This window comes from Silurus meridionalis, chromosome 11 (genome assembly GCF_014805685.1).
Source record: "Silurus meridionalis isolate SWU-2019-XX chromosome 11, ASM1480568v1, whole genome shotgun sequence".
In the NCBI taxonomy this organism is placed as follows: Eukaryota; Metazoa; Chordata; class Actinopteri; order Siluriformes; family Siluridae; genus Silurus; species Silurus meridionalis.
Genome location: NC_060894.1, coordinates 10,438,292 through 10,510,380, shown reverse-complemented (window position 1 = coordinate 10,510,380; position 72,089 = coordinate 10,438,292). Strand labels below are relative to the sequence as shown.

The 72,089-nt window shown below is 37.9% G+C and overlaps 2 protein-coding genes and 1 non-coding gene across 6 annotated transcripts; all 3 read left to right on the top strand.

Moving 5' to 3' along the window:
- The first annotated feature begins 16,043 nt into the window (after positions 1-16,043).
- Positions 16,044-40,216, top strand: LOC124393643 (kinesin-like protein KIF2A). Of its 3 annotated transcripts, none has more exons than XM_046861596.1 (21): positions 16,044-16,292; positions 22,619-22,713; positions 22,804-22,932; positions 23,554-23,608; positions 26,252-26,350; positions 26,818-26,918; positions 27,284-27,379; positions 27,487-27,541; positions 27,663-27,825; positions 27,921-28,011; positions 28,118-28,181; positions 28,255-28,346; positions 28,435-28,577; positions 33,422-33,626; positions 33,717-33,827; positions 34,300-34,367; positions 34,790-34,873; positions 35,238-35,382; positions 36,251-36,352; positions 36,520-36,655; positions 37,304-40,216. In XM_046861596.1, the coding sequence occupies exons 1-21, from the start codon at positions 16,232-16,234 to the stop codon at positions 37,399-37,401; spliced, it is 2,193 nt and encodes a 730-aa protein (XP_046717552.1). In that variant the 5' UTR covers positions 16,044-16,231; the 3' UTR covers positions 37,402-40,216. The 3 variants fall into 3 exon arrangements, with proteins under 3 accessions (XP_046717552.1, XP_046717553.1, XP_046717551.1); XM_046861595.1 differs by having other exon boundaries at positions 16,048-16,292; positions 34,790-34,903; XM_046861597.1 differs by lacking the exon at positions 34,790-34,873 and having other exon boundaries at positions 16,047-16,292.
- A 4,422-nt stretch (positions 40,217-44,638) lies between these two features.
- Positions 44,639-58,023, top strand: LOC124393644 (kinesin-like protein KIF2A). Of its 2 annotated transcripts, XM_046861598.1 has the most exons (18): positions 44,639-44,779; positions 45,240-45,272; positions 47,715-47,813; positions 48,817-48,917; positions 49,281-49,376; positions 49,466-49,520; positions 49,644-49,806; positions 49,901-49,991; positions 50,106-50,169; positions 50,272-50,363; positions 50,452-50,594; positions 51,353-51,557; positions 51,651-51,761; positions 52,126-52,193; positions 53,969-54,113; positions 56,551-56,652; positions 56,739-56,874; positions 57,487-58,023. In XM_046861598.1, the coding sequence occupies exons 1-18, from the start codon at positions 44,689-44,691 to the stop codon at positions 57,594-57,596; spliced, it is 1,905 nt and encodes a 634-aa protein (XP_046717554.1). In that variant the 5' UTR covers positions 44,639-44,688; the 3' UTR covers positions 57,597-58,023. The 2 variants fall into 2 exon arrangements, with proteins under 2 accessions (XP_046717554.1, XP_046717555.1); XM_046861599.1 differs by lacking the exon at positions 45,240-45,272.
- Positions 58,024-61,202: 3,179 nt separating this feature from the next.
- Positions 61,203-61,275, top strand: trnag-ccc. Its single transcript has one exon. It is a non-coding gene; the product is annotated as a tRNA-Gly (tRNA).
- The last annotated feature ends 10,814 nt before the right edge of the window (positions 61,276-72,089 follow it).

Here is a 72,089-nt window from a genome sequence, read left to right as displayed (position 1 = left end):
AGTTAGCGTCCTGTGTCCTATATATATATATACTGTATATATATTATATATATAAGTCTACAGGATAAAAAAGCAATTAGAAACACAAAGATACCTATTTGAAATATTAAAGGGGTGGCAATAATTTTGTGATTTGTTTTACTTTGCAAATCTAACATCATTCAAGCAATACATAAATACTTCAAAAAAATATTTACTTTTATAAGTACTTCAGGAGACATTAATTATGCAGCACAGAACAAAATGAATAGCTCTTTCCTTTAGTGCACAGCTGTTACCACCCATCTAAGCAGACTGAAAAGGTGTAGATAAAGAAAGGCAAGCAGCAAAGGATGCATCCAAGTGGCCTTTAGCATCTGTCCTCTGAGACACAGCATTGACAAACTTACAAGCAGTAATTGGTCCATTATAAATCCCTTAGATCTCGATTGATTTTCTGTTTTTAGGGCCCGGTCGAATAATCATCGTCTAGACATGCCGATTTATATCACAGCCAGTTGCGTTGCGGAAAGCTGCTCTGATTCCACTGGCTTATTTTTGGAGATTTTAAAAGAGCAAAGTAAGTGCATTTGTAACCGGTTCATATTTACTGAGAGAAAGAGAGAGAACTGTGATGAATGCCAAGAACAGGCCTATCAAGCACATAAGCCATTAAGGATCAGAACATCAGCCGGAACACCTGCTGCATCATTAGATATATAACATAGACCCTAAAAAAGAAATTTAATTTCTTACAAGCAAAATGGATAATGTACACCTTCATCATTTACATCAAATAGCTTTCATTAACACTGCATTAACAATTTCTTCAAAAAGCATCTACAGATACAGAATTTTACAGAAGAAACAGGCAGATCCATGCAGATCAGTAAAAAACAAATTGATTCTGCAGTTAAAAGTCTAAATAATTCAAATGCAACTATTTATAAAGAGTATAGATGCAGACAGTCCTGCCAGTGGTCCTAAACTCGTGCCAGCTATTTTCTATGCAACAAATACTGTAGACTTGGTTTGCATTCAATTTAACAAGCAATAAAAAATAAGTAAATAAATAAAACAATTAATAAATATGAGTAAGACACAATCAGTCTTTATAGCAGCTTTTATTACCCTATAGACTCACAGCCTATTCAGAAGGCCTTCCCAGCTCACATTTATTTCATGTTCAATAATAATATGCTTTATTTCATTATTTTACCGGTAACCATTCTAATTTTATTTATTTAAAATGATTATATTTACATGATAAATTTCATGAGTTATTAATAACACTGTCATCTTCTCTCTCTCTCTCTCTCTCTCTCTCTTTCTCTCTCTCACACACACACACACACACACACACACATTTCAAAGGATCTTAGCCTGCTGATATTCGTTTGGAGCTAAAAGTCTTTCTCGAGCAAACACCCCACTCACCTCTTCAATTACAAACGATTTATTTTATCTTTATCAATGAGTAGTTTTTATGGAGGAAAACAATCACTTTGATCACCCATATTACCATATCAGTCATGTCTCAATTTCTGAGGTAAATTTAATTCACGCCATCTGATAAACCAGAGGTGTTTTGTCATTTATGTTCTGCAGGCTAAATTTCATGCTATTTTTATTAGTATTAAAACATGACAATTTTGATTACTGGCATATCAAAAAACATGTAAGTGATTTTTCAGTGCTAATTTGACAGAATTTTTTTTTAGCTAGCTTTTTAAGACAAACAAGCCAGCACACTTGGGCAAACAAACTAAGTTTGTGAAACTGGGTCCTTAATTACCTAAAAGTTTTGAAAGTTAAAAACAAGAGTTGAATACAGAGTATAGTGTTAACCCTTTAAACAGTAATCTGGATGTACATCAGATGTGTTTGAAACACTCCTAATCCTTGATTTTCAGAGCGACACTAACCTTAGCTTTCAAACTAAAATGACAGAATCTTGAGCTTCGGTGAACGTAATGTAATTAATTAACGTAAATTCAGCTAGTCACTTAACTCTATTAATGATGCCACCAAAACATGGGCAAAAATAATAAAAAATTTCTCTTTTTTTGCAAAAACAGAAGGAGAAGGGTTAAGGGTTGTACCAACTTGTTAAAGTTGATTCAAGTGCCACTGCCAGCCAGCAGTTCCAGACTGCATGCTAATATTATTAATCTCTCCAATACGCTCCTTAAACTGAAATAGTGGACATGTTTTGTTTTTTTCCCCTGTGTTTGATCAGGTTGTTGGCTCAGGCTGATTAAATCACATTCTTTCAACCTGGTAAAAAGCTATACAAAAAAATGTTTACATACATTTTCAAATGTATTCACAACTGTGCTCGTTTTCATACGTCATTGTTTCTATAGTAACAACTAATTCACAAGAAACTGGATGGTGGGTGCTCCACATAATCCAAGGCTGATAACAGATTTTTAAAAATGGTTTGCCGTTGCTAGGAAGTTCCATAAGTGATCATAGGATTTGGATTTGCTTTGATCAGTCATTGATTACTGTCCTAAAACAGCATGCCTCAAAGTTTTTATATAAAACATGCCAGGTCTTTTAATTTTTACATGAATTTTATTAATTCAGATATTTTACAGCAGTTCAAAGAAATCTCATGCACCATTTATCAAAGTAGTCAATAAAGGGTGTGTGACCAGGGCGCTGACTTCCTGCTGGGTGAAATATTTCGTTGCTGGCTGGCTGTGGGAAACACATGCCCTAATGCCTACAAATGCACTGCCAAAGACTTTTTCACCCCGCCAGTCATCACATGAAAGGCTGGAAAAAGAGGCCCAAAGGGCTGTGTTCTGCTGAGAGCTGCCTTCTGGCCAACTGTTCTGCACACTAAAAATACACTGTTTTAGGATATTGTATTTAACACTCAAACACACTGCAAATGGTGTGCAAATCACTCAGTGGAGGGTTCTGCTGCAACTTATTCATCTTTTATAGCTGCTACCCTTTTAGAGATGGAGGCCAACATGGTCTACTGAACGTAAAGAAATGTTGCAGGATAAAATGGACATTTATTGCAAATGGAACCGAACAGTAAGATGCGTTCAAGGTCTGAATTTTGTGTCTTTAGTTTTGCACTATGTGCCTTTTTCAGGCTTCTATTACTTTTTAAGGATTTTTTTTTTATGAATTATTTTCTCTACAAGAATAACACTAAAAGGAATTCAAAGAAAACTGTAAATTTAGAGGAAAAACCAAGCCCCTTTTTCTTATATCAACCTGAGATTTTGGGCAACTCCAGTCTTGCACTCTGTGTCATGCAGTTCGATATGTTCCAGCATGTTTCCAAGATAAACTAACTGCATATCTGCATGATCTATTTCCATTAACAGTGCCAGGGAAGGGGAGATACAGGACAATCTGAACCAGAAAAAAAGGAAAAAAGTTCAAGGCAAAAGTGCAATAGGAAATTTCATCTAATATTCTGAGATCCAGTGATTTCTATTTCCCCACTCTGACAGGAGGAAGGACCAAATGACACAAGATAGATGCGTCTCATTTGAGACGAGCCGTGCGTATTGAGGACTATAATAAACTCAGATGGATGGGGTGTGCGTCACTCATGAAAGGTAGGAAAAGGGGCTGAGGAAAGCCACTAAAAACAGAGAAAGAGATAGAAATGCAAACAGGGAGTGACACAAAAGGGTAAAAATATAAATTTTATAAACTCATATCCCAAAGGGCTTGCCGTGCCCTACCTGACAGTAACTATAATTATGGAGATGAAATGATGATGCATTCTGAAGCAAAGCATCACAGTCTTCATTTAACCACGCCATTGGGCACACTTTTTCAAAGAAGTGATCATTTTTCAACAGTGATTGCTGCAAATCATGCATCTAAACATCAAAATGAATAAAGCTATCCCAGGAAACAAACCACATCGTTTTAGGTCTAATACTAATGGCAGGTAAATAAAGATGTAAATATCTAGAAAATGTAAGCTGAAAATCTGATCTCTCATCTCAGGATCATCTTCTGTCTATCAAACACGAAAGCGTCTTTTGTCGATGTATAGCAAAAAAATTGATAAAAAATGGGGTTTACGCTTCAATATTTTTCAGAGGGGACTGTATTTTTTGCACATTTAAGTGACCATGTCAGTCTTAACTATTATATTATAAAAAAAATAGGAAATTAGAAGTAAGGAAATGATTTTCACTCAGACAATGAAAACAATGCAACTTCATGTTAAATGCATTCCAAATATTTCCCCCGGCGTGAATGTTGCTGACATATTGCTACACAAACTCATTAACGAGCATTCAAACTAATGTTTAGGGAAATTTTTTTTAAAGATAATTTGACTGATACACATTTGTAAGACAGTTAATCAGTTAATATCACTGAGCATGAAGTTCAAAAGAATGAGAAAACACATTTTTCTGCTTTCCATGATCTTCAGGAAATGTAGATAATGTGACCTCCTTTATATTCCAATTCTTTCTTAACACATGCAGGGAACAGAGCTGAATGTTGTGGGACACTTAAACATTGTTGTACTTCGTTTTATACACTGTAACGGGTAGCTGACATGGAAAAGGCATTACAATTGCAAGTATTTACAATTATATAACAAAGACAAGTGCAGTTAGGCTAAGCTGGTGACATGATGAATGTGCTATAACACTACACCTGTGTATAGAATTAATTTTATTTCAGGTTTGCATACAAATTAATGGAACCAAAATAATAAAATCACCTACTAATCAAGTTTTGGCTCATTTCGATTTTGGTTTGACTTCAGTTTCACTGGGGTGAAACTGAAAAAAAAAAAGCATAGATTTGCTTAATGCTTTGAGTGCATCTCTTAAAACAACCATTTGTTCTGAAAAGTGCACTTTTTTCAGTTAAACTGCATGACTTTTTAACTCTTGAACATGGCACTGGAGTAACATGGCACTGGAGTGGGTTGAACTATATGAATATGAATGTCGTTAGAGAGTGCAGAAAAACTAGTTCATACTTTTGTTACTTCTAGATTAAACTACTGTAACGCTTTACTGTCTGGGTGTGCGAGTAAGTGCATAAATAAGCTTCAGTTAGTCCAGAATGCAGCAGCAAGGGTCCTCACTAGATCTAGGAAATACGACCACATCACCCCTGTTTTAATCAGTCTACACTGCTCCCAGTCAAATCTCGCATTGATTATAAAATATTACTACTGACGTATAAAGCACTTAACGGTCTCGCACCACAGTATCTGAGTGAACTTCTGTACCAGTATGATCCTCCACGCCTACTTAGATCAAAAGGTGCTGGCTATCTGTTGGTTCCTCAAATAATGAAGACTACAGCAGGGGGCAGATCTTTCTCTTATAAAGCCCCACAGTTATGGAACAGCCTTCCAACCAGTGTTCGGGACTCGGACACAGTCTCAGTGTTCAAGTCGAGGTTGAAAACTTATTTATTTAGTCAAGCCTTTTATCAGTAGATTTTTCTTAGGTAAAGGCTCAGATCTGGAGGGAACATGGATATAGAGTGTTTGGTGAACTGGTATATTTGTATGCTGTCGTCCCCTCACATTCACACGTTCACTCGGGTTTGTTGACGGTGGTGTGGTGGGTCGTCTCTTATCCCAGAGATCCCTCATGTCTGTGTTACCTTCTGGTTCTCCCTTTTAGTTATGCTGCCATAGCGAGTCTTGCTGGAGTCCAAACTGCACAGTGACATTAACTTTCATACACCAATAGGGACACTTAATAATCCATATCCTTCTCTCTCTCTCTCTCTCTCTCTCTCTCTCTCTCTCTCTCTCTCGGTCGAGTTAAACATGCTCCTGAGGTTCCAGTGACCACTGTTCCTGCCCCTCTCCCTCCGTGGATCTTCACACTTCTGTGCAGCTTGGGACGGTCTCTCATCAACACCTTGGGTGGTTCCATGTAATTCCGGAGTAGAACAGGTGCTTTTGAGGACGGATTGGACTGTAGTTGGTGTCAGCGGTCTGCTGACTCTGACTCGGGAGTGCAGTTTGCTTCTGATCGTCATCACTGTACCCCGCAACTTTGTATATCTGCTTCAAATGGACATTTGGTGCAACCCAGATGAGGATGGGTTCCCTCTTGAGTCTGGTTCCTCTCAAGGTTTCTTCCTTATGCCATCTCGGGGAGTTTTTCCTTGCCACAGTTGCTCATCAGGGACAAACTTACTTACAAAGAACATATTTACGTTTAATCATCACATTATCTGTGTAAAGCTGCTTTGAGACAATGTTCATTGTAAAAAGCGCTATACAAATAAAAATGAATTGAATTGAATTGAACTCCACCATGTCAATAAAGCACGTGTTTACAGTGTTATATTTTATTTATTTACTTATTTGCTTTCACATTCGTTTACCTTTGGCAATCTGTTCCGTGGCACACATTGAAAATAGTCGCTCCAAGTGCTGTAAAACAAATAAACAAAAAACAACAACTTGCTTCTCTACCTTTTTTTTTTTCGTTCTAATTTGTCTTTCGAGACCGCGTGTTGATGCGCATCCTGCCGGTGTGTGGAGAAGTGAGACACCCTGTGGCCAAGTACTGCAACTGCAGGTTAACACAAACAGGCCGGAAAACTATGCTGTTTAAAACTAATGCATTACTGGCAAACATTGTTTTAGAAATGTAGTTCGGTGTACACGGTCCTTGGTAAGAGAAAGTGTCACTCGTATATAAAGTGGCAGTAAAATAATAATAATTATATATATATATATATATATATATATATATATATATATATATATATATATATATATATCAGTAAAGCATCAGTAAGCCATAAGGGACATATCAGGGTTGAATAGAGTTCAGACAGATGGTATTTTAGGTGAAAAGATCTGGGCCTGAACCTGATTACTCTGATGCCAGCATCTGTCTATCTTTATTTACTTAATGATTGATTGATAGGTTTCTGTGTGTGTTTTTTTATAGTTTTGGTTATTGCACTTAATTTAAGCTCACATTTGATCAAAGTTTACTAAGATCAAAGTAAATTTGATCAAAGTGAAGTTTTATTAAGATCAAAGCAAACTTCAGGTTTGTTGCTCCATTACTTTAAACTGTGGTGAAAACCATTTCTTTAATAGAAGCATTAGGGGAGAAAAGGATTTAGAAAACAAAAAAGTATGCAAATAATCAGGTGATGGGGTTACTGATATTTAAATGTTAAGTTTCTAAAAAATTTTTAAGGCTTTTCTTACTGCAAAGAGTTAAGAATCCATGATTTAGGCTTGTGTTCAGTCATGACCCCAATCAAATTCCTGCAACATGCCCTAAATTGAAAGTCCTGTGGAACTAGCACTGGTTAGTCTTATATTTTACTTTTTTGTTCCTATTACACGCACTGCACATGTTGGCACCTATAACATCTGTCCTCTAAGTCTCAATTCTGACACCTTCTGCATGTCACTGATGGGGAATCAAATACATTCTGAGCACAATTTGATCATCTGCCACTGGTAAAATCTACACATTGGGGGGTGACTTGACAGAATATTAATAGTAGCACAGAAGATAGTCATGAGGGAAAATTAATTGTGGCACATGCTGTGCTGAAGTATGACAGGCTTTGAGTGGCAGACATAATGGCTTTTTCATCATAGCATGAAGGAACACAGTGAGCTAAATGATAACCAGCAGGTTGGAAGAGGGACAAGTGGAAAAAAAAACAATAAATCAGGCCATGTACTAAATGCAACAAGTTGGTCAACTGTCCACTGTCCAGATGTCCACATGTGCAGGATATCCTCTGAGTGGAAGCTATCTCCTCCTAGCACTTCATGCTACTTCCTGTTTCAAGTTTTTTGATGTTTTGTAAGTGCTGTTATGGTCAGAGTAGAACATGGAAAACAATACTGATATAAAAAACTATGAGCATTGTGAAAAACATATATATTCGTGTCTTCTTTCTGGGAATATCATGTGAGAATTTGCAGTATTCCTGCATGGTAAACCACTTGAGCAATAGCAGAGAAAAAATATACTAAAAGATGTGACTTAAAGAGTAAAAATCAGTCCAGTGTCCAGGAATTCTTAAATATAGTGGTAAACCTGCTAATAAAAGAATTAGTCGGAATCAGTCCTTAGTACTACCTGAAATAATTTAGCCAAGAGGGTTTCTTCCCAGCAACATCTGGCAACCAATGGTGACACTTTTATATCCTATACAATTCCCCACATTCCTGTGGTGGAGGTGTGGGGCGTAGGTGGGGTGTCAGTGAATCTATTTCCTGGAAGAATTGACTAAATAAATGATTATATATTAATTTTATTAATGCAGGGTGTTTTTACTTGGATAATTAAAACTGGTATAGCCTGTACTAGCAGGACCTTTACAGTTTACAGTTTACAGTTTAATCTTAATAGCCATTGTTGAGAGTATGCATCCTAGTTTGTGAAGCATGTTGGTGTACAAATATAATATTGATGAACTTTTATCTTCTACTTAATGTACACCCAGTAGCTAGAAGTAACATTTTCTGCGTTTCTTCCTCTTTTGCTTATTTTAGCTGTGTGTATATATGATTCATCTCAAGCAATATATATATATATATATATATATATATATATATATATATATATATATATATAAATTAACGCATTAATATCGTGAATAAATAAATTTTAATGCCACTAATTTTATCACCGCGTGAATAATGCAGCATGCATTTCTGTTTGACCCTTTTTATTAAAATTCTTCATAAATAAATATAAAAGAGGCAAATTAAAACTTTCAATGCAACACACATTTATTCACAACTTGCACTAGTAAAACCCATGTTCATGTATAGTTAGCCCATTTTTCATTACTACACATTTGTTTTATTGATGCACTAAGTCTCAAATCAAGCACCAAAATCTGCCATGATGCACACATCTGGCAATTAAACATATCATAAAGTTCAATTTGTTGTTTTGTTGATTGACTATTTTAAAACACTATAATTAATTTAAAACCTTTACAAGAATATTTTGTCTTTCTGCTCTATATTGAGTCTGGTTTCACTAATAATAAACATACATTTGCATAAAGCATCCATATTTGTCCCTGCTCATGTTGATTGGAGTATTAAAGACTTGAAAATTATTCATTTAGGTACATTTATAACAGATAGAAATGTGGAATAAATAACGAGTTAACACATGACAATGCGATTAATCGAGATAAAATATGTGATTAATCACGATTAAATGTTTTTATCATTGAGAGTCCTAGAGTTATAAACATATAAACACCGACCAAGGATAACATTATGACCATCAACCAGGCATAACTTTATGACCACCTGCCTAATATTGTGTTGGTCCCCCTTTTGCTGCCAAAACAGTTCTGACCCATCGAGCATTAGCACCATTAACTTATTCAGCAGTTTGAGCTACAGGAGCTCGTCTGTTTGATCAGAACAAAGTATCTCCTACTCAGAAAAAATGCTAAAAATCCATCCTGGATGGAACAATTTTGTATTTTACAAACGCTACAAACAGTTTTGCACTCAAGTCTCTCAACAATCAATTCTCTAATTAATAAATATCCAGTGTTACTGGATTTAAATTTTTTATATTTATGGTCTCTTATCAGACTATAAACAAAATATGTATCACAAATGCCTTAAAACAATGACAGGGCCAACAAAGACACAAAGAACTAACTTTTTTATTTAATCACTGGGGCACGTAGAAGCTCCACTGCACAGAATTAAGGGCCTCAGAGCTGCCAAGCACGATTATTCCACCAATATTTCCCTCTGTGCCCCCTTTCTGCTGTCCACACTTCATGCTGCATGCTTGTTTTCCAGATCCAAATCATTCATGTGACAATGTTAATTAAGCCTGGGATGCATGCCATGGCTCAAAGCTCGCCGGAATCTGTGTTGGCCATTTTTTCTGGAGCCAGCCATTCTATTGACCACAAAGCTATGCGCCACATGGACAGCGTTTCATTTTTGAAAGCAAGCTATTCAAGACAATAGATTATCTGCCAGTATTCCTGGCTTTGGTATCATTTAAGTAGACACAGAACAAAAGAGTTTCATTTTATTTTTTGCATTATGTATAGTGGTTTTAACAACCCTAATTCCAAAAAAGTTGGGATGCTGTGTAAAATATCCATAGTGCATTGATTTGCAAATTTTATAAAGCCATATTATCATTCACAATATAACATAGAAAATATATGAAATGTTTAAACTGAGATAATGCACCATTCTATAATAAGGTATTATTGAATTTGATGGCCACAACACATTTTAAAAAGTTGGGACGGGGCAAAAAAAGGCTGGAAAAGTAAATGTTACAAGTTTTACAATTTCAAAATGTTGAACAGTTTGCAACTAATTAAGTTAATTGGCAACAGGTCACATGACTGGGTATAAAAAGAGTATCTTAGAGAGGCAGAGTCTCTCAGATGTAAGAATAGGCAGAGGTTCACCAATCTGTGAAAAACTGTGTCTACAAATTTTGGAACAATTTCAGAATAAAAAAATAAAGAAATAAATTACAAAGACTTTGAATATCTCATCATCTTCTGTACATAATATCATTAAAAGATTCTAAAAATCTGAAGAAATCTCTGTGCACAAGGGACAAGAGCAAAAATCAATTTTGGATGCCTCTGATCTTTAGGCCCTCAGGTGACACTGCATTAAAAACATAAATGATTCTGTAATGTAAATGGTAGCATGGGCTCAGAAACACCTCCAGAAATCATTGTTTTTGAACACAGTTTGCTGTGCCATCCACAAATGTAGGTTAAAGCTCTATCAGGCAGGTCACAGAAACATGATCCAGAAATTCCACCATCTTCTCTGGATCAAAGCTCATTTAAAATAGACTGAGGCAAAATAGAAAACTGTTCTGTGGTTAAAATAATCGAAATTTGGTGCATCATCAGACAAAAAAATATGAACAGAAGACCCAGAACTAATGAGCAGCTAGAATTCTGTTTTGGTTAGAATTCTGTATCCTGTTTCATTCCTCTCCCAAAACTCCAGCAACTGCTCTCCTCCATTCCCACACCTATACAGACTGTTGTTAAAAGGAGAAGATATGCTACACAGTGGTGTGCTCATTAGGGACAACTTACACTTTTTGAATATTGTTATTATTAGTTCTTCTTAACACATTATTTGTGTAAAGCCTTTTTGAGACAATGTCTATTGTTAAAAGAACTATACAAATAAAAATGAATTCAATTGAATTGAGTGGCCCTGTCATGGTCTGGAATAGGCATTCATGCTTCACACCCACTGCATCCAAAGCAGCTGGAAAGTGAAGGTAAACGAATAATAGTCTATAGAATACATTCAAATTATTTTTAAAAACCCTTAAAAGCCTGTGTAAAGTTTTGAATGTGCAGCAATGCTAAATCGGGTGTAATATTCTCTGTCTGGTGTGTGAAGGACGTCTGTCTGCAACGTGAACAAGCTGTAGACTGAATATCATATTTATGGGGATGCTGGTAGGTAATGCACTACAATAATTTAAGCAAGAAGAAAAAAGTCTGACTCAACACCTTTGCATTTTGCAGTGTAGAGAATAATGGAGATGGGTAACATATTAAGGGAAAAGAAACAAAGTGTCCTAGCAAGGCCACTAGAGTAGCATCTGTGCACTTACATGCTTTAAGAACTTTACTGGAGAAATTAGAGTTATTTTTAAAGACATTATATTCACTCAGTTTGTGTTTTGATAACTATGCTGTTTAACAATCCGCTCCAAAGTCCAAATCTTCATTTGGGAGATCTGGTAACTGTGAAAATTGGAGCATATGCTTTACATAAGTTTCATCCTCATAAAACTTTTCAGTAAGCCTTCTTGACCTGTGTATGTGGGCAAAGTCTTCCTGGAAGAGACAATGTCCATCAGAAGAAAAATGTTTTATCGTATGATAACAGTAATTACTCAGAGGAGGTGTGTATTGATTTGCAGTGTTACTGGGTGTAAACAGTGCCGACAAGCACCGACAAAGGTTTTTGGAATTGACCATATTTGTAACATGAATTTTTATTTTACCTTCACACTTTCAGTTTCCTATTCCCACTCAACACTCAAATATGTTACTACATACATGCTGTATAGTATGAATGTGGTATTGTAAATGAACTGGCAATGCCTTCTGTTGTCTTTCAAACAATGTTAGGTTTTATCTGATCAGTCATCTGATTATTTGCTGTTAATTAATAAATCAAGGTGATTGAATTTTGGGTCTTTTGTGGAACCAAGTGCACCAGTTGACTTCTTTCTAGCTCAGACTGTAGAGTCATACAGCTTATCATTGACAGCTTTGCCAGACAATTACACAGTGACACGCATGCCACTGAATCTGATGCTTTTCATCTTGCTTTACTGATTTGTGATTGTGTGTAACTTGTAATTGTGTGTATGAGGAGTTTGTTCACATAAGTGCATATGAAACATACTTTTCAGTGTTTGATATTCTGGTGCATAATCCTTGTAGAGCATTAAAGACGTGAACCATTTAAATTAAAATAAATCAATAATTCAAATTGTGATATAATGTCTGAGAGTTTCATTATCAAGCACATAATAATGCACTTTTACAAAGCGAATTAGCATCGAGACAGGATACAATCCAAACACGTGTGCTCAGTGGAATGTTCAATGTCTGTTAATGTTTTGTTTTTGTTTTTATTTAAAAAAATTTCAATACCTGTGTTGCTGCATATAGATTATTATCAGTCTTGAATAAAATTGCAGAATTAATGTGGAATCAACATAAAAGTTCTTTTTGTTTAAAGCTTTAATGTTGGCCTGGAAAACCAGACCCTTATGTTCTGATCAATACCTCAAAACCACCAACCACTGAGCCAACACAACCTGATTATGACATTCAAATGCTTTAATATGATACCAAATGCAGAGCATCGGCTCTGCAGTGAAAACGTCTACTGTAATTCAACCCTGGCATTAGCAAAGCAGCTGCAAGGCAAGCTATACACTCATGGCATAGTCTAATACACTGCGCTCGACTGCAAAGTGAAAGTTAAACCCTGCAATCCTCCAGGCCTATTAATCCTGCAGAAAGACAAGTGCTCCCTCAGTCTGTGACAGGGCAGGTAGCCGTTGCTGGGGTAACAGCTGATAAGCGAGTGATGGCAGATACCTCAGGGAGCACGCAGGGTGCTTTGAGTTGACACAGAGAAGGGCCTGCTCCATTCATCTCCACCGACGAATTGCCATTAGAAAGAGGAGTGACAGCCCTGTGCCTCTCTGGGCGCAGAGGAAGGGCGTGATGCCTGACAGATGTTCCTTGGCAAAGAAAATTTCTGCACATGCTCATAACGTAGAGGAGGGCCTCCGGTGTTTGTATTAAATATTATGCATTATAGTGGATCTGGGTTGTGCTTATTACAGGACATGAAGTGGAATGGGATAGATGAATGGCATAGATCATTTCCACTTTTCTTGACTGGAAGGTAGAGGCCAATATGTAATTGGAAGGAAAAGTTTACAAGTTAATGAAACATTTATTGCTTGCACCTGTGCTTGCAAAACTGACACTTCTTAATTCTTCAGTATGTTTAATATGGGTAAATGCATCATCATTGATGTTATCTGCAAGATTATGAAATGCCCTTATCTTTTTTATGCTCCTCGGCTACATAACTGGTCAGATTACATCACACATACTTTGCAAAGGCCAATCAGTGAATGAGTTTTTACAACAGATGAGGTGGTTTACCAATTGAAAACAACTGCAGTAGAGTAAAAACCTTCTTTTGAAACGTACCCATGCAGTGACAAATAGCAAGAATATTTTTGAAACATTAAGTCTAAGCAAAAAACATTTAACTATTCAACTATTATGAAAGAAATTTAAAAAAAAAAAAAAGCTGAAAAGCAACACGAGGAAACCGGGATAAAACAGGTTTAACAATTTACTTGAATGTATCTAGTAGTCACACACACACACACACACACACACACACACACACACACACACACACACACACACACACACACACACACAGCCAGGCTAATATGGTTCTTTGCTGCCATCAAGTGCTTGAAATGAAAAATACTGCTTTTGCCCCTAATGTATCACAGTATAATATTTAAAAATAAAGGTGCAAATATATCCTCGTGGCACATTTTACTTAAAAAAAAAACCACTAAATGAGTGTAGTCTTTAGGCTTTGTAAATTTATATGTAAGGTATATTAGGCCAAGATATACTGGAATTGCAAATGCTGAATCTCTAATTTAATTATAGATTATATGAGGCTGACATAAAAATGAGACATATAAATGGTGTTTCAGCACCATTTATAGCACAGTCAGTGCATTATGCAACAAATAAACAATATGCTTACTCATTCTTTCATATTTAGTCAACATGGTTAGGTAGCTAAATAGTTTAGGGAGGAATTCTAAAATTGTAAGACATCTGTAAATACCTGGGGGGGGTGAATGCGAGCAGTGGTATTTTAAAGTTACATGTTACCAAACGTATGTGTATTTAGATACCTAATAAGTAAGCAGAGGTTGCTCAACACAACATGGTACCAAAAAGAAACCATGAGATGAACCAGTATCCACACTGTGTATCCACGTTGTGTCTAAGAATTTACATTGGTAACCAAATCCAATTTGACTTGACATACATCGTTTAAGTGTAAACAACACAGATTCGATTCAATTATTATTGAATGTATATGTTTAGTGTCTATAAATTTGTTCCTTACAAATGTATCCCTAATGAGCAAGCCAGTGCTGACAGTGTCAAGCTAAAAACTCCCTGAGATGGTATAAGGAAGAAAACTTTATAAGAACCAGTCTCAAGGGAATCCATCCTCATCTGGGTGGCACTACATGTCCATGTATTATAGTTCCATCATTGTTGAGGTGTACTGTTTAGTGATACAGTCTTAAATACCGAACTGTTCATGCAAACTGCGGTCCTAAATCATTGTAGCAGACTGTTAATATTTTTTACAGATTAATTAGGTTTTTTTTTTTATATCTGTAAAACAATGTGGGGTTTATGTGAGATACTGAATCTGTAACATATCTAATATCTTGTTAGTTGACACACATCTAAATATTTTTCTTTTAATTCACCATTGCTCCTTGAAATCAGTTCAAGAGAAGTCTTCATTTGTCTGTGGGAGGTAGGGACAAAACCATTTTGCCTACAAGGACATTTTTTAAATCAAGGAGCTCAAGGATTCAAATTGAGACAAAATGCCAGATTAATTGCAGAATCACTTGTCTTTTTACAACCACTGTGAGAAAAAACAATACAATCTGAGCTGTGTCAAACTTTTGCCACAGTTGGAAGCATGCGACTGTATTGTATGCCTTTGTATGATGTAGGGATTTCCTTTGCTGTCCCAGTTTCACAATGCCCCATTGCATAAAGTGAGATTGAATGGAAGAACCCTACTGGCCTGCACAAAGCCCCGATATCAATCCCACCGAACACCATTTAGTATTAAAAAGAAATGGATGAGTGCTCCAGGCCTCCTCGTTTAACACCAGCACCTGACCTCACTTATACTCTTGCAGCTAAATGAACACAGATCCCCACATTTCCTCTGTGAAATACAAAACCTTTTGAACTTGTTGAAGGTTTTTTTTTCAGCTATTTAGTTAATTTCTTTCAATTTTTTCCTTTCTGTCTTTATATGTTTTACTCTGTCTATTGTTATTTAATTACATGTTTTTGTTAAGTTTGCTTATACTGTATATCTTCTATTTATTTTTAATTAATATTTAGTTAATTGTAGAACTCATTTTTACACCTGAATCTTGTAAGTTATACATTTATCCTTTCAGTATTGTTGTTGTAATCTTTGTTAATAAAAAGAGGATTGTTTTAGAACTAACTCTGGAATGGGATGTTCAACAAACACGTATTAGTGTAATACAAACTTTTGCCCTTAGACTAAAGTATCAACAGGGTCAGGGTCAGATTATTGACTTAACCAAACGCTGGTCTTAAATAAACATATATATATACTGATTTTATATAATTAGGGTGTTCTAAATACTAAATTCAGTAACGTGATAATTGCATATATTAGTCGCAAACGCACAGAAAATCTAATCCTGCCGTGTCACTCAGTTACTCAGCGTGCTAGTCTCATTGAGGAGCTGGTGGGTTTGCGCATGCGTGGTCCTGCCGCTCCCTACCGGCTTCTGCAGCGTTGAACTACTTTAGCCCTCTTTTTCATATAGGCACCAAATAACCAGGAATAAAACCCACATAGCTCGTTGACACATGCAGCATGGCGGCTATATTTGGAAAGATCCTCATCGGCATCTACGTGGAAATCAAAAGAAGCGACGGTAAGTCACGCCCTGGTGTAGCTGGCTGGGTTGAATGAAGATGCGGTCAGTCCCCGCTAGATCAGCTCCATCATCTTTGTTGCCGAGTAACCCTGCGACCCGGTTTTAGCATGCAGCAAGCTAACCGTTGGAGAAGACAAGCGCAGTAAAAAAAAAAAAAACAATAAAGACAAGCGAGTGGTGAGAAGCATCAGCTATACTGATATTAAGGATGATAAGTGAAGTGAAGATCGTAAATGGGCTTTTTCCTGCCTGCTGCATCTCCATTCAGCCTGGTTAGCATAGAGGCTGAAAACGCCCAGATACACACACACACACACACACACACACACACTGCAGGCAGAGAGAAGAGAACACACCGAGAGAGCATCAAAAGGCTGAATGAACAGCCTGATAGAAAAAAGGATATAATTATAGTGGAGAAATTAATCTAGATTTTATTGCGATAAAGTCCATCCTTAAATCAACTAAAACCGGGGACAGGAGCATCAGTTACTGACACTTTAATTCAGGGATTCTGAAAGTGTGGGCGCTCCCTCTAGTGGAGAATAAAGTCATGACAGGTGGGGCGCAATGAACGGCAGGATTTATGTATTGTTTGTGTACATTCATCTTTATTTATGTTTTTTTTATATTAAAAATAACGTTTATTTACTCAAAGCAACCGCAAAAAAGAATACAAGTTAACCAAAACAACATCAGCACTACTACACTTTTATATGATCTATTTTTGAATTGGCTACTTGATGTTATTGATTTAGAAATTTTTTTTTATTTTTTTTTATTTTTTTACCATTTTTTTGGGTGATGGCTTGATCCACCCCTTCAAAGTGGTACAGTGGGAAATGGCAGAAAAGTTTAGAACCACTGCTATAATCATCTTTATTGCTAGGTATCATGGGTTGCATGGACAAGGAATTAATAATGGTGCACTGGAGCTATAAAAATATATAGAAAATAAAAAAAATAAATAAATAAAGATATAAGCTATATAATTTGTGCAGGGTTTGTCAAATTGGGGCATTGCAAATGATACTAAAAATAAATAATATTAATAAAAATAAGTCCAGCATGCAGGGTTACAATATGGTAGTCCTTGTGTTAATGACAGTGTTGGTTTACATGAATATAATGTAAGTGTTTGTGGGAGCAGTAAATCATCGCAAAAACACAGCTCATTAACACAGGATGTGTGTGAATAAATCATCTGTCTGTTCAGCAAAAGATGGACATTTATTTGCTTATTTGACACACACTGGAATATCTGACAGTTTTAGCTTGTGGGAACCTCTGGTAGGTCAGAATAAAGGAAGACATAAAGTATATAAATGTAGCTTTTATTTTAGGTTGGGTTGGAATTAGGAAGAACAGCAATTAGCAATTGTCAGTAGATTGTTCTCACAAGTATGGCAAATCTGTGTGAGTAATTAATAGGTGCAGAAATGTAACTTTTAACTCAATAAAAGCTCTTGGTTAAGTAAAAAAATTAAACACTGCCACTACTTTCCTTTTACCGCTTATCCAGTGGAAAATATAGTTCAGACATTCTATCCATTTACAGATGTTCTCTGTTTTAATTTCTTCCCATTTTTTCCCCTGCTCAACCAAGACTTCTGAACAGTCTGAACTCTCAAATGAATCAGAACATTCTAGCGATTCTTACTGTTTACTGATAAATATGAATAATAAAGTGAATCATTTCGCATTAACCAGCCGCCAGCTCATCAGTGTGTTTGGGTTCAGTTGCACTGTTTTTGACAAACAGTGCCATTTTATGTTAGCAGGGTCAAGTTGAAATTGTATTTCTAAAAAAGCACTGTGTGCTTCTGTTATTTAAAGTGACACCCCTTCACATTGTTCTATTTCTATTATTGTTTAACAAGAAGTTGATAGAATATACTTTAATTAATACAGCTTTGACAATATATTTTTACTTTCAATACCAAAATTATCACTTAAGCTTGTAGAGATTTTCCCAAGAAGACTTAAAGCTGTAATTTCTGTAAATATCTGTAAATGCCAGAAACAGGCTTTAGTGTCCTCATTATAGGTTATTATTGTTGTTATTGTTAAACTGATGGCTATCTATCTATCTATCTATCTATCTATCTATCTATCTATCTATCTATCTATCTATCTATCTATCTATCTATCTATCTAAACGTTTGATATCAGTAACAATGAGTATGAAAAATTGCCATTACAATAGTAATAACTCTCTTTTAATAGGCAATATATCTCTTGAAAGGTAATGCTCATTAGTCTATACAGTGCATAACAAAAGAATGACACTTTTTTCCTGGATTGAGCTTGACTCCCCTCTCTCTGGAACTTTAGCATTAAACGGAGGTGTTCATTCTGCTCGGCTTTGGTCTTTCCATAAATAAGAACATCATCAACTATGGCCATGACTCCATTCAAACCTTCATAAGTTTTAGCAATTTTTCTCTGAAAGGGATACGTTGGACATGATTACACCCAAAGATTGTGTTGAAAGTGGTCAGTCTTCCAAATCCTCCATGAGCTTAACAGCTCAATAGCCTCATCTGGCAACACTAAAATATTGAGCACTGGCATGCTTGGATGTTATCTCTTCAGGAGTGGGTAGAGGATAATGAGGTCCCTTAGCGGCTTTTTGAGATCCCTTGGGTCCAAGCATACTCTTAGCTGACTTGTGCATGGCTTTTCAGCCACAACCATGGAGTTACCCCATTTGGTTGGCTCTGTGACTTGAATGATGACATCCTGTCTTTCCATGTTTTCAAGCTCTTCTTTAAGACGGTTTCACAATGCGAAAAGAATAATTCCTGGGTGGGTGGACTACTAGTGTTATGTGCAGGACCAATTGTATGGTACAATCATCAGGAAATAGTCTAATCCACTTAAAAACATCAGCAAACATCACCAAAATTGGCACTTCCATCTGTGTTTCTGATGGTACAAGCTTGAGGAGGCCAAAGTCTATTGCAATTGTTTAAACTACATAAAATGTCATAACCATCCCAAGTCTTTGTGCTTGCATTCAAGGTCATATTTGCCTTTTAACACAAGGTATTCACCACCATAGACAAACAAGGGGCAAGATGTTGGCTGCAGTGTGCACGAAGGTTTCAATCTGGTGTACTTACACAGGGAAATGACAATGGTTGAAGATCCAGTGTCCAGTTGAAATTAGATTTTTGGGTTGTTTTAGATCGATTTTAATGTTCAAGAAGGTTTGCTTTGTGTTGGTCCTGTGTTACCGAGTCAATAAACAGTTCATCACAATGATTTGGCAGAGGTCTGTCACCTCAGATTTGTGAAAATTGTTCATGCAATAAGACAAGAAAGTCAAGACCAGGTTAAACCTTTCTTGTCTTATTGCATGAACAATTTTCTCACATCTGGGGTGACAGACTTTTGACAAATCATTCAACTTCTTACATATTTTGCACCTTTCCTTATTCAGGACATTGAGATTGATGAACATGATCCTTGTTTCCACAGTAGCTGCATCCTTTGGGGGGGGCACTGGAGTAGCATTTCTCGGTTGCAAATTCTCACCGTATTTATTTGTGTATTTGGTGTTACGTTGCTTTACGTGGCACGAGACTGTATGCACCGCATGCTCAAGTGCAGTGCTCATGCTGCTATAAGTGTTCAATGCGCATGCTTGGTCCTGCAATCGGTGTTATACAGGGCTTTTTATTGAAATTAAATTAGTTTAGTTCAGCTGGACATGGGACGCCCTCATCCTTTTCCTTCAGAGGTTTGCTAAACATCAGCTCTTCTCGCTGATGCCTAAACTTTGGCCATGCGTCTGGTAGGTTTCCCACTTCATCGTGAGCTTCGGGACTGCAGCGGTATCATCCTTGTTTATTCAATCCCCTCAATCTGACACCATGTTATGTCTCGTTAAGGTGGAAAAGAGATTCCAGATGCACACTGAACTTTTTTTCAACAAGTCGCTCACACGTGTGGCTGCTAACACTTCACTAATGACAGCTCAATCAAACTTGTTTTAGGCTCAAATGCCTAAACTTTATTGACAAGCGATATAGCCAATAGAAACAAAATGTTGTCTTTGACCTGTGATTGGAACATAAAAATGGAAAGTGAGGGCATCCTTGCCTAATGCTACAATAAATATTAAATCTTTGTGAGGTACCATGAGCAAGTTAGACAGAACTATTACACCCACTATACAATGTTTTAACTGCTTTCAAAAACATATCTCCAAAACCAAACATTTTAATAACTTTGAAAACAAACTATGAATGACTGTATGAAATGCTTTATAGAAGTCAATAAATAAAATAAAACTATCATTCTCAATTAAGTGGTTATAATCAATCATATCTAAAACTAGTCTAATGTTATTCATGATGTGACATCCTAACATAAACCCAGACTGTTCTATATAAATTATATTGTCTTAACTTTGCTTCAGTCTCCTAGTAAAAATAATTGCAAACAGTTTACTGTCAATATTTAGCAAACTAATAGGACTCCAATTTTTAAATGACTAACTTGTATTTATTAGGTTTGGGAATCAATGTTAGTTAGTTAATTAGTAATGTTATAACAATTTTTTCTAAATCTGGAGTTCTTCTATATTGTTTAATAATGCCTTTCATATTTTCCTTTGAACCTTCAATTTTAAGTAAGTAATTTGTTATTTAATTTCCAATAACCGCTGTTTTCTTTAATGATTTATCTTGTACCATATTTATTTTATTAATATTCCTTCATGAACTGTCATTATGCAAGGTTCTATCAATACAGTGGTCACATTATTAATTAAATCCTTAGACACTAACCAATAGTCAATACGAGAATGAAGAGATGAGTCCTTATTACTCCATGTATATTCTTTTCTGTCTGGATGCTTACATCGCCACACATCAGTAAAGCCCAGTCTTAAACATACATTATCCAATTCACTAGAGGGGCCCGGGCTAGCTTTATGAGGCCATCTATCAATGGTTTAATTAAACACAGTATTGAAATCACCACCCAAATAACTCTGGCTGAAGGATAGAGGGCAATGAAATGCTATATCCTTGATTCAATTTGTGAAAAAAGTGTATTTTTAATACAAATTGTTCATTATCTTTATCCAACACATGTAATATCCATTTACTACAATCGTCTTTTTCCTCGTGTAATATTTGCCCTGTAAATTAATCTTTAAAATAGCGACCCCCGCTGAGCGGTTGCTGCCAAATGACAACCAAATCTCTTTTCCCCACTTCTTGGGATGCATCGCTGGTATCTGTGTGATAATAATATGCATGTATGTAATTTCTGAGTAAGCATGTAAATTATGTCAGAAAGCATTCTATGAGGATGCTTTTTTATTATTAAAAACCAGCCTTATGAGTTTCAGACTCGTACAGCTGCTGCAGGTGAAAATCACACATTGTGAAACAATTCTTTTGTCTGAAATTGGTTGTCTTAGAACACAAAAATGTGACATGCTCGTTGTTGACAGAAATAGTGCCATTGTGTTTAACTAACTACAGTGTTTGGCATTGTCAGAATGCAAAACTCATGTGACAGCTATGAATACGTTGAAACAGACATTGGAACATTAACATGTTTTTTTTGCACAGCCATTTTCTGCATCACTGCTGAAGGGCACTGACGGATGACACAGAATGTAGTAATTTTCTTTAATCACAGGCTAATAATTAGAGGGTCTTCGTGGTACATTCTGACACAGTGAACATGTTATTACACTGACTGTTGCGGAATTCAGCCACAATGTTGTCGGGATCATGTTGTAGAGTGTGATAAGTAATAATAAAAAATGATTAAAATGATTACACAGATTGTTTCTCTCTGCAGAAGACCATAAAATTGGCTGCAATTTCAAGGAAATACTGTTCCTGCACACCACGTTTGCATGTAAAGTCATCATCTGCTGAGAGGCTTAGCTGTGCTTAACACATAAAATAGCCCAAGGAGCTGGCAAAATGTTCTGAAATTTACACAGCTATCAAGTAACCTTTTACACATTTTATTATAAAATCAGTTAATTTGTGCTTGTGATACCACAGATGTTATGCACAACATTGAATGTAAAAACAACTTTTTCCCATTCATTTAACATGTACAATTTTATAATGGAGAAAGCTCAAACCCGGGGGTTTGAGACCACAGGTTTAGGAAGATTGGTCCCTTAAACATTCCATTAGTCCATTAAACATTACCGTGTACAAAACTGTTACAGTTAGAACTTTAAAAAAAAATATGACTGCATGTATAATTTCTCAGTGAATCAAGATAAAGTAAATGAATCCATGCAGAATGCTTAAAGAAAATGATGCCTGTTCCCATTGCAGGACGAATACACCAGGCCATGGTCACATCGCTTAATGAAGACAATGACAGCGTCACTGTGGAGTGGATCGAAAATGGAGACACAAAAGGCAAAGAGGTACAGGATTGCTGTGTGTGAGATATCAGTCAACGTGACTGTTTGGAATGTAAATGCCAGTAAAGTCGTTGATATGTTTTGTCCAAACAGATAGACCTGGAGAGCATTTTTGCACTAAATCCAGACCTAGCACCTGAAGAAGAGATTGCACAAAGCCCAGAGACCCCGCCCCCAACTGTGTCAAGTTCTGTTAAAGTGAACAAGATACCCACAAATAAGGTATTGTTCCAGCTTGTGCTGATTTTCTTTTTTGTTTGCTGGATCCATGGTTATAAACGGGCTATGTTGATTAACATGGTTATGAACATGGTTATGATAAGCCCCTGATGTAAATTAGAATTACATTATAGAGTATATACAGTATTGTTTTTGTAAAAATGTGTACTACGGTGGAATTAGTGTATTTCTGGGACACAGCGTTTGGTAGGTTTTTGGCATATAAAATAATGTAAGTAAGAACAGGAATTCACTTGTTTCTTGGATGTTCCTTACCATTAAATGTAACAGTATAACAATGTAAGCATTTCTGTAACAGAAAACATCTCCATATAAATGATACACATTTAATTTGAATGAAGTTCACACAAGTATATATAAACTGTTGCTATAGAAACGATAACTTATAGATGTTAGTAATTGGCAGCATTGATGTGTCTAATGCCCAAAGCCATGTTGTTGGAGAAAATTCACCTTCTGACCAATCAGAATTTCCAATCAAGCAGTATTGCATTAAGACTAATGAATGAAAAGGTCTTTTTGACTACTGAAGTAAATATTACTATATTGTACCATGCGTAATGATTCTGAAATAGCTTTTTAATCCTTTGCCTTTTTCTCTAGAATCGACGCACAATAGCACCGCCTAAGAATGAAACACCTGCAAAGGAAAACCGAGGTAAGCTGCTCTAGAACAGAGAATTGAAGAGACAATTAGGGGTGATATTAGGGGTGATATTTTGTTTGGCGATACTCCATCATTTCTCAAAAAAAGCAATATTAATAGTTTTAAAAAGAATTTATATAAGATTTATGGCAGTGGTTTTGTTTTGATTTTATATCTTAACTGCTAGATTGATAGCAGTAATATCACTTAAACAGTTACAGAAAGTACTAGCATAAGGTATTTTTAAGTACAGTGATACTTACTAATTGTGTTCATGTATTTCAATACACTTGATTCCACTTAGCTTTGATACTGGTAAAGCTGGCACAGGATTCATGGTATGGGAAGGTTTAAGGGGTTAGGATTAGAAGTGTAATTTTAAATGTAATTAATGGAAATGCAGATCCTGTTGTGTTTTGGCTAAATCTTTTCTTTTTTTTTGCTAAGATTTGCATATGGTGGTGTGTTCTTAATGACAGCTTTTTTTTTAATTATATGCTGTTCCTAAAACAAGAAATATCTCAATATATTGCCTTGCCTACAGTGTTGCCACAAATTGTATCACAACCCCTGTATTGTGATACGTATAGCATTGTCAGGTTCTTGCTGATAAACAGCCCTAGAAAACAGCTTGTGGAAGGTTTTATTAATGTCTAGAATAATTAGACAGTTCAACCATACCTTGACTATAAAGTTATCTTATATAAACGAATATTGTACTGCAATGGTTTTGCAACATTATCTCTAAAAGCCAGCAGATGGTGTTTCATGAATATTAGTTTAAACAGCCCTTCATTATCATAGATCGCCCCCCAAAAATGTGTTTGTCATTAATTATTTCATATAAGCCAAAAGAGGATCCACTAAATAATTTGCCGTCAATAATAATAATTTTATACAAATTTACATTAGAACAGTCTGTAAAAGAATGATGCACATGAGCAAGAATGAAGAGTAAACAGATCATAATATATACAGTACAGACCAAAAGTTTGGACACACCTTCTCATTCAAAGAGTTTTCCTAATTTTCATGACTATGAAAATTGTAGATTCACACTGAAGGCATCAAAACTATGAAATAACATGTGGAATTATATACATAACAAAAAAATGTGAAACAACTGAAAAATGGCATATTCTAGGTTCTTCAAAGTAGCCACCTTTTGCTTTGATTACTGCTTTGCACACTCTTGGCATTCTCTTGTTGAGCTTCAAGAGGTAGTCACCTGAAATGGTCTCCCAACAGTCTTGAAGGAGTTCCCAGAGATGCTTAGCACTTGTTGGCCCTTTTGCCTTCACTCTGCGGTCCAGCTCACCCCAAACCATCTCGATTGGGTTCAGGTCCAGTGACTGTGGAGGCCAGGTCATCTGGTGCAGCACCCCATCACTCTCCTTCTTGGTCAAATAGCCCTTACCCAGCATGGAGGTGTGTTTGGGGTCATTGTCCTGTTGAAAAATAAATGATGGTCCAACTAAACGCAAATCGGATAGAATAGCATGCCGCTGCAAAATGCTGTGGTAGCCATGCTGGTTCAGTATGCCTTTAATTTTGAATAAATCCCCAACAGTGTCACCAGCAAAGCACCCCCACACCATCACACCTCCTCCTCCATGCTTCACGGTGGGAACCAGGCATGTAGAGTCCATCCGTTCACCTTTTCTGTGTCGCACAAAGACACGGTGGTTGGAACCAAAGATCTCAAATTTGGACTCATCAGACCAAAGCATAGATTTCCACTGGTCTAATGTCCATTCCTTGTGTTCTTTAGCCCAAACAAGTCTCTTCTGCTTGTTGCCTTTCTTTAGCAGTGGTTTCCTAGCAGATATTCTACCATGAAGGCCTGATTCACACAGTCTCCTCTTAACAGTTGTTGTAGAGATGTGTCTGCTGCTAGAACTCTGTGTGCCATTGACCTGGTCTCTAATCTAAGCTGCTGTTAACCTGCGATTTCTGAGGCTGGTGACTCGGATGAACTTATCCTCCGCAGCAGAGGTGACTCTTGGTCCTCCTTTCCTGGGGCGGTCCGCATATAAGCAAGTTTCTTTGTAGCGCTTGATGGTTTTTGTGACTGCACTTGGGGATACTTTCAAAGTTTTCCCAATTTTTCGGACTGACTGACCTTTATTTCTTAAAGTAATGATGGCCACTCGTTTTTCTGTACTTAGCTGCTTTTTTTCTTGCCATAATACAAATTCTAACAGTCTATTCAGTAGGACTATCAGCTGTGTATCCACCTGACTTCTGCACAACACAACTGATGGTCCCAACCCCATTTATAAGGCAAGAAATCAAAGCAAAAGGTGGCTACTTTGAAGAACCTAGAATATGACATCTTTTCAGTTGTTTCACACTTTTTTGTTATGTATATAATTTCACATGTGCTAATTCATAGTTTTGATGCCTTCAGTGTGACTCTACAATTTTCATAGTCATGAAAATAAAGAAAACTCTTTGAATGAGAAGGTGCGCCAAACTTTTGGTCTGTACTGTATATTTAACACTTTCCTCTAGCAATCAGGAAAAATAAAAATTAATGAATTATAATAATAAATGAATATTAATTATAATAATAATAATGTTAGGTATACATGAGTACTGAGTCTCCCTGTGCTGAAGTCTCTCCCACTCACTTGTGTTTGTTTGTCATGCTAGTCATAGGTACAACGAGAACACGGCCAAGCCAGCAGGTGGAACAAGCGCCTAGTGCTCCAGCTCCTCCTCCTATCCAGCACCAGACACTGCAGCAGAACGGTACAGAAACCTAGAACAGCAAAAGGAAGAGCCAAGGCAATTCTGAAATAGGAATCCAATTGACTTTCGTACAACCCTTGATTGGATAATCTGCCATATTGGCATTTTTTTTCTTAAACCCTTATTGGTTTTCTAATATGTCTGTTTTAAAAAACGCAAAATACACAGTACAGGTGCAGTAGCTATCGCTCATAATGGAGTTTGTTATTCATCAAGTGCCATATTTAGTGGAATGAAAAGCTTTCCAACACTTGAACAGAGCTACTATTTAGATGTTCAACAAACACAGGATTGTTTGGCTGTTTAGATGTTACGTCTTGCTACCATTGTTTTCAGCTCAGATTAACATACAATAATTATTGCTATTTATTGTTATTATTTAAAGAAGTTAGGACAATAACGTCTCAGTATTAAAATGTATACATTTTGTTTCCTAATTGAAATGACATTTTAATTTGTGTGTGCAGCTCGCAAGAAGTCAAACTGTGTAAAGGAGGTGGAGAAACTGCAGGAGAAGAGGGAGAGGAGGCGCATGCAGCAGCAGGAGCTCAAAGAGAAGAGAGCACAGGTACAGGGTTACAGCTCACCACACATGAGGTTAATAATCCTGAACATTGTTTCTAAATAAAGAAACACCTGAAAGAGCAATGAAATATCTTTACCATCCACCACTGTAGACTGACCAGTAAGTCATCAGAAGTTCACAACCATTGTGTGGTAGACAATTGATGCATTTAATAATTGATTTATTGCCGAGCCCACTTTGCCCAGATTGAATAGACCAATGTTGAGTAATAATGTGTAGTGAGTATTTAAGCATTTAAATGGATTCACTGTGCTGAATTTTATAATCAGTTTCATACTGAAATGTGGTACAGTGTCATTTAATTTCCTTTAGAACAGGATTGGTAATTGTTGTTATTTTGAACACAGGAAGTAGATGCAGCAACTCCTAATGATGAAATTATGTGCATGATCCGAGACTTCAGAGCCAGTCTGGACTACAGGCCATTGACTAATGCTCATATGGTAATGTCAGGCTTTCACTGATTTATTTATTATAGAGTACTGTGCAGTATTTATTTTTGTAACCATGCAATTTTGTACTGTTTGATATAAATTATTTTTTTCTCCAGATTGAAGAGCACAGTATATGTGTGTGTGTCCGTGCGCGGCCACTGAACAAAAAAGGTACAAATTTGAACTATTGTATACTCATTAATTAAAACAGACTTCACAGATAAATTATTTTCTGTTCTTATTTTTAATGAGATCGAATTATATTCACTACACCACTGTAAATATGTCTCAGAGATGAGCTTGAGGGATCTAGATGTCATCACAATTCCCAGTAAAGACGTTGTCATGGTACACGAACCAAAACAAAAAGTGGACTTAACGAGATACCTCGAGAACCAGACCTTCCGCTTTGATTATGCATTCAATGATACCACCACAAATGAAATGGTTTACAGGTCAGTCCCTGAAAATGCTGTTTCAAGGAAAGAGATAAACAAATGTTAAATGTCAAATTTATTGCAAGAACTATTTCGTTTTTATATTTTTTCAGGTTTACTGCCCGGCCGCTTGTAGAGACCATATTCGAGAGGGGGATGGCTACGTGCTTTGCCTACGGACAAACAGGAAGTGGTAAAACTCATGTAGGTGTTCCTATAAATTATATTCTATCAGAGTCTTACAAAACAGATTTTCTCCAATGCCCATTAACCTTGTTTTAACATACTAATTCACTTCTCCGTGTTGCAGACAATGGGTGGAGATTTTTCTGGAAAAAATCAGGATTGCTCTAAAGGGATCTACGCACTGGCAGGTATATATCAGAACTCTGGTTTAGAGTAGAAACTTAGGTTTAAAAAAATAAATAAATTAACAATTATTTGCAGCACGAGATGTTTTTCTAATGCTGAAGAAGCCAAACTACAAGAAATTAGACCTCCAAATTTACGCCACCTTCTTTGAAATTTACAGTGGAAAGGCAAGTAGTATCTAACCTCTTCATATAAAGTATTGATCTGACCTTGGAGGAGTTTTTGAAACATGATTGTGTATCTGTGTGCACGCAGGTGTTTGACCTGCTGAACAGGAAGGCGAAGCTGCGAGTTTTGGAGGATGGCAAGCAGCAGGTGCAAGTTGTAGGACTGCAGGAACGAGAGGTTCATTGTACCGAGGACGTCCTCAAGCTCATAGAAATGGGCAACAGTTGCAGGTAAACTGCACCTTCCAAACTCCAAATGGATCACCAATCGAGAGATAACAGTAAAGATTCTAGATAGATAACTGTGGAGATGATTTAATTCAGTTTTTACATTTGCATTCAAATAGAATTTCACAGATGCCTTTATCCATGAACAACTTACAACTGAGCAATTGAGGTTAAAGGGTTTTGCTCAAGGGCACAACAGGACAGCTTAGTGGTTTTGACCCAGGGGATTTGAACTCACAACCTTCCAATAAAAAGCACATCTTAACCAAGTATCAGGGTGCTTGGCCGTCTGGCTACTAGCACTGCATGTGCTAAGGATGACTCAGTCACATTCAGGCTATAAAATCGCACAAAAGGGTGTGGCGTAGCCCAACCGGCTGCCGCACAAATTTCCTGAACAGACACCCCCTTAAGTAGGGCCTATGATGTCACTATCCCCCTAATAGAGTGGGCCCTCAGGTGCCTGAGAACCTCTGCGTGAGTGGAATTCATATGCTAGAGATATAGCCTCAAAAATCCAGTGGGACAGTCTCTGTATTGACAACGGCTTTCTCTTGTGAGGAGCAGCCCAAGACACAAACAGCTGGTCATTCTTTCTGACGCCTGCTGTTCTTTTGACATACATATGGGCATAAAGAATTCAACCTCTCCTCCTCCTGAGAAGAGAATGAAAGTTGGTGAAAAGCCAAAAGATCTGCAATAGGACATCTATAAGAAGAATCCACCACTTTAGGTACAAATGCCGGGTTAGGGCGAATGGAAACTTTTGTGAGCCCTGGGGCAAACTGTAAACAGGATGGACCGACAGACAGGGCTTGCAGCTCGCTCACACACTTATTGTCACCAGAGCTTTAAGCAGTGCTGTCTTAAGAGAGAGAAATTTCAGCCCTATGCCATCCAAAGGCTCGAAAGAGTGTTGATAAAATGCCTCCAAGACCATAGACAGATCCCACTGAGGCACCATCTGCCTAGACACCGGCCTCTTACAGCGTGCTCCTTTCATAAAACGATTTATTAAAGGGTGCCGACCTGCAGGTTTGTTACCAAACCCGACATGACGTGCAGAAATAGCTGCCAGATATACTTTCGGAGTACAAAAAGCTTTCCCTTTATCCAGCAAATCCTGAAGAAAACATATGTCTCCCACAGAACACTGGAAAGAGACAATGTGACTATGGCCACACCACTCTTCAAAGACTCGCCATTTATTGTTATAAAGTGTGCAAGTAGATGAGGCTTTGGCACTCTGAATAGTGTGTATAACCGGTGGGGGTAAACCTGCCACACACAAGTTCCACCTCTCACGGGCCAGGCCCAGAGAGCTATCCTGTCTGGGTGTGGATGATAAATTCACGGATGTTCAGCTCATGTGCGCCAGTTGAGAACGCGCGCAGAAAGAGGACCCCTGTATACCTTCGCTCCTCTTTGGTCATGCATTGATGATGTCCCTGTAAGAGCGAACATGCCCTCCCGCAGTGACTCTAGGGGGGTGCTTGATACTTTCTTGGGATTTTTGCACACTATCGGGCTCGGCTGTCCACCTGGATGCGAAAGTGCCACATTTATTGTGTTTTTTTAACTCGGCTTGCACATCGCCCTCAGCCCGGATGCCCAGCTTGGATGCAATGCTGCAATCTTTATTGCACAGACATCTGCAGCAAATCCCAGTCGTGTTGGCTGAGAGGGCGGTTTTTGCGTCAGCTTGCAAGGTAAACAGAGGTTAAAAGCTTTTTCCTCCTGTTTCCTGCTGGTTTCTCTCATTGTCTCGAGAGCTGGACCATACAGACATTTAGCGGGGTTGTAGGCAGCATCCATCACCTATGCTTTTTGTGTGTCGCCTAAGCCTGATGCTCTTCCACCTGACACAGCTCTCCCATCCCTTGAATCTCGAACTTAGAGCACCTTTTCGCGGAAAGCTTGCTTTTAAAGGGGCTAGACCAATAGCGAGACATCTCCTTTATGCCAGCTGGCACGGCGGGCGGGAGTTGTCTAGCTGCGGGTTGAGCAGGCGGCAGCTATTTCCTGTCATTAAGGTCCCTTTCAGCTCCCTCCGCATCCTAGCCCGCCTAGCTTAGCTGCAGCTCGCTTGCATACCTTGTACAGGTTACTGTCCGCCTGCGTGGCCGAGTCGCCCGCGCTATTGGGTCTGGTCTGTTGGGCCGGGAAGGAACCAATGTCATTCTCATCCTTGTCCTCCATATCCAAGTCAAGAAGGTCAGAGTAAGCCTCACCATCTGCGTCCTCGTCGCACGGTTGTTCCTCCTCCTCCGCGAGGAGGTTATCAAACAGAGGTGGCATGACCGGCGATTCAGCCTCCATCAAGTCCGTCCAGCTCGTGGTAGCTTGCGGCTGATGTTCGACGGCCGTAGACTTTGCGGCAGCACCGGACAGACATGGGTCTTGTTGGTTAGCCACCGCCACTCTCAGCCAGCTCTCAAAAATTTTCACTGGCATTTGACGCGCAGTGAACACAAGCTTGTGGGTCTGCGGGCGACATTTGAACGTGCTTCAGGCCCACGCACGTGATGCACATCTGGTGAGGATGCAACCTCCCTGATCTTCGACTCATTCCTGTTGGCGGGGGGATGACCGTTGACATGGCTGAGTATAGAGAAAATCGAGACTCGTCACAACACTTTAGTCTATCGATATTTGCAGGGTAGTTAGCCCTTTATTACTCAGGTCGACCTGTCCGTCAAGCCAGACGTGGTGTCATAGGAGCTTCCGAAGTTGGTCACACCCAAAGTGATTCCCATAGTAAAAACAGCGAACGAAGTTAGAAAAAGAACGGAAGATCCAAAACCGAAACCAAAGGATCCGTGATGCCAAACGTGAGGAAAGTCTCAAAAAGAACAGGAAGCCAACAAGATGATCTAGCAGAGAACCGAGGAATCCGCATCTATTTATGCGACGGGAAGATGGCAGCCGGGACGGTTGCAAGTTTGCGCTACCCTGGAAACGGAAGTAGTAGAACCGGAAGTGCACGCAGCTGGTTGACACCAATGAGCTACCACTTTAACCAGTTTTGATTTTGAGCAAGGAGTTTGAGTATCTTACTTGGATTCTTCTATTGCTGTAATCTACATTATCCTTTCCCCCGAGCATTAAAATTTACGATTAATGAACAAAGGACAAATATTGGTGCTTACTTTTTAAATTTCTCATGTGCCACATTAATTTGCCAGTTAGAAATTAATTTTATAAATGACAGTGTGTCCTTTTAAACCATTTACAGTGTTCAACATTCCATTTCTCAAAGTTTAATAAGACATAGGAAGACTCCCGTTTATGTTTATTATTATGTTTAGGTTTCTGTAGAAATGAAAATGTATTTTGGCAAACTTATTAACAATGATTTAAATAATTTTTTTATTTAATCAATCACCTTTTGACCAATCAGATTAGAGAATTCAGCAGCGTTGTGCTGAAACACAGAATGCAGTCTCTAATGTTATTGATAATTATAATTTTTTTGTGGTGGACAGTAACCAAGTAATTGTAATTCGTTAGCATACTTGATTAGCTTTTTCGCGTATCTGTACTTTAATGAAGTATTTCCATTTGGGGAGACTTTAACTTTATTGCATTTCAAAGTCAAATATCTTACTTTTTACTCAACTGCGTTTTACAAAATTCCTATTTATTCATGAGTAGATAAAAACATAACTGGTCAAGCACTCAGCAAGCCACCAATCAATTTTATACAAGGAAATGCGGCAGCAGGTGAAGAGGGATGTGGCGAAAGCGATTAAGAGGATGAAGAGTGGAAAGTTGGTTGGACCAGATGACATACCGGTAGAAGCATAGAGATGTTTAGGAGAGATGGAAGTGGAGTTTTTAACTAGGTTGCCTGAAGAATGGAGAGGGAGTGTGCTGGTACCCATCTTTAAGAATAAGGGAGATGTGCAGACCTGCAGTAACTACAGGGGAATAAAGTTGATCGGTGACACCATGAAGTTATTGGAAAGAGAAAGGGAAGCCAGGCTAAGAGAAAAGGTGACCATCTGTGAGCAACAGTATGGTTTCATGCCGAGGAAGAGCACCACAGACACATTATTTACTTTGGGAATGTTGATGGAGAAGTATAGAGAAGGTCAGAAGGAGTTGCATTGTGAGTTTGTGGATTTAGAGAAAGCGTTCGACAGGGTGCCGAGAGAAGAGTTGTGGTATTGTATTAGAAAGTCAGGTGTGTCAGAGAAGTATTTGATGGTGGTGCAGGACATGTATAAGCACAGTGTGACAGCACTGGTTCAAGGTGGAGGTTAGACTGCATCAAGGATCGTCTCTGAGCCCTTTCCTGTTTGCATTGGTGATGGAAAGGTTGACTGACGAGGTCAGACAAAAGTCTCCCTGGACTATGATGTTTGCAGATGATATTGTTATTTGTGGTGAGAGTACTGAGCAGGTTGTAAATAGCCTGGAGAGGTGGAGGTACATGCTGGAGAGAAGGGGAATGAAAGTCAGTAGGAGTAAGACAGAGTACGTGTGTGTGAATGAGAGGGAGGGCAGTGGAGTGGTGCGGTTGCAGAGAAAAGAGGTGGAGAATGTGGAGGAGTTTAGGTACCTGGGGTCAACAGTGCAAAGTAATGGAGAGTGTGTTAAAGAAGTGAAAAGTGTGCAGGCAGGGTGGAGAAGAGTAGCAGGAGTAATTTGTGATTTGTGAACTTTGGTCACTTAAGTACATTCAAAGGCAAATACTTTTGTACTTTTACTCAAGTGAAGGTTTAAAGGAAGCACTTTAACTTTTACTGAAGTAATATTTTACCTAGTGTATCTCTACTCTAACTCACGGACATGGTTTGTGTACTTTGTCCACCACTGTAATTTTTTTATTTATTTTACTGCAGGACATCTGGACAGACCTCAGCCAACGCACACTCATCTCGCAGCCACGCCGTATTCCAGATCATTCTGCGAAGGAGAGGCAAAATGCATGGCAAATTTTCCCTCATAGACTTGGCAGGCAATGAACGAGGGGCGGACACATCCAGCGCCGACCGCCAGACTCGCCTCGAAGGGGCTGAGATCAATAAAAGTTTACTGGCTTTGAAGGTCGACCAACTCTTTCAAATAAACACTATCTTTTAGTTCAGAATTTTATTTGCATGTTCTAACAGAGTTGCTTTACTTTGCTCTTGGTAGGAATGCATCAGAGCCTTGGGCCGCAACAAGCCTCACACTCCGTTCCGAGCCAGTAAGCTCACACAGGTTCTGCGAGACTCTTTCATTGGTGAGAATTCGCGAACATGCATGGTGAGATATTGCCAATTCTCAATTGTCACTGTAGTTTAACCAGAGTATCTTTAACCACAGGTTTATGTCTCCTCTTGCCAAAATATTTGAATATGGAATATGCCAAAAAAGGTAGCCATTCTTTATAATAACGTGGTAGCTGAGTGGTAGCAATTCTTTACAAAAATGAGAATAGTTATGTTTTTGAAACTATCACAATTCCAGCCTGAAACGAAATCTCATATTAATACAAAACATGGCTCTTACACTTAAACACTGAGCTTAGTTATAGCACAAAGGCATCTGCAGGGGGGAAGATGAAATTCCCATATCAGTAGCTCCTATTCAGTTGGCTTCTCAATCTACAGGAATATAGTGTGCAGCATTGTTGCAAATCACTTACCAAAAAGAAAGTGCTGGTGTAGGTTGAGTGCAATGAATGATTAAGGAACTGTTAGATAGTGATGATAATATAAATGTATTCTGTCTGCAGATTGCCACCATCTCTCCAGGCATGGCATCTTGTGAAAACACCTTGAATACACTGAGATATGCCAACAGGTTTGTACCAGATGCTGTTTGTGTATAGACAACTGTCTTTACCACAATTATTGTAAAATTGACATGGGTTAGGTCAAGATTAGGTCTTTAGTCTAATTAGAGTCCTCCCATCTTGAATTTTTTTTTAATCTTCATATAAATAAAGTAATTCCAAAAGAATTTGTGGTGTCATTTAGACGTCACTATCCTTGGTGATTAAAAAAAAGTGAGGATGGGTGGACTCTGAAAATAATTAGACTAAAGACCTAACAAACTAGAGACCTACAAGAGTCACTCATTAGCTAGATAAATATAGTTTGGCAGGCTTCAGCTCCAAATCAAATAAAGGAAACATGAACAGGTCATGTTGTATAACCGGTTATCAGCACATGTCTGCAGCGTCATATCTCACTGTTTCATTTCTCTGTCTATCCTTCTGACAGAGTGAAGGAGTTTGGGATAAGCCCTTCAGACATCCCCTTCTCCCAGGGGGGAAGCGGCCGCTCTGAACTCTCCCCTACCTATGAGTACGATGACTTTGCTTCCTCATCCAACAGGTCTTCCTATTTTCTCCATGTCACACTTTTTTCAACATTCCTACATCAGCATGCTTTCTATTCTACATCAGTTATACTTAATCAGTTGCCTATATTTCAGTGTGGAGATGTTTTTTTTGTTTGTTTTTTTAATTATTAAACACATTGTTTCTGATCACTCAGTTTATTACATTTTTTATTATTTTTATTTTGCTATATGAGCATATGAGAGTCAAAGGTCATGATGGTCCTTTTGATATGGTTTGCTTCATTACGTTTGCCATGAATAATGTCATGAATAGCATTAATTAGTCTTTGTCTAAATAAATGTATGTCTGTAATTGTTTGTGTGTAGAGTAAAGGAGCTAACTATCAACCCGGGTGCAGTAGGCAGAACAGGTGGGGGCCATCAAGTAAGCCAGCTGGACGTGTTGGAGCCACAGTGGGGAGTGGGCAGCTCTCCTCAGAGAGACGATCTTAAACTGCTGTGTGAACAAAATGTAAGAAAAACACTGAGTAGCATTTATGACCACCTCTGTTTAAATGAACATATTCGGATGCCCTGTTGATAAATAAACAACATGTAGCAGTCTTTATCCCTGGTGTTCTCCATATACAATATGAGCCTGACCAGGATAAAGCACTTACACACACACACATAGTAGTGGTGGACCGATATATAAAATGCAGAGCATCATAATAAACAGGGAAATAAACGACTCATTTTTGGGAAATTATACAAATATTTCCTTCTGGTATATTACCATTGAAATTCTGGCTGAACTCTATTTAAGAAATACATTTCAAATGTTTCTTTCTAATTGTTTAGATCATGTTGAGAAAGTTAAACAGAAATGCTTTGAGCAGGTTGCTTGATAAATGTATTTTGCAAATGTAGTTTTGTTTTAATAGGGTTGAGGTCAGAGTCTATAGGAGGCCACTCAAAATCTTCCACTCTCTCCATGTAAACCATGTGCAAAGAGGCATTGACATCGTCACAGGTTTGGGTGAAGGGAAGATTCTGTCAGTACTGCATCCAGAAACATCCTATACAATTGTGTGGCACAAACTTTATGCTAACAGTTTAGGAAAGAACCAAATAAGCCTGGGAAAGTACTTTTGCCCATATCATATATTTAGCCTACTGGAGTTAAACAAAAACAATGCAGAAATGAATGCTTTTTTAAAGCATGTACATTTTAAAAGAAATTTCTTATTTGTTCTCCATCTTCACACAACTAATACAGGCATGTTGTACAGTAACAACACATACATACATTTATCAATAAACATTCAAAAATGAGTGTGCTGAGTGTATATGTATAGTGTGTATGAATAAAGTCTGTGTGTGTATGTGAATGTGTGTAGGAGGAGGAGGTCTCTCCACAGCTTTTCACCTTCCATGAGGCCGTGTCTCAGATGGTGGAGATGGAGGAGCAGGTTCTGGAGGACCACAAAGCTGTGTTTCAGGTACAGCATTGGTGTTCAGCATCCCCTTTTTTCTGCAAGGTTTTTTCAGCACAGAAATTGGATCAAATCAGTATCTAGAATTTTCATGCATATTTATAGTTTTAAAAACACAATTGAAATGTATATACTGTGTGATGTCGTTATAAATATATCTATTGCTTTGGCAGGAATCTATACACTGGCTAGAAGATGAGAAAGTTCTTATAGAAATGACTGAGGAAGTGGACTATGATGTGGACTCTTACGCAACACAGCTGGAGCAAATTTTGGATCAGAAGATTGAAATCTTAACAGAGCTCAGAGGTACATAAATGCTGGATAATCCATAATAATCTTTGTAACTAAGTCCTGAAGCTCTTTTTCAGCTTGTTTCTGTTTCAGTTAGAGTAGTATTGACAAAAAAACAGCTTGGAACAGCTAAACTGGGTAGATGAAGGAGAGCCCTGACTAATTCCTTTCGTTGTACTGAAAAGAGAAGTTTGGTAGTGGTACTCTTTAAACAAATATGAACATATAAACTTCTACAAATCTATAATGGGGACATGACAGTTAAACTCTGGAGAACAATGAAAACATCTGCACTAAATTTGGGAACATATGAGCAGTTTTGACCTGTATCTGAGGCAAATTCATATTTCAATAATTATTACTATTGCTCTATTCTGATTCAGGAAGAATCAGTATATGATTAAAACCTTTGTCATTTTTACTTAATGAGAGAAAAAGAGGCGGGTAACGGAATGATTATGTATATAGCAGCTTTGATGTGAGTGATAAAGTGAACTTACTTGTTTCACAGATGTTCCACAACATTAAAATGAACCATATTCTTTGATTTTAAAAAACTTCTTGATACATTTTTAAGCATTAAACATTAAACATTTGGGATGGAAACTACGTTCGGTCATATTGTGTTAAATCCTTAAAACTGTCCCCTCTCCCCTGAAACAGATAAAGTGAAGTCATTCAGGTCTGCACTTCAGGAGGAGGAACAAGCCAGTAAGCAGATCGACCCCAAACGGCTCTCTAACAACCCCAGAGCTCTCTAACACTGGGAGCTTGCTCAAAAGAGGATGAAAAAAGTGGCTAAAAGAGGACACTGCAGATCTCTGTGTTTTCAGCATTGCACCCTCATCTAACTGAAACTACGAGTGTCTTTTAAATTTTAAAGCATTTTTAGCCTAATTGTATAGTATTAAACAAATTCCAGTTCTAACTAAAAGTAAATTTTATAACACCATACAATTTAATAATGGCCACGATGCAATGTAAAAGAAAGACTGAACAATTGTGAAAAGAGAGTTTGAAAAAATTGCATGTGCACAGTGGCAACCATCATACACTCTCTTATACCTGCACTCACCTGTGTATAAAATATGTTTTTCACTGAATACGGCTGCTTTAAAAGGTGTACTGATGCTTCGATTTATGTAAAAGTGGCCTTCAATTTGGGTTGCAAAATTCTGGGAATTTTCAAGACTGGAAACTTTCCATTGGAATTAATGGGAACTATGAAAAAATGAATTTACAAAATTGCAGGTTCGCATATAACAGAGAACCTAAATGTAGTTGAAAGTAGCTAGCCAGCCAGTAAATCAGATATGCTAAATGTAAGCTATCAATTTTATTGACAATTTATGCGGCTAGCTAGCTCAAGCTGTGGTGCTCTTTCTTCTACCTACAGCTAGCTAGTTTTCTGTAATCATACATAAGTACAGTACTGGCCAATGTTTGTGCACATCACTATTTTTAATGTTTTTAAAAGAAGCCGTTTATGGATGTGGTGAGGGAAGACATGCAAGTAGTTGGATTGAAAGAGGCAGATGTAGAGGACAAGGGGGTATGGAGACAGATGATCCGCTGTGGCGTCCCCTAATGGGAGAAGCCGAAAGAAGAAGAAGAAAATAAGTCTCTTATACTCATCAAACCTGCATTTATTTGATCAAAAATACAGAACAAAACAGTAATATTGTGAAATACATATTAAGAAATCTCTATAATTGTTTTACTTACAATTCAGTCAAAAATTTATTTTTTAATCTGTATTAGTTTGCATGCATGCAAGCTTCTGACCAAACAAAATGTTTGTAAATGATTTAGTTTATCTACATTTCCCTAAATTTCTAATTCCATACAATTCTAGTAAGTTTCCAATGTGGAATATTTTGGAAATTCCCCAGATTACTTTTCCATGGAAATTTTCCAGAAAGTTTTCTGAAATTTACTGGATATTTTAAGCCCCTTTCCAACCCAACATGTACCTTTAATGTGAAGTCCTTTAAAGATATACAGAGAAAAAGAGGCCAAACTGCAGAATATTAAACATAATGTACTCTCCATATTGGCCACAGCACTGCACATGATGCAAATTGAAATCTCAGCCGTGTGCCAATATGCTGTAGAACTTGAGTAATGAACTTGAGACTGAGGAACAAGAGTTTTCACCAGGCTGCCAATTATACAGTTGTTGGTTTTTTTTTTTGTTTTTTTCCAGAGACATAGAGATAGAGTCCATATATAATCCTTTAATGAGTTTAACAGACACCACTTCCTGTTTGGGCCACACCCACTTAAGAAATACATCAGATTTCAAATTTAAAAAATTTTGTTTTAACAATATTTATATATATGCAGGTTCAATGTAACCAGCTGTACATTATATGATCTCTTTAGCAAGCACAATTCTTATCTCATTTTCAGCTCGTGTTCACACTGATTTTATTATAAGGCCTGTGTGACTGTGTGTTTTGGATACACAGTCTCTCTGCGTCTCATTTCTTTTAACCACACATTTCTTAGTCAAATAAGCTTTTTTATTTTTTTTATTTTATGTTTTAGAATTAAAAGACTATAGACAAGGCCCACTCATTGCTCTCATGTTCACCCTGCTCTAACACATCTGAGATTTAATACAGATTCATAAACTAAAATTAAAAACCATGACTGACATAACATTGTCACTTGGATATTAAAAAAAAGAGTAAAAGAAATAAGCATCATTATAATCAATCTGAGTAAATAGCGAGTATGAAGTGGGCATTCTGATTGCAGCTGTTACTGTTTTTACCAGTTTAATGTTTAATGTCTTTTTGTCTGTTTTTGTAGCTTCTAATTTTATATGAACAGATGTCTAATGTGTGTGCACTGCTGTCCTTTATGCTGTCAGTTATGTCCTGCTGACCTAAGCTTGTTTTACTCACACACATGCACACACTCCCCCTTCATGGTGTGATGTGGCCCTCAAGCAGCACTGCACCTAGAGAATAGTTAAGCACATAAGTGTGAAAACAATGAAACCATTCAGCAACCAGGGAGGGTATGGGTGCCCAGGGCCAGGAAGAGCATTCATACACTTAGACACTCGTTAAAAGTGTTTCGTGTGGGGCAAGAAATTATCCCATCCCTCCCACCCAGAAAGAACCCAGAGTCTAGAGAATTCTGCTCTCCTGGACTCTAGACTAATAACCATATACATACGCACTAATCCCTGAATTGCGCTATAAAAAAGTATTAATTTTTTACATTCAGTTAGCAGTCATTTAATGTAAAGTAAACGTAACATGTTCATTTACATGTCGCAATATTTGACTACCTATCCATTCAGGAACAGGGCATCTGCATGCGCAAACTGCACCACGTCATGCAGAGAGGTTGTTATTCTCTTCTGTTATCCACCTAAATATGTATTACATTTGAAAGCTGATTAAAAAATAAAAGAGAGAAACACTTGATCCAGAGTAGCTGGTGCAGCGCGAACATTGTGGCATTGAGTGTATGTTGTGAGAGAGCACGTATGTATGTGTATGAATGTGCACATCTGATGTTTTGCTGATGTAAAAAATAAAGAAATCCATAATGACTGGATCTGTTGCTGTAAAATTTCTTACACACCTTAGCAACATGTTGTTCTCATGCTAGACTTGCAGAAGAAGAAAGTGCATGAGTGTTTTTAGATTATATTTAACTTTGTCATTGTGCAGGGTAAATGTACAGAGTCAATAAAATGCAGTTTACATTACATGTACACAGAGCTAACAAAGTTTTTATAGGAACTCAGATTTTATAGGAAATAATAAATGACACCAGGGATGCATTGATACTAATATTCGGCAATGGGTCTGATACGGTGGGGGTGAAGGGAGTTTTTTTTCTTATTCAGCCACTAGGGTGTTAGTAAAGTCAACTACTAATGTAGGATGTGGAGGCCAGGTGCGCAGTCAATGTTCCAATTCACCCCAAAGGTGTTCATTAGGGTTGAGGTCAGAGCTCTAGAGCAGGCCACTCAAGATCTTACACTCTAACTCATGTAAACATTATTTTTATGGAGCTGGCTTTGTACACAGGCATTGTCATGCTGAAACAGGTTTGAGTCTTCTAGTTTAAGTGAAGCGACAATCGAATGCTACCACATCCAGATACATACAATTGTGTGCCTCCAACTTGGTACTAACAGTTTGGGAAGAACCCCATAAGACTGGAAAAGTCTAGCATGTTTTTACAATTCTTGTTTGGGATTCTCCAATTAGGGGTCGCCACAGCGGATCATCCCTTTCCATACCACCATGTCCTCTACATCTGCCTCTTTCAAACCAACTACCTGCATGTCACACCCCATCCATAAACCTCCTCCTTGACCTTTCCTTATTTCCTGTTTCCTGATGGGTCTATCCTCAGCATTCTCCTATAGATATACCCCATGTCCCGCTCAGTCCCTCTAATAAACTCGTTTCTAACCCAGTCCATCCTCGTCACTCCCAATGAAAAACCTCAACATCTTCAGCTCTGCTACTTCCAGCTCCGCCTCTGTCTTTTACTCAATGCCACTGTCTCTGAAACTATACAACATCGCAGGTCTTGGCTGCAGTGTGCCCTAAGGTTTCAATCTGGTGTAGTTACACAGGGGAATGACATTGGTTGAGGATCTAGTGTCCAGTTAAAATTAGATTTTTGGGTTGTTTTAGATCTATTTTAATGTTCAAGAAGGTTTGCTTTATGTTTGTCCTGTGTTGCTGAGTCAATAAACAGATCATCACATTGATTTGACAAAGGTCTGTCACTCCAGATGTGGGAAGATTTTTCATGCAATAAGACAAGAAAGTCAAGATCAAGTTGAGCCTTTCTTGTCTTATTGCATGAACAATTTTCTCACATCTGGAGTGACAGACTTTTGACAAATTATTTAGCTTCTTACATATTTTGCACTTTTTTTCTTATTCAGGACATTGCAATCGATCAACATGATGCTTGTTTCTACAGTAGCTGCATCCTTTGGGGGGGCACTGGAGTATCATTTCTCAGTTGCAAATTCACATCGTATTTCTTTGTGTATTTGGTGTTACGTTGCTTGAGACTGTATGCACCGCATGCTACGTGCAGTGCTTATTCCAATACTACCTCATGAATATAGTTGATGCAATACCAGCAGGTTTTGTGAGACCTTTGCAGGGCTTCAGTGAATCTAAACAATCCCTCTTTAAAAAAAAAAGAGATCTTAATAAACGGTATTGATATTACAGATAAAACATTTTATAATACATTTTTCAGATCTTTTATTCATTGTCCCGCAACATTTTGTTATAAGTATTTCTGGAAGAAATATTTTGAGAATATTAACTGAAAGTTGATTTGGACTTTGAACAAATATTGTGTTACTATTATTATTACTAAAATTATACATAGAATTTATCGAACAAACCAGATACAAAACTGATCTCCCTGAATTTTGCTTGTTCTAAAATTGAGATAAGGAAATTTAAATATTTTTTATTTAGATTAAAAAAAAATACAAATAAGAGTCAAATTTTTATGCTAAATTTGTTAATATTATTAGGTAAGTACTACAGGGAGTGCAGAATTATTAGGCAAGTTGTATTTTTGAGGATTAATTTTATTTGAGGATTTAATTTGAACAACAACCATGTTCTCAATGAACACAAAAAACTCATTAATATCAAAGCTGAATATTTTTGGAAGTAGTTTTTAGTTTTAGCTATTTTAGGGGGATATCTGTGTGTGCAGGTGACTATTACTGTGCATAATTATTAGGCAACTTAACAAAAAACAAATTTATACCCATTTCAATTATTTATTTTTACCAGTGAAACCAATATAACATCTCAACATTCACAAATATACATTTCTGACATTCAAAACCAAACAAAACAAATCAGTGACCAATATAGCCACCTTTCTTTGCAAGGACACTCAAAAGCCTGCCATCCATGGATTCTGTCAGTGTTTTGATCTGTTCACCATCAACATTGCGTGCAGCAGCAACCACAGCCTCCCAGACACTGTTCAGAGAGGTGTACTGTTTTCCTCCTTGTAAATCGCACATTTGATGATGGACCACAGGTTCTCAATGGGGTTCAGATCAGGTGAACAAGGAGGCCATATCATTAGATTTTCTTCTTTATACCCTTTCTTGCCAGCCACGCTGTGGAGTACTTGGACGTGTGTGATGGAGCATTGTCCTGCATGAAAATCATGTTTTTCTTGAAGGATGCAGACTTCTTCCTGTACCACTGCTTGAAGAAGGTGTCTTCCAGAAACTGGCAGTAGGACTGGGAGTTCAGCTTGACTCCATCCTCAACCCGAAAAGGCCCCACAAGCTCATCTTTGATGATACCAGCCCAAACCAGTACTCCACCTCCACCTTGCTGGCGCCTGAGTCGGACTGGAGCTCTCTGCCCTTTACCAATCCAGCCACGGGCCCATCCATCTGGCCCATCAAGACTCACTCATTTCATCAGTCCATAAAACCTTAGAAAAATCAGTCTTGAGATATTTCTTGGCCCAGCCTTGACGTTTCAGCTTGTGTGTCTTGTTCAGTGGTGGTCGACTTTCTGCCTTTCTTACCTTGGCCATGTCTCTGAGTATTGCACACCTTGTGCTTTTGGGCACCCAGTGATGTTGCAGCTCTGAAATATGGCCAAACTGGTGGCAAGTGGCATCTTGGCAGCTGCACGCTTGACTTTTCTCAGTTCACGGGCAGTTATTTTGCGCCTTGGTTTTTCCACACGCTTCTTGCGACCCTGTTGACTATTTTGAATGAAACGCTTGATTGTTCGATGATCACGCTTCAGAAGCTTGGCTATTTTAAGACTGCTGCATCCCTCTGCAATATATCTCACTATTTTTGACTTTTCCGAGCCTGTCAAGTCCTTCTTTTGACCCATTTTGCCAAAGGAAAGGAAGTTGCCTAATAATTATGCACACCTGATATAGGGTGTTGATGTCATTAGACCACACCCCTTCTCATTACAGAGATGCACATCACCTAATATGCTTAATTGGTAGTAGGCTTTCCAGCCTATACAGCTTGGAGTAAGACAACATGCATAACGAGGATGATGTGGTCAAAATACTCATTTGCCTAATAATTCTGCACTCCCTGTATATACACAGATGTAAATGGTCAGAAAGATGCCCAATATCTCTTAATTCAAGGCTGAATTACCAATTTATTTTTTAATCTTATAAACAAGAACTTTCAAGCCAGAAAGCAATCACAACTTTGAATATACTCAAAGATTTAATCTCCTCTTTTTTTTGTAACCATGTATGTATACCTGCCTTTTTTATTATTATTATTATTATTATTATTATTATTATTATTATTTATTTTATTAGATTTACGATATTTTATTGAATGTAAACTTTTTTTTGTTTTTCAATAAAAGACAAAAAGAAAAAACAATTCAAGTGCAGTGCTCATGCTGCTATAAGTGTTCCATGCACATGCTTGGTCCTGCAATATGTGTTATACGGGGCTTTTTATTGAAATTACATTAGTTTAGTTCAGCTGGACATGGGACGCCCTCATCCTTTTCCTTCAGAGGTCTGCTAAACATCAGCTCTTCTTACTGATGCCTAAACTTTGGCCATGCGTCTGGTAGGTTTCCCACTTCATCGTGAGTTTCATCATTCTTTTTTTTTCAATCCCCTCAATCTGACACCATGTTATGTCTCGTTAAGGTGGCGAGATAAATAAAGAGATTTCAGATGCACGCGGAATTGATTAAAACTTTTTTAACAAGTCGCACGCACTCACTAACGACAGCTCAATCAAACGTGTTTTGTGCTAAAATGCCTAACCTGTATTGACAAGCGATATAGCCAATAAAAACAAAACATAGGTTGTTTTTGACCTGTGATTGGTTCATATCCAGACATAAGTGTACTATAATACCCATAATAATTTTCCCAGCAACGCTCCCACGAAACAGGTGGTAACGTCACAGATGTGGGCGGAGCTTATACAGTCTATATAGGGGCTTGCGCTACCTAATCCGCGTAGGTTTCTTTTAGTAGGTCAAGGCGAGAAGTAGCATGAAATGTCATCCCAAGCAGATACAGTGGCGTACACTGCAAAACGAAACAGTGTTTCCGCAGCACCAAGGTTCAACATCAGATACAAAAACCAAGGTATAAGCTATTTTACATAAAAAAAAATTTTGGTATCAATGTCAACGAAATCGTTTTAAATAAACTCACTTTTCAATTCGTACATGCAAAAGATGCATGATAGGCAATATTTAAAAACATAAGCCATGTTAATGGATAACATTAGTTCATTGTTAGTTAATACTGCATAAAAAAGGAGATACATTAATGGCTTTATATATATATATATATATATATATATATATATATATATATATATATATATATATATATATATATGTGTGTGTGTGTGTGTGTGTGTGTGTGTGTGTGTGTGTGTGTATAACATGCCTGTCGTTTTATTATTGTGGTATTCCATTTCAGGTCTTTTAAAATGTCCTAGTTCTAAATGTATTTTCTTAATATTTGTTTTCTATGGGAGGAGAACAGTTATGATGCAATTTAAAATGCGAATTGAGTGTAAATAACCTTTATGTCATAGGGTGGATTCCTTTTTCAACCCCAAGTTCCAAATGTGAGTTGGTTTTCTTGCTTAAAACCCCACTGTTTCTCCATATTCACACTCCAATTGCTCTGATATTGAGGAAGACGGCATTCAATTTTTTGCCATTTCTAAAATCATGGTTCATAAGGTTCTAAGGCCATTCTGACTAACCTGTTTGATCTTCCAGTTATCTGGCTCCTCATTTTGGTGCTTTCCCCTGGTTGCATAAAAAGTCAACGTCATGTGTCATACATTTAAATAGTTGTTTTTCTGTTTTAGTTTTCCTTTATGGGGTTAGGGTTAGCAGTGTAAATTTAGATGTAATTAATGGAAATGCAGATCCTTTTGTGTTTTGGTTAAATCTTTTTTTTTTGCTAAGATTTGCATATAGTGGTGTGTTCTTAATGACAGCTTTTCTAAAATTATATCCTGTTCCTAAAACAAGAAATATCCCAATATATTGCCTTGCCTACAGTATTGCCACATATTGTATCACAACCCCTATATTGTGATACATATAGCATTGTCAGGTTTTCTTGCTGATAAACAGCCCTAAAAAAAAGGAACAGCCTGTGGAAGGTTTTATTACGCTTTATTATTAATTATTACGCTGACAGTTCAACCATACCTTGACTATAAAGTGTGAACATATTGCTTGGCTGGGCATTATCTTATATGAACGAATAATGTGCTGCAATGGTTTTGCAATATTATCTCTGAAAGCCAGCAAATGGTGTTTCATAAACAGTAGTGATCATTAGTTTAAACAGCCCTTCATTATCATTGAACATAGCCCCCCAAAAATGTGTTTAATTGATCAATTACTCCATATAAGCTAAAAGAGGATCCAATAAATTTTTTGTAGCCAAAAAATTATATTTTTTACAAATACACAGTCTGTTAAAGAATGATGCAAATGAAGAAGAAGATACATTTCAGAATTAAAAGGTAAACAGATCACACACACATATATATATATATATATATATATATATATATATATATATATATATATATATATATATATATATATACCCTGCTATTTTGCAAGTTCTCCCACTTAGAGATCATGGAGGGGTCTAACATTGTCATCATAGGTGCATGTCCACTGTGAGAGACAAAAAAAAAGTATTTTTTTTTTTTGGGGGTGTTTTTTGGGGAACAAAGGAGGTTGTTCCCCAAAGGAGGTTGTTCCCCTAAATCTCGCAATACATGGCCCCGGTCATCCTCTCCTTAATACAGTGCAGTCGCCCTGTCCCATGTGCAGAAAAACACCCTCAAAGCATGATGCTACCACCCTCATGCTTCACAGTAGGGATGGTGTTCTTGGGATGGTACTCATCATTCTTCTTCCTCCAAACACGTCTAGTGGAACTATGACCCAAAAGTTCTATTTTGGTCTCATCTGACCACATGACTTTCTCCCATGACTCCTCTGGATCATCCAAATGGTCATTGGCAAACTTAAGACGTGCCTGGACATATGCTGGTTTAAGCAGGGGAACCTTCCGTGCCATGCATGATTTCAAACCATGACGTCTTAGTGTATTACCAACAGTAACCTTGGAAACGTTGGTCCCAGCTCTTTTCAGGTCATTGACCAGCTCCTCCCGTGTAGTTCTGGGCTGATTTCTCACCTTCCTTAGGATCATTAAGACCACACGAGGTGAGATCTTGCATGGAGCCCCAGTCCGAGGGAGACTGACAGTCATGTTTAGCTTCTTCCATTTTCTAATGATTGCTCCAACAGTGGACCTTTTTTCACCAAGCTGCTTGGCAATTTCCCTGTTGCCCTTTCCAGCCTTGTGGAGGTGTACAATTTTGTCTCTAGTGTCTTTGGACAGCTCTTTGGTCTTGGCCATGTTAGTAGTTGGATTCTTACTGATTGTATGGGGTGGACAGGTGTCTTTATGCAGCTAACGACCTCAAACAGGTGCATCTAATTTAGGATAATAAATGTAGTGGAGGTGGACATTTTAAAGGCAGACTAACAGGTCTTTAAAGGTCAGAATTCTAGCTGATGGACAGGTGTTCAAATACTTATTTGCAGCTGTATCATACAAATAAATAGTTTAAAAATCATATATTGTGATTTCTGGATTTTTTTATTTTTATTTTGATTTTGTCTCTCACAGTGGACATGCACCTACGATTACAATTTCAGACCCCTCCATGATTTCTAAGTGGGAGAACTTGCAATAGCAGGGTGTTCAAATACTTATTTTCCTCACTGTGTGTGTGTGTGTGTATATATATATATATATATATATATATATATATATATATATATATATATATATATATATATATATATATATATACTTTCCTCTAGCAATCAGGAATTAATGAATTGTAATATATTTATAAGAAATTAATATTAATTATAATAATAATAATATTAGGTATAAATGGGTACTGGGTCTCCCTGTGCTGAAGTCTCTCCCACTCACTTGTGTTTGTTTGTCATGCTAGACATAGGTACAACGAGAATGCGGCCAAGCCAGCAGATGGAACATGCACCGAGTGCTCCAGCTCCTCCTCCTATCCAGCACCAGACACTGCAGCAGAACGGTACAGAAACCTAGAACAGCAAAAGGAAGGGCTAAGGCAATTCTGAAATAGGATACCAAATTACTTTAGTACAACCCTTGATGGGATAATCTGCCATATTTGCATCTTTCCTTTCCCCCCACTAATGCATACATTATTAGCCTGTGAAAACATCTAGGTTGATATTTAGTAATAATAATCGTGTACTGAGTTGTGGATACACATCACATCAGTCCTTGTTTCTGAAGTTGAAGCATATTGCACCTATCATATTTAATTACATTCCTTATTGAATGTGCCGTGCGATTATGTTTTTATGTGATTGTGTTCCTGATTTTTTAATAAAAAAAACCCACAATGCAATAAAATTTAATTTAATACATCTACCCGTAATATGACTATAAATTAATATCTGAAAACCATATTAGATTATCAACTGTAAAAAAAAAAATGATTAATGTTGCATGTATATTTAAAGACTGTTTAATTATCATTTATAAATGCCCATATTACTGAGTATATCACAACTGATTATTAAAACACAGGGTATACATCAAAGCTTAATGTCAAATGTGCACACACAGTTCAAAGTGCACATTGTTTAACAATATAATGAAGAAAAAAAAAAGCATGGAACATTATTGCAACTATTTTGTGTTTATGTGCTCCATTTTTTCTTTTCCTTTAAACCCTGCTTGGTTTTCTAATATGTATGTGTTTAAAAAAGCAAAATACACAGTACAGGTGTAGAAGCTCTCGATCATCATCTATCATTCCCACAAAAGACCTTATTCAATGGAATAAAGAGCTTTCCAAAGCTCTATTAAATGTTAAACAAACACAGGATTGTTTGGCTGTTTAGATGTTACGTCTTGCTATCATTGTTTTCAGCTCAGATTAACATACAATAATTATTACTATTTATTGTTATTTTTTTTTAAAGAAGTAAGGACGATAACGTAACAGTATTAAATGTATGCATTTTGTTTCCTAATTGAAATGACATTTCAATTTGTGTGTGCAGCTCGCAAGAAGTCAAACTGTGTAAAGGAGGTGGAGAAACTGCAGGAGAAGAGGGAGAGGAGGCGCATGCAGCAGCAGGAGCTCAAAGAGAAGAGAGCACAGGTACAGGGTTACAGCTCACCACACATGAGTTTGATAATCCTGAACATTGTTTCTAAATAAAGAAACACCTGAAAGAGCAATGAAATATCTTTAACATCCACCACTGTAGACTGACCACTAAGTCATCAGAAGTTCACAACCATTGTGTGGTAGACAATTGATGCATTTAATAATTGATTTATTGCCAAGCCCACTTTGCCCAGATTGAATAGACCAATGTTGAGTAATAATGTGTAGTGAGTATTTAAGCATTTAAATGAATTCACTGTGCTGAATTTTTATAAGTTTCATACTGAAATGTGGTACAGTGTCATTTAATTTCCTTTAAAACAGGATTGGTAATTGTTGTTATTTTGAACACAGGATGTAGATGCATCAAATCCTAATTATGAAATTATGTGCATGATCCGAGACTTCAGAGCCAGTCTGGACTACAGGCCATTGACTAATGCTCATATGGTAATGTCAGGCTTTCACTATTCTGAACAGCATTTATTTTTGTAACGATGCAATTGTGTACTGTTTGATTTAAATGATTTCTTCTTCAGATTGAAGAGCACAGTATATGTGTGTGTGTCCGTGCGCGGCCGCTTAATAGAAAAGGTACAAATTTGAACTATTGTATATTTATTAATTAATACAGACTTTACTGATAAATTATTTACTGTTTCTATTTTTAATGGGACATCAAATTATATTCACTACACCATTGTATATCTGTCACAGAGATGAGCTTAAAGGATTTAAATGTCATCACAATTCCCAGTAAAGACGTTGTCATGGTACACGAACCAAAACAAAAAGTGGACTTAACGAGATACCTCGAGAACCAGACCTTCCGCTTTGATTATGCATTCAATGATACCACCACAAATGAAATGGTTTACAGGTCAGTCCCTGAAAATGCTGTTTCAAGGAAATAGATAAAACATTTTTGAAATGTCTAATTTATTGCAAGAACTATTTGGGTTTTTTTTTTCCAGTTTTACTGCCCGGCCGCTTGTAGAGACCATATTCGAGAGGGGAATGGCGACGTGCTTTGCCTACGGACAAACAGGAAGTGGTAAAACTCATGTAGGTGTTCCTATAAATTATATTCTATCAGAAGTGCTTGTCTTATTGGAACAGATTTTCTCCAATGCCCATTAAAATTGTTTTAACATACTAATTCAATTTTCTGTGTTCCAGACGATGGGTGGAGATTTTTCTGGGAAAAATCAGGATTGCTCTAAAGGGATCTACGCACTGGCAGGTATATATCAGAACTCTGGTTTAGAGTAGAAAATAAATAAATAAATAAATAAATAAATAAATAAATAAATAAAAATACAAAATTTACTCCATTTATTTGCAGCACGAGATGTTTTTCTAATGCTTAAGAAGCCAAACTACATAAAATTAGACCTTCAAATTTACGCCACCTTCTTTGAAATTTACAGTGGAAAGGCAAGTAGTATCTAACCTCTTCATATAAAGTATTGATCTGACCTTGGAGGAGTTTTTGAAACATGATTGTGTATCTGTGTGCACGCAGGTGTTTGACCTGCTGAACAGGAAGGCGAAGCTGCGAGTTTTAGAGGATGGCAAGCAGCAGGTGCAGGTTGTAGGACTGCAGGAACGAGAGGTTCATTGTACAGAGGACGTCCTCAAGCTCATAGAAATGGGCAACAGTTGCAGGTAAACTCCACCTTCCAAACTCCAAATGGATCACCAATCGATAGATAACAGTAAAGATTCTAGATAGATAACTGTGGAGATGATTTAATTCAGTTTTTACATTTGCATTCAAAAAGAATTTCACAGATGCCTTTATCCATGGACAACTTACAACTGAGCAATTAAGGTTAAAAGGTTTTGTTCAAGGGCCCAACAGGACAGCTTAGTGGTTTTGACACAGGGGATTTGAACTCACAACCTTCCAATCAGAAGCACATCTTCATCAATGAGCTACCACTTTAACCAGTTTTGATTTTGAGCAAGGAGTTTGAGTATTTTACTTAAATTATTTTATTGCTGTAATCTACATTATTGGTGCTTACAGTTTAAACAAAAATGTTTTGTGTGTACATTTATTTTCTCATGTGCCACATTAATTTGCCATTTAGAAATTAATTTCATGAATGACTATGTGTCCTTTTAAACCATTTGCAGTTACATATAATGTTGTTAAACAGTCCCTTTCTTAAAGTTTAATAAGACATAGGAAGACTCCTGTTTATGTTTATTATGTTAAGGTTACTGTAGAAATGATAATGTATCTGTATTTAATAAAGTGTTTCCATTTGGGGAGACTTTAACTTCATTACATTTCAAGGCAAGTACTTTTACTTTTTAAGTGAAAGTTTAAAGGGAGCACTTTTACTGGAGTAATATTTTACCTAGTGTATCTCTACTTTAACTCAAGGACGTCATTTTTTAAATTTATTTTACTGCAGGACATCTGGGCAGACCTCAGTCAACGCACACTCATCTCGCAGCCACGCTGTATTCCAGATCATTCTGCGAAGGGGAGGCAAAATGCATGGCAAATTTTCCCTCATAGACTTGGCAGGCAATGAACGAGGGGCGGACACATCCAGCGCCGACCGCCAGACTCGCCTCGAAGGGGCTGAGATCAATAAAAGTTTACTGGCTCTGAAGGTCCACCGATTCTCTCAAATGCACACTTTTATATTTTAGTTCAGAATTTTATTTGCATGTTCTAACAGAGTTGCTTTACTTTGCTCTTGGTAGGAATGCATCAGAACCTTGGGCCGCAACAAGCCTCACACTCCGTTCCGAGCCAGTAAGCTCACGCAGGTTCTGCGAGACTCTTTCATTGGTGAGAATTCGCGAACATGCATGGTAAGATATTGCCAATTCTCAATTGTCACTGTAGTTTAACCAGAGTATCTTTAACCACAAGTTTATTTCTTAAACAAAATATTTAAACATGATCAGTATGTGGATAAATATTATATTAATACAAAATATTGCTCTTATACTTGACACTGAGCCTAGTTATAGCACAAAGGCATCTGCAGGGGGGAAGATGGAATTCCCATATCAGTAGCTACTATTCAATTGGCTTCTCAATCTACAGGAATATAGTGTGCAGCATTGTCGTAAAAACACTTACCAACAAGAAAGTGCTGGTGTAGGTTGAGTGCAATGAATGATTAAGGAACTGTTAGATAGTGATGATAATATAAATGTATACTGTCTGCAGATTGCCACCATCTCTCCAGGCATGGCATCATGTGAAAACACCTTGAATACACTGAGATATGCCAACAGGTTTGTACCAGATACTGTTTGTAAGACAACTGTCTTTACCACAATTATTATAAAATTGACATGGGTTAGGTCAAGATTAGGTCTCTAGTCCACCAATACTCACTTTTTTTCATATCTTTATTTAAATAAAGCAGCATCAAAAGAATTTGTGGTGGCATTTAGACTTTGCAAAGAATAGTCATATCACATGAAAATAAATTATTAGGTACATTCATTTTAATTTAATTCAATTTTTATTTGTATAGCGCTTTTAACAATGAACATTGTCTCAAAGCAGCTTTACAAAGATGATGTGGTGAATATGTTCTTTATAAGTAAGTTTGTCCCTGATGAGCGAGCCGGTGGCGACTGTGGCATAGAAAAACTCCCCGAGATGGCATAAGGAAGAAACATTGAGAGGAACCAGACAACTTTTATAAAAAAAAAAAAAAAAAAAAAAAAAAAGTATAGCCATCCATTTATTAGTTAAACGCACCAAATGTATTTCCTCAGCCACATAATGGACAATGTGCTGATGCTATTATTTTATTATTCTTATTATTTTATGCTAAATCTATTATTTTCAAAGTATTTTTATCGTTATACATTTAAGGTTTTTTTGTACTAGTATTATTAGGAAATGTACAAATTCCCTCACTGAATGTTTTTATTTGTTGACACGAGTATGTTTGTGCACTTAATTGGATGGTTAGTTGATTGATACACAAAGTACACAAGTGAGTGTTACAACCTGACTGAGACTTTTAATGCTGGATTATTCTATAATACTATTTATTTTTTACACTTTTGACTTTATTCTCACTGTTATCATGGAGAAGAAGATCTCTAGACACGGCATCTGCCAAATCAAATTGAAATTTAAGTCATTATTATTTGTTATGTGGACTTAACAACAATGATCATACACTGCCATTCAAAAAATATTGAATATGTAAAGATTTGCCATTTGACAATGTACACATTGGAAATTGAATAATGAAAACAAGTATGTCATTAAAATTTGTAAATATTTATATTTAAAGACTTAATTGTCTTGGTAGTCCATGAAGATAGATTAGTAATAGCATCACATGGAACAAATATGATCTCGAATGTGATCTCGATTTGTTCTCCAAAAAATTTCTCACTTCTCTTAGGCTTTTTGTTTCATTTGTGCTTTAACACTGAGTATTCTGTTTTTGGCATTGTATGTCATCACTTTTAGCATAATGTTCATCTGACTCATTAGCTAGCTAAACACAGTTTGGCAGGCTTCAGCTCCAAATCAAATAAAGGAAACATGAACAGGTCATGTTGTATAACTGGTTATCAGCACATGTCTGCATTGTCATGTCTCACTGTTTCGTCTCTGTCTATCCCAATGAAAGAGTGAAGGAGTTTGCTATAAGCCTATCAGACATCCCCTTCTCCCCCTTTCTCTCCTACCTACGAGTACGATGACTTTGCTTCCTCATCCAACAGGTCTTCTTTTCCCAGCGTCACGCTTTTTTGAACGTTCTCACGTCAGCTCGCTTACTGTTAAACATTAGTTATACTTAATCAGTTGCTTTAATTTCAGTGTGGAGATGGTTTTTTTTTTTTTTACCACATTCTTTCTCATCAGTCAGTTTATTTTATTTTTTATTTTATATTTTGCTGTATGAGCGTCAGAGTCAGAGGTCATGATGGTCCTTTTGATATGGTTTGCTTCATTACCTTTGCCATGAATAATGTCATGAATAGCATTAATTAGTGTTTGTCTAAATAAATGTATGTCTGTAATTGTTTGTGTGTAGAGTAAAGGAGCTTACTATCAACCCGGGTGCAGTAGGAAGAACAAGTGGAGGCCTTCAAGTGAACCAGCTGGACGTGTTGGAGCCACAGTGGGGAGTGGGCAACTCTCCTCAGAGAGACGATCTTAAACTACTGTGTGAACAAAATGTAAGAAAAAACACTGGGTAGCAATTAAGACCACCTCTGTTTAAATGAACATATTTTCGGGTTGCCCTGTTGATAAATATACAACATGTAGCAGTCTTTATCCCTGGTGTTCTCCATATACAATATGAGCCTGACCAGGATAAAGTACTTACACACACTGTAGTGGTGGACCAATATATAAAATACAGAGCATCATAATAAGCAGGGAAATAAATTACTTATTTTTGAAAAAATTAAAATATTTCCTTCTGGGATACACTCACCGGCCACTTTAATAGGTACACCTGTCCAACTGCACGTTAACACAAATTTCTAATCAGCCAATTACATGGCAGCAACTCAATGCATTTAGGCATGTAGACATGGTCAAGACGATCTGCTGCAGTTCAAACCGAGCGTCAGAATGGGGAAGAAAGGTGATTTAAGTGGCTTTGAACGTGGCATGGTTGTTGGTGCCAGACGGGCTGGTCTGAGTATTTCAGAAACTACTGATCATCCGGGATTTTCACGCACAACCATCTCTAGGGTTTACAGAGAATGGTCCGAAAAAGAGAAAATATCTGGTGAGCGGCAGTTCTGTGGGCGCAAATGCCTTGTTGGTTCCAGAGGTCATAGGAGAATGGCCAGACTGGTTCGAGCTGATAGAAAGGCAACAGTAACTCAAATAACCACTCGTTACAACCGAGGTATGCAGATGAGCATCTCTGAATGCACAACACGTCGAACCTTGAGGCGGATAGGCTACAGCAGCAGAAGACCACACCGGGTGCCACTCCTGACAGCTAAGAACAGGAAACTGAGGCTACAATTCGCACAGGCTTACCAAAATTGGACAATAGAAGATTGGAAAAACGTTGCCTGGTCTGATGAGTCTCGAGTTCTGCTGCGACATTTGGATGGTAGGGTCAGAATTTGGTGTCAACAACATGAAAGCATGGATCCATCCTGCCTTGTATCAACGGTTCAGGCTGGTGGTGGTGGTGTAATGGTGTGGGGGATATTTTCTTGGCACACTCTGGGACCATTAGTACCAATTGAGCACCGTGTTAATGCCACAGCCTACCTGAGTATTGTTGCTGACCATGTCCATCCCTTTATGACCACAGTGTACCCATCTTCTGATGGCTACTTCCAGCAGGATAACGTGCCATGTCATAAAGCGCGAATCATCTCAGACTGGTTTCTTGAACATGACAATGCACTGTACCAAAATGGCCTCCACAGTCACCAGATATCAATCCAATAGAGCACCTTTGGGATGTGGTGGAACAGGAGATTCGCATCATGGATGTGCAGCCGACAAATTTGCAGCAACTGCGTGATGCTATCATGTCAATATGGACTGTTTCCAGGAATGTTCCAGGAATGTTTCCAGTACCTTGTTGAATTTATGCTACGAAGGATTAAGGCAGTTCTGAAGGCAAAAAGGGGGTCCAACCCGGTACTAGTAAGGTGTAAAGTGTAGTAATGTAATAAAGTGGCCGGTGAGTGTATACACCATGGGAATTCTGTCAAAATTTAGTTTTGCTGCCAAAACTTTCTACCTCTACTTTAAGAAATAGATTTGAAATGTTTCTAATTGTTTAGATCATGTTGAGAAAGTTTAAAAAGTAATGCTTTGAGCAGGTTGCTAAATGTATTTTGCAAATGTAGCTCTGTTCTAGAAACACTGTAGCCTAGAACTAGCCTTAGCACTATGCTTTACAATATAGGAAACATTTACCATGCATGAGTTTTCCAGGCCTTCTAGAAGAAAGATCTAGAATACAAACCACACCTTTAAAAGCAATGGACCACTGCAGTGGCACTTTTAATTCTTCTGAATATGTTTTTTTTTTTTTGCTTTCTTTTATGTTGTATAATAAAGGAAACTGCTAATTACTTTCCTAAAAAAACCTGATAGGAAGATATACATTATATAGACAAATATACATGGACACCTGTGCATCTGAGACTTTTGAACATCACGTTACACATTTATTCCACATTTGCTATTATAATAACCTTAACTGTTTTGGGAAGGTGTATATATATATTTATTTATATATTTTAGATTGTGCTTGTGGAGATTTGTGTTCATTCAGCTAAAAGGGTGTTAGTAAAGTCAGGTTCTGATGTAGGGTGAGGATGCCTGGGGTGCAGTTTCTGTTCCAGCTCATCCCACAGGTGTTTAATAGGGTTGAGGTCAGAGTCTATAGGAGGCCATTTAAAATCTTCCACTCTCTCCATGTAAACCATATCTTCATGGAGCTGGCTTTGTGCAAAGAGGCATTGTCAGAGGCTGTTGTTCACTAAATACACATACATACATTTATCAATAAACATTCACTAGAAATTATTGTGCTGAGTGTATATTTATAGTGAGTGTATATGAATAAAGTTTGTGTGTGTGTGTGTGTGTGTGTGTGTGTGTGTGTGTGTGTGTGTGTGTGTGTAGGAGGAGGAGGTCTCTCCACAGCTTTTAACCTTCCATGAGGCTGTGTCTCAGATGGTGGAGATGGAGGAGCAGGTTTTGGAGGACCACAAAGCTGTGTTTCAGGTACAGCATAGTTCATAGTTTTAAAAACACAATACAAATGTATATCCTGCATGATGTCATTATAAATATATCTATTGCTTTGGCAGGAATCAATACACTGGCTAGAAAATATGAAGATTCTAATAGAAATGACTGAGGAAGTGGACTATGATGTGGATTCTTATGCAATACATCTGGAGCAAAGTTTGGATCAGGAGATTGAAATCTTAACAGAGTTTAGAGGTAAATAAATGCCAGTTAATCCATTATAATATTTGTAACTACGTCCTGAACTCCAGCTCTTTTCAGCTTGTTTCTATTTCAGATAGATTTGTACTGACAAAAAAAAACAAACAGCTTAGAACAGCTAAACTGGGTAGATGAAGGAGAACATTGACTAATTCCTTTCGTTGTACTGACGAGAAGTTTAGTGTTACTCTTTAAACAAATATGAACATATAAACTTCTACAAATATATCTTGAATGGGAATATGTCCAATGGGAACATGACAGTCAAACTCTGAAGTACAATGAATAAATCTGCACTAAATTGTCATTTAGTATCTATTTTGATTCGGGAAAAATCAGTACACGCTAAAAACCTTTGTTATTTTTACTTCATGAGAGAAAAAGAGGCGGGTAACCGAATGATTATGTATATAGCAGCTTCGATGTAAGTGATAAAGTGAACTTACTTGTTTCACAGATGTTCCACAACATTAAAATAAACCATATTCTTTGGTTTAAAAAAACTTCTTGATAAATTTCTAAGACAAATCAAACATTTAGGATGGAAAATACGTTTGGTCATATTGTGTTTAAAACTTTAAAGCTGTAACTTCTCCTCTGAAACAGATAAAGCGAAGGCATTTAGGTCTGCACTTCAGGAGGAGGAACAAGCCAGTAAGCAGATCAACCCCAAACGGCTCTCTAACAACTCAAAAAAGGATGAAAAAAGTGGCTAAAAGAGGACACTGCAGATCTCTGGGTTTTCAGCATTGCAATCTCATCTAACTGAAACTGTTAGTGTCTTTAAAATTTTAAAGAGCTTTTGGCCTAATTGTATAGTATTAAAACAAATTCCAGTTCTAACTAAAAGTGAAATTTATAATACCATACAATTTAATAAAGGCCGCAATGCAATGTAAAAGACTGAACAATTGTGAAAAGAGAGTTTGAAAAAATTGCATGTGCACAGTCTTTGCATGTGCATCAGGGTCTCTGCATTTTCTGTTTTCTAAAAACATTAAAACATTCCCACATATTCTATAAAGTTGTTTTCCATCTCAACATAGCTAAAGCATAAGTAAATGAGAATGTTATAACTACGTACATTTTTAATAGGCAACCTATGCATGGTCATTTCTATTAAAATGTTCCTTCAAACATAAACTGTACAGGTGTTCCACATTTAATGCATGCTTTGATCCATTCAACCTATATTTTTAGTGTTTTTTTTTTTTTAAGTTTCAGAGAACTTATAACAGTAATGATTATAACAATAAACACTTTTCTATGCATTATTTATGCTCACATAATGTAAACACGACTTAAAAGTTTCAATCGATTTTATGTACACATACGAACTTCTTAGCTCTTTGGGATGCCATCTGCATTTTTTTATACTGGAATGTATATGAAACTTTTTTTTAACAACTTTAACTTTTAGAACACACATTTTTCACTATCAAATCATTTTCACATTCACTTTTATCACCCTTTAAAGAATATCATTTTCATCTCTCGTGACTAACACATTAAAAATGCCTCAACATGAATTTCATACCTGATGAGGAGAGATGTGAGAATGATTCATAAAACACCGGACACAGAGCTGCTACTTTATCGTTAGAGTCTCTGTATTTTCTTAGCAGCACGAACGCGTCCCCAAACAGGTGAACACTTCCCAAGGAAGAACATCTCTAGGTTATGTATGTAACCCTAGTTCCCTGAGGGAATGAGACTCTGCGTCGAAACGCTTTGCGTTTTCCACGCGCTGAACAATGTGTGCAATCAGTCAAAAATTGTACGCTGGCTGTCACCGGCGGGGTGACATCACGACCAGGAAGTATAAAATGCACATGAAGTGAAGCCGGCACCAGCTTCTGTAAAGAAGAAGGAAGCGCGATGCAGTGCCGCCAGCAGTGTGGTTTAGAGACATACGTAACATAGAGTTATATACATAACCTAGAGACGTTCCCTTTCAGAAACCTGAGCTGAGTAGAAACGCCTTGAGAACGAGTGTCCAATTATACCAGACTGACCAGTCCCTGAACTAGTGTGTATAAGCACAGCTAGGTTGAAAGGACAGAAGGGCCAGGAGTGGCACTGCGGTCCAGGTTATAGAACCAGACGAAGGTCAGTGGGGTGGACCAGCCTGCAGCGTTGCAAATGTCTTAGGGGGGTACTCCAGAGGACCAAGCCTTTGAGGCAGCCACACTCTGGGTGGATTGAGCTTTGACCTCGAGTGGGGAGGCCATAGGACTCATAAGATGATGCACTGGCATTAATGATCCATCTGCTAAGGGTCTGCGTATTAGCAGGGAGGCCTCTCCTCTGAGGGCCGTAGCGGACGAGCAGTTGATCAGACTTTCTGCAGGGATCTGTCCTGTGGACATAGGTGTCCAGTGCACGTACCGGACACAGCCGGTTCTCCTGGTCTGGTTCCTGAAACGGAGGAGGGTAAAATTATTGTAACCTTACAGGCCGTGGGACGACCGAGGGCACCTTGGGGATGTAACCTTAGGGTCTTAGGGTACAAAAAGGCTCTGGCCATACCTGGATTAACTCCAGGAAGGAGGGGTACACAGAAAGGGCCTGTAGGTCTCCTACTCTCTTGAGAGAGCGAATGGCCGGCAAGCACTCGGTCATGATAGAAGATGCCTCCAAAATGCCTTAGCCAGAGGCTCGAAGGGGGTCTCCGAGAGAGTATCAGCCGGATCCATCTTACTACCTTTCTCAAAGACAATCCTTCCAAAGTATCGCACTTCATGTTTAAGTGTTTCACATTTGCTGGGCTTAAGTTTTATTCCATGTTGCCTAAACCTTCGCATGACTTTCCATACATCATCCACGTGGTCTTTAAAGGTTTAACAAAAAAAAAAAACTAAAGTGTCATCTAGTTAAGGAACGCATATGGTATCTCTTAACTCACCAAGACATTCCTCCATGCAACGCTGGAGAGAGGAGTGTGAGTTCATCAGGCCAAAATGTACCCAAATCACTCATATACAGTGAGGAAAATAAGTATTTCAACACCCTGCTATTTTGCAAGTTCTCCCACTTAGAAATCATGGAGGGGTCTGAAACGGTCATCGTGGGTTCATGTCCACTGTGAGAGACATAATCTAAAAAAAAAATCCAGAAATCACAATGTATGATTTTTTAACTATTTATTTGTATGATACAGGTGCAAATAAGTATTTGAACACCTGAGAAAGTCAATAATAATATTTGGTACAGTAGCCTTTGTTTGCAATTACAGAGGTAAAACATTTCCTGTAGTTTTTCACCAGGTTTGCACACACTGCAGGAGGGATTTTGGCCCACTCCTCCACACAGATCTTCTCTAGATCAGTCAGGTTTCTGGCCTGTCGCTGAGAAGCACGGAGTTTGAGCTCCCTCCAAAGATTCTCTATTGGGTTTAGGTCTGGAGACTGGCTAGGCCACGCCAGAACCTTGATATGCTTCTTACAGAGCCACTCCTTTGTTATCCTGGCTGTGTGCTTCGGGTCATTGTCATGTTGGAAGACCCAGCCTCGACCGATCTTCAATGCTCTAACTGAGGGAAGGAGGTTGTTCCCCAAAATCTCACAATACATGGCCCCGGTCATCCTCTCCTTAATACAGTGCAGTCGCCCTGTCCCATGTGCAGAAAAACACCCCCAAAGCATGATGCTACCACCCCCATGTTTCAAAGTAGGGATGGTGTTCTTGGGATGGTACTCATCATTCTTCTTACTCCAAACACGTTTAGTGGAATTATGACCCAAAAGTTCTATTTTGGTCTCATCTGACCACATGACTTTCTCCCATGACTCCTCTGGATCATCCAAATGGTCATTGGCAAACTTAAGACGTGCCTGGACATGTGCTGGTTTAAGCAGGGGAACCTTTTGTGCCATGCATGATTTCAAACCATGACGTCTTAGTGTATTACCAACAGTAACCTTGGAAACGGTGGTCCCAGCTCTTTTCAGGTCATTGACCAGCTCCTCCCATGTAGTTCTTGGCTGATTTCTCACCTTTCTTAGGATCATTGAGACCCCATGAGGTGAGATCTTGCATGGAGCCCCAGTCCGAGGGAGATTGACAGTCATGTTTAGCTTCTTCCATTTTCTAATGATTGCTCCAACAGTGGACCTTTTTTCACCAAGCTGCTTGGCAATTTCCCTGTAGCCCTTTCCAGCCTTGTGGAGGTGTACAATTTTGTCTATAGTGTCTTTGGACAGCTCTTTGGTCTTGGCCATGTTAGTAGTTGGATTCTTACTGATTGTATGGGACAGGTGTCTTTATGCAGCTAACAACTTCAAACAGGTGCATCTAATTTAGGATAATAAATGTAGTGGCGGTCCCCTGGTGGTCTAGTGGTTAAGATGCAGCGCTCCCACCGCTGCGACCCGGGTTCGATTCCCGGTCAGGGAACCATCCCCAGCCACTCTCAGTGCCGGTCCCAAGCCCGGATAAATTGGGGAGGGTTGCGTTAGGAAGGGCATCCAGCGTAAAAATATGTGCCAAATCAAACGTGCGGAGGATCCGCTGTGGCGACCCCTAACGGGAGAAGCCAAAAGAAAGTTTTTTTTTAAATGTAGTGGAGGTGGATATTTTAAAGGCAGACTAACAGGTCTTTGAGGGTTAGAATTCTAGCTGATAGACAGGTGTTCAAATACTTATTTGCAGCTGTATCATACAAATAAATAGTTTAAAAATCATATATTGTGATTTCTGGATTTTTTTTTTTAGATTATGTCTCTCACAGTGGACATGCACCTACGATGACAATTTCAGACCCCTTCATGATTTCTAAGTGGGAGAACTTGCAAAATATTTTCCTATGCTGTGAATGTAAAGCATTAGTACCTGTAGTATTTGTTTGCTTCTTTGGGAGAGTTGAAAAAGTGACGATGGTCTCCAGAGGTGACCAGTAGGTGACCAGAAGTTTGGCAGGGAAAATCATCCCGTACTTAATCTTTCTCTCCGAAGATCTCGCTTTATGTCGTCAAATCGCCTTCGTTGTTTCATACACCTAGGGTGATAGATCGGGAAATAACATAATGCGGTGGTTCTGAAACATCACAGTATCCTTCTCCCGAGCTGCTCTCAATACTTTAGTACTTTAGTAGAAATCTACTAAAGTATTTAGTACTTTAGTAGAAATTTTAGTATCATTGTTTGTTGGTGTATTTCCAGTTTGATTACCACTGGGTAACCTGTGTGCCAATTCAATGATCACTGGCGCCGGAAAAGAGTCCGCACCCAGAACCTGAGTGAGACAGTTTTCCAAAAAAGGAGGTTTCCGTTTGGAAGTCCCAGAATACGAATATTAGAGCGTCGGCTTCTACATTCAGCCAAGTCAAGAGCAGAAGCAAGATCAGATACAGTTTTCTCGAGTTTGGAAACCTTGCCATGAAGATCGCCAGTGTCTTTCATGGCTGCCAGAACCTCCTTGTATTAGAATAAAAATTCACTTTTCAGACCGTTTATAGCCGAGAGAATTTCGCTGTTATCGGGTTGAATTTCAGCCTCGGAGTTAGCAATGGTGCCAGCTTGTATAGCATTTGATTCAAAAGTGGATCCTAGATCATCCACACCTGAATCCATGGTATTTTTTTTAATCTATTCTTCTCTGCGGTCGTGATGACATGCTTAATGTTTTGCAGATCACAAGTCAAAAAGTTAAACAAGTATTTTGGTTGTCAGGCTTGGTAATTATGGGAATCCACAGAGAGCATTGAAAAGCGTGACCGTTCAGCGACCCGACAAAACCGGAACTCAATAAACATACATTTGCATAAAGCATCAATAATTGTCCATGCCCATGTTGATTAGAGAATAAAGAAAATTGGAGAGTATTAATATAAGGTACATTTAGAGCAGATAAAAATGTGCGATTAAGTTGTAATGAATCGTGAGCTAACTAATGACAATCGTGTGATTTACTAATTCTAATATAATGGTCCAGTTACCAGCGTGACACTAAAACAGGTAGTAGTAATGGTTACTTTTTTACGCAAGTTCTGTACATACATTTATCAATAATCATTCACTAAAAATTAGTGTAAATGAATAAAGTCTTTGTGTGTGTAGGAGTGGGTCTCTCCAGCTTTTTACTTCCATGAGGCCATGTCTCAGATGGTGGAGATGGAGGAGCAGGTTCTGGAGGGCCACAAAGCTGTGTTTGAGGTACAGCATTGGTATTCAGCATTCCCCCTTCTTTTTCTGCAAGGTTTCTTCAGCTCCGAAATTGGATCAAATCAGTTTTTTGAGTTTTCACCTAAATTTACAGCGTGCATAGTCATAATTTTAAAAACACAATTTAAATGTATATACTGTGTGATGTCATTATAAATTGTCAGGAATTTTCCCCTTGTCTGCTAGATGTCAGCAAGTGCTTCCTTTTGTTTCCCACTTCACAGACTATTTATTTATAGTTTTCCTCTTCCCTTTTTTTTTTTTTACCCCCTGCTGCTGTTTTGCTTTGTGTTTTTTGTATGTTTTTACTTTGCATGAGGGTTTTTTTGTTTCTTTTTTTTTCTCTTCTTCTTCAGGTCCACTTCCTGGATAAATATTCCATTTGAACTTTCGTGCTTGTTGGAACAGAACAGTTCAGAACAGCTAAACTGGGTAGATGAAGGAAAGAATCCTGACTAATTCCTTTCGTTGTACTAGCAGGAAAAGTTTGGTAGTGGTACACTTTAAACAAATATGAACATATAAACTTTTACAAATCTCAAATGGGGACATTACAGTCAAACTCTGGAGAAGATTGAAAAAAGAGCGGTTTTGACTTGTATTTGAGGCAAACTCATATTTCAATAATTGTTACTATTGCTCTATTCTGATTTAGGATACCATGCTAAAAACCTTTGTCTTTTTTACTTAATAAAAGAAAAAAGAGGCAGGTAATGGAATGAATATGTATATAGCAGCTTCGATGTGAGTGATAAAGCAAACTTACTTGGTAAACATTAAAATGTACCATATTCTTTGGTTTTAAATTCTTCTTGATACATTTCTTAGAAGAATAAAACATTTAGGATGGAAAATACATTGTCATCTTCTTCTTTCGGCTTCTCCAGGCTCTTCCTAACCTGCTGCCTACTCACCACAAATCACAATATCATCTGCAAACATCATAGTCCACGGGGACTCCTGTCTGACCTCGTCTGTCAACCTGTCCATCACCACTGCAAACAGGAAAGGGCTTAAAATCGATCCTTGATGCAGTCCAACTTCCTCCTTGAACCAGCCTGTCGTTCCTACTGCACACTTTACTGCTGTTTTACTGTCCTCATACATGTCCTGCACCACCCTCACATACTTCTATGACACACATCTCCTCATACAATACCACAGCTACTCTCTCAGCACCCTGTCATACACTTTCTCTAAATCCACAAACACAATGCAACTCCTTCAGTATACTCCTTCATATACTTCTCCAAAGTAAATAATACGTCTGTGGTGCTCATCCTCGGCATGAAACCATACTGTTGCTCACAGATGGTCACCTCTTCTCTCAGCCTGGCTTCCACTTCTTTCCCATAACTTCATGGTGTGACTGATCAACTTTATACCCCTGTAGTTACTGCAGGTCTGCATATCTCCCTTATTCTTAAAGATTGGTACCAGCACACTCTTTCTCCATTCATCAGGCATCCTCTCACCTTCCAAAATCTTGTTAAACAATCTTGTTAAAAACTCCACCGACATCTCTCCTAAACATCTCCATGCTTCTACCAGTATGTCATCTTGTCCAACCAACTTTCCACTCTTCACCATCTCCACATCATCCAACCTTCTCTCTCTTTTATTTTCCTTGTTCATTAGTTGCTTAACATTCTCCCTCCATCTTCTTAACACACTCTCCTCACAAGTATACACATTTCCATCTCCATCCTTTATTGCTTTAACTTGTAGCACATCCTTCTCAGCTCAGTCCCTCTGCCTGGCCAATCGGTATAAATCCTTTTCTCCTTCCTTAGTGTCCAACTTCTCATCCCGCATATGCATCTCATATGCCTTTTCCTCGGCCTTTGCCACATCCCTCTTCATCTGCTGCCGCATCTCCGTGCACTCCTGCTTACTTTTCTCATCACTCAGTCGATTCCAATTCTGTGTTCCATTGTCCATGCCCATGTTGAGCACCATGTTGTAGGGTGGAGGGCTGTGTGTGCGCACTTAATTAATCTTCAGAAGTTGCAGCAAGTCGTCGTCCCGTGGCATTAATAACATAAAATTTAATTAAATGCAGGTAAATTACGTTTGATAATTGAACATGTTTGAAGAAACAAAGCCTCCATCACAGCTTTCCATTAGTAGATTTTCATTACATTTTTTTACAAAAATGTTGGCAGGTCGTTCTCAGATTTGGTTTCACTATTTCTGGTGACCCTCAGCAAATTTGTTCTTTGATTGCTTGCTTTGTAAAGATGCTGGCCTTGTTCAAGCCAGTAGCTCCACCTAGTGTTAAAACTAAGAAGTACAATACATTTAAACCCAAATATTATGTGGGGACAATAAACCATTATATTTTTTAGATGTGTACACAAAGAGCCAGAATGGCTATTGAGACGCTGTTTATTGTGTATGAATTTGTTTTGGATTTCATCTAATTTCATCTAACCCTTTGGAATGGTCACTTACCTGTCCAAAATCATTCCCCACCTGTCACCACATATCGCTTTACTCAGACCTGTTTGACTGAAATGGTAAAAGCCATATCTATCGAGAAGTTGCAACACGTCAGTTGACATCTAGCCAAGCAGTCATTGCTTTTCTAAAGACATTCTTGACATGACATGGATTCCCTGTGAAGTGTTTTCTGATAATGGCCCACATTTTTGCAGTAGGGAGTTTGAAGCCTTTGCTAAAGAGTGGGTATTTTAACACAACACATCTAGCCCAAACTACCCTAGGTCCAATGGGCTGGCAGAGAGTTCTGTAAAGATTGTGAAGACTCTCGTGAAGAAGAGTCACGATGGAACAAACTTTCATAGGAGTCTAATGATTTACAGGTGTGTTCCACAGCCCAAATGCTGATGGGTCAATGGATATCCACTGACTTACCCATCCACCAGGACCTGTTGACATCTGCAGGGGCGAACAAAACCAAGGAAGCAAAATATCCTGAACCATGCAACAGGAATGTGGATTTGACAAGGTTGAGTGGAAAGAGAATTACTACCGCTGTAATACGAGATTCAAACAGAGCATGGTGGAATTCTTAGAAGGGACAGAGGGAACTTAAGACCACAAGTGCGAGTTCAAGAAGCTGAGTTGCAATCAAATGAATAAGATGTGTCTGGTATTTCCACAAGCAAACAAGACAGGTTTTGTGGATCACACTGACTCTGATCTAACAAAGGAAGTAACTTCTTCATCTGGAAAGTGAAGGCGACCAAAACACACTTAGATTCATTGAAATCTGTTGGCTGTTTAAAAAAAAAAAAAAAGTTCTGTGATGCTTTGGTTAAAATGTTATTGTTGGCATAAGAACAAAATATTGCAAAGAAAATTTATTTAATTTAAAGTGGGAAGATGAAGATCAAAAGTTAACATCCTCCACCTTCTTTTCCTCCACCATCTGCTTCTCAACCATCTGCTCCTCCACTTTCCACCTGGCTGAAGGTATTCATTCTCCAGGGATCCTGGTTTAGACAGATAATTAGATCATTCGAAACACAACAGAAAAAGGATTTGGAGATTCCCTATTTCATTGTCCAATTCGTTCATGATTTCACCCCATGAACAATTCTCAAGAGCAGATGATGATTCCTGAAACAGAGCCTAAATAAAGAAACAGGCTCTTCACATCAAAAGTGTTAGAGGTTAGCAAGAGGTGAGCTCTCCACATTCAGAAAATACACCAGATGAGTACTGGGAGGAAACCCCAAGTTATTGGGAAAGAAATAAAATGTAAGGATTAGTATTTATAAATGACCTGTGCATTGAGGACAGTCCCAAATTTCAGGAACGCTTCGTACAGGTCCCTGTCATCCACAGTACAATCCAGATTTCTCAGCAGCAGTGTAACTTTCTTCAGAACAACAACATCCAGTGTGTTAATGACTTCATTTACATGTCTTAAACTGAAGAAGAAAAAAAACACAAGCTGTACAAAATAAACATTCAACATTGGACTTTTAAGTAAATTGTGCTGTGTGATTCATAATAATCAGATTTATGGTGAGATATAAACACCTTAAACAATGTCAGATTCCTAAATAATAATTTACTTCTCATCTACACAGTTAAAAATCCCCAAAATCCAAAATAATTGGCTACATTTCCGAAAATACAGCCGACTCATTCAACATGCAACCAGATTTTTCTCCTCTACCTTGGTGTTTTTGCTGAGCCGTTTCTTGGGGAGTTTTTTTGTGAAAACAGGCTGCTGTGGGACTTTAGCTGGTTCTTTTTGTTCCTCCACCTTCTTTTTTACCTCCACCATCGGCTTGTCCACCTTCTGTTCCTCCACCATCTGTTCTTCCACATGGCTGAAGGTATTTATACTCCAGGGATCCTGCTTTAGACAGAATTAGGTCATTAAAAACACCACAGAAAAATGATTTGTTTATTGCATCTACAACTTATTAAGAATCTTAATGTCATACATCTATGCAGAAAGGTTGGAGATTCTCCATTTCATTGTCCAATTCGTCCATGATTTCACCCCATGAACGATTCTCAAGTGCAGATGATTCCTGAAACAGAGCCTAAACAAAGAAACAGAGTTGCCTTTAAAGACAATCAGCTCTTGATGCACTGAAAGACACTTTGATATCTTTTAAAGTCTGAGAACTAGGTCAACTGAGGACGCCATTTCCACAGTGTTTCATTCTGCCCTGACTCACCTGGACAACCTGACACTTATGACAGGATGTTGTTTGTTTATTTGTTTGTTTGTTGACCACAGTGGTAGGCCTGATCAGAGGTAACGATAGGTCGGCTTACAGGGAGGAGATCCAGCACCTGGTAGCATGGTGTGAGGACAATAACCTGGAACTCAACACCAAGAAGACAAAGGAGGTCATTGTGAACTTTAGATGGGCCGGCAATCACGCTCATGCTCATTCAATCACACTCGAGCTTGAAGTATTTGGGCGTCCTCCCCATCCCCAGTAAAGACGTTGTTATGGTCCAACCAAAAGTGAACTTAACGAAAACTCGAGAACCAGACCTTCAGCTTTGATGATGCATTCAATGATACCAACTCAAACGAAATGGTTTACAGTTCAGTCCCTGTAAATGAAAGAGTGAAAATTCTAGAAGTATTTAGTTAGTCAGGTTCATCCTCCCTCTCACCACTAGATGTCCCCCTGCTCCCTCTTCTTTCATTTTCCTGTTTTTCTTTGTTCCCTGCTTATTTTTGTTTTGTCTACCTTTTTGTTATGCCACTGCTTTTGCCAGGTAGTTTCCTGACTGGTGCTTTAAGTTGTTGTCTCTGTTCTTATGCTGTTGGATGCCTAGTTTCTGTTGTTTCTTTGCTTGCATTTTACTGTTTGTTTATTTCTTTGCCTTGTGTACTTTCTGCTCAATCTGCTTTATGAACCTCGTGTTTCTTGTTTTGTGTTCTTTTTTACTCTCTCTCCAAAATAAACACTTCGTCTTAACTACAATTGCCTCCGAGTCGGTCTCTGCATGCAGGTTCACTGCCACTCGTGTAATGTGCCGCTAGAGAGTCAGTCTCTCTAACGACCCTGGTTCAAGCCTCGGTCCTGACAGAAGAACCAAGTTAGCAAAATGGACCCAGCAGAGAGTAGGGGTACTAGAGGTCTTGCTGTGTTAAGGAGACAGGAGCAGTGTGTGTGACCCTGCTGAACAGGTAGGCAAAGGATGGAGACTGGCAAGCAGCAGGTGCAGGTTGTAAGACTGCAGGAAAGAGAGGTTCACTGTACAGAAGACATTCTTAAACTCATAGCAATAGGCAACAGTTGCAGATGAACTCCAAATGGCTGATCATCTCTGGAGAGATAACTGTGGAGATGATTCAATTCGATTTGTACATTTGCATTCAAATAGAAATTGACTGATCGATTTATCCAGGGACGATTTACAACTAAGCAGTTAAGGGTAAAGGGCTTTGCTCAAGGGCCTTCTGGGCATTTTAGTGGTTTTGACGCAGGGGATTTGAACTCATCACCTTCCAAGCATGAGCACATCTTAACCAAATAGTTTCCACACTGGTTTTGATTTAAAGTGAAGAGTTTGAGTATCTTATTTGGATTTTTTAATTCTGTAATCTACATTATTCTTTTCCCACAGTATAATAATTTGAGGTAAATGAAAAACAATAGGATTAATAATAGTGCTTACTTTTTAAACAAAATGTTTTGTGTGGACATTTAATTTTGCATGTGCCACATTAATTTGCCAGTTAGAAATTAAATCCATAAATGACTTATCATACTTCATATTTATAGTTACATCTAATGTTGTCGAACAGTCCCTTTCTCAAAGTTATTAAGACATAGGAAGACTCCTGTTTATGTTTATTATTATGTTTAGGTTGCTGTAGAAATGCAAATTTCTTTTGGCAAGCTTATTAACAATGATTTAATTTAATCAATTACCTTCTGACCAATCGGATTAGAAAATGAAGCTGTGTTGTGCTGAAACACAGAATGTCACCTATACAGTAGAACCTCTTATGAGTAACTTGAAATAGGAGCAAATTGGAATACGAACATAAATCGTTAATAAACTTTGTAGTTTGTGGGTTACAAGTGTTGCATCGGCCTGGAGGCAAAAACAATTTTCGTTGGCAAGTACGAACAAGACTCTCAAGCGATGCACAGAAAGCAGAGTCTTTGGAACTGTTATTTGTTGAGTTGTAACCGCTATTGTTTATTCATAGACATTTTGCACTGCATTGTGAAGTTAACAGTACTGTATAGTATCGTTACAATGGCCCCCAAGATGATTAAGAAAGATGAGAAGAATGAAAATGAAAAAAAAAAAAAAAAAAAAAAAAGGAAATGATCGCGAAGCGTGAACAAGGTATGCGTTTGGCAGACCCTGCAAAACTGTACAACATCTACGATTACCAAGAAGTAACCCACTCCTCACCAGCCATCCCTCACGCCAGTCATGACTCGACTTAAAGGTAAAGTGCGAGTTAATTTGTCAATTATTTCTATTTTGTATTGTAAATTATAAATTTTTATTCATTTCTGATGTTAGGGGTTATAATTTGTACAATATTCACCATTACAAAACCTTTAAAAATGAATGTATATACTGCTAAAAATTTAAAATGTGAAGATTTTACATTTGACAATGTACATATTGAAAATTAAATAATGAAAACAAGTATGTCATTAAAATTTTAAAACATCTTTAGATATAAAGACTTAATTGTCTTGGTAGTCCATGAAGATAGATTAGTAATAGCGTCACATGGAACAAATATGTGATGTGTATAGCTGGTGCCAATTTAGTGATCTCGATTTGTTCTCCAACATTTCTCACTTCTCTTATGCTTTTTGCTTCATTTGTGCTTTTAACACTGAGTATTCTGTTTTTGGCATTGTACGTCATCACTTTTAGCATAATTTTCATCTGACTTTTGTAGTCACTCATTAGCTAGCTAAACACAGTTTGGCAGGCTTCAGCTCTAAATCAAATAAAGGAAACATGAACAGGTCATGTTGTATAACCGGTTATCAGCACGTCTGCAGTGTCATGTCTCACTGTTTCGTCTCTGTCTATCCCTCTGACAGAGTGAAGGAGTTTGGGATAAGCCCATCAGACATCCCCTTCTCCCCATTTCTCTCCTACCTACGAGTTCAATGAATAGAGTAATGAACTTGAGTGACGTAGCTGAGGTTAAGGAACAAAAGTCAGAATACATTCAACATGCTGCCAGTTATACTTTTTTTTTTTTTTTTTTTCGTTATAGTATTTCAGAGGCATAGAGCTATGGTTCCCATTAACGAGATTAACAGAAAACCTCACTTCCTGTTGGGCCACACCCACTTAGGCTATAAATCATATTTCATGGTGAAAAAATGTTTTAATAATATTTGGGGGGGAAATGCAGGTTCTACGTAACATGATACAATCTAATTTGCAAGCACAATTTTTATATCCTTTCCAGCTAGTATTCGCACTGATTTTATTATAAGGCCTGTTTGACTGTATATAGTCAACATGGGTGCTATCTTTTTTTAAGGTTTTTGGAATGAAAAAACTATAGAAAAGGCCCACTCATGTTTACTCTAGAGAGTCTGAGATTTAATACCGATGCACAAACTGAAATTAAAAACCATGGCTGACATCACATTGTCACTTAAGTAATAAAAATTAATTATATATATATATTTTTTCCAGGAATAAGCATTATAATCAAGCTGAGTAAACGGGGAGTACGAAGTGGGCATTCTGATTGCAGCTGTTACTGTTTTTACCAGTTTAAAGTTGTTGTCTTTTTGTCTGTTTTTGTAGCTTCAAATGTTATATGAACAGATGTCTAATGTGTGTGCACTGCTGTCCTTTATGTCAGTTATGTCCTGCTGACTTCAGCTTGTTTTACTCACACACATGCACAGACTCCCTCTTTTCATGATGTGATGTGGCCCTCAAGCAGCACTGCACCTAGAGAATAGTTAAGCACATAAGTGTGAAACAAGACAACCAATTAAACCATTCACCAACCCCCTGGTATGGGTGCCCGGAGGACTAGGAAGAGCATTCATACCCTTAGACGATAGTTAAAAGTTTTTGGTGGGCAAGAAATTATCCCATCCCTCCCACCCAGAAAGAACCCAGATTCTAGAGAATTCTGCTCTCCTGGACTCTAGACTCATAACCATATACATAAACATTAATCCCTGAATTGCGCTATAAAAAAAACTTATTTTACATTCACTTAGCAGTAATTTAATGTAAAGTAAATGTTACTTGCCCATTAACATATTTGTTCTTACAATTCAATCACCAAATAATTAAGGTGTTTAAAAAGTATATTTATTATAGAGTCTGAGGGCTGGTGACTCAAAACGAGCACTAAGCAATGTGCCTCCTCGTGCTCTTGCTCACCAGGGTTTTAACTTGAACTTTGTGGCAGTTGCATTCATTCTTAATGATCATATTCCCAGATTCAGCTCTGCACACTCACAAGCCTCATACTCCTCATACTCTCTATTACAATTCAAACATCCGGTATCACCCCATTAAACGTCCGTGTGGAAACATAGCAAATGTTCCGTTAAGTGTCCTGATGATTTACGTAATTT

Coding starts and splice junctions, on each gene's coding strand:
- LOC124393644 (XM_046861598.1), top strand. CDS start 44,689: ATGTCATCCCAAGCAGATACAGTGGCGTACACTGCAAAACGAAACAGT. Junction 50,170..50,271: donor AGGGATCTACGCACTGGCAG/GTATATATCAGA, acceptor ATTTATTTGCAG/CACGAGATGTTTTTCTAATG. Junction 56,875..57,486: donor AATCTTAACAGAGTTTAGAG/GTAAATAAATGC, acceptor CCTCTGAAACAG/ATAAAGCGAAGGCATTTAGG.
- LOC124393643 (XM_046861595.1), top strand. CDS start 16,232: ATGGCGGCTATATTTGGAAAGATCCTCATCGGCATCTACGTGGAAATC. Junction 28,012..28,117: donor CAGGAAGTGGTAAAACTCAT/GTAGGTGTTCCT, acceptor TCCGTGTTGCAG/ACAATGGGTGGAGATTTTTC. Junction 28,182..28,254: donor AGGGATCTACGCACTGGCAG/GTATATATCAGA, acceptor AATTATTTGCAG/CACGAGATGTTTTTCTAATG.